This window comes from Dendrobium catenatum, unplaced genomic scaffold (assembly GCF_001605985.2).
Source record: "Dendrobium catenatum unplaced genomic scaffold, ASM160598v2 fragScaff_scaffold_853, whole genome shotgun sequence".
NCBI classification, from domain to species: Eukaryota; Viridiplantae; Streptophyta; class Magnoliopsida; order Asparagales; family Orchidaceae; genus Dendrobium; species Dendrobium catenatum.
The window spans coordinates 8,976,393-9,048,481 of NW_021319315.1; the positions used below are offsets into that span (position 1 = coordinate 8,976,393).

The 72,089-nt window shown below is 34.4% G+C and overlaps 3 protein-coding genes across 9 annotated transcripts; 2 read left to right on the plus strand and 1 right to left on the minus strand.

The window, feature by feature from the left end:
- Positions 1 to 11,099: 11,099 nt before the first annotated feature.
- On the plus strand, positions 11,100 to 20,869 carry LOC110101359 (uncharacterized protein YGR130C). Of its 2 annotated transcripts, none has more exons than XM_020829221.2 (12): positions 11,100 to 11,316; positions 11,540 to 11,626; positions 12,446 to 12,579; positions 18,262 to 18,320; positions 18,390 to 18,444; positions 18,567 to 18,611; positions 19,312 to 19,327; positions 19,553 to 19,584; positions 19,655 to 19,768; positions 19,884 to 19,931; positions 20,030 to 20,149; positions 20,484 to 20,869. In XM_020829221.2, the coding sequence occupies exons 1-12, from the start codon at positions 11,268 to 11,270 to the stop codon at positions 20,544 to 20,546; spliced, it is 822 nt and encodes a 273-aa protein (XP_020684880.1). In that variant the 5' UTR covers positions 11,100 to 11,267; the 3' UTR covers positions 20,547 to 20,869. The 2 variants fall into 2 exon arrangements, with proteins under 2 accessions (XP_020684880.1, XP_020684881.1); XM_020829222.2 differs by having other exon boundaries at positions 19,682 to 19,768.
- An 8,305-nt stretch (positions 20,870 to 29,174) lies between these two features.
- Positions 29,175 to 32,485, minus strand: LOC110101366 (nuclear intron maturase 4, mitochondrial). Of its 6 annotated transcripts, none has more exons than XM_028697016.1 (3): positions 32,179 to 32,485; positions 31,784 to 31,881; positions 29,175 to 31,683 (listed from the first exon to the last, which is right to left on the minus strand). In XM_028697016.1, exons 2-3 carry the CDS (start codon positions 31,860 to 31,862, stop codon positions 29,345 to 29,347), a joined length of 2,418 nt encoding a protein of 805 aa, XP_028552849.1. In that variant the 5' UTR covers positions 31,863 to 31,881; positions 32,179 to 32,485; the 3' UTR covers positions 29,175 to 29,344. The 6 variants fall into 6 exon arrangements, with proteins under 6 accessions (XP_028552849.1, XP_028552847.1, XP_020684895.1 ...); XM_028697014.1 differs by having other exon boundaries at positions 29,175 to 31,692; XM_020829236.2 differs by having other exon boundaries at positions 29,175 to 31,695.
- Positions 32,486 to 51,527: 19,042 nt separating this feature from the next.
- On the plus strand, positions 51,528 to 53,221 carry LOC110101352 (pentatricopeptide repeat-containing protein At1g63070, mitochondrial). Its single transcript, XM_020829214.2, has one exon. It carries the CDS (start codon positions 51,560 to 51,562, stop codon positions 53,180 to 53,182), a length of 1,623 nt encoding a protein of 540 aa, XP_020684873.1. The 5' UTR covers positions 51,528 to 51,559; the 3' UTR covers positions 53,183 to 53,221.
- The last annotated feature ends 18,868 nt before the right edge of the window (positions 53,222 to 72,089 follow it).

Sequence of the window (72,089 nt, forward strand, 5' to 3'; positions counted from 1 at the left end):
TTAAAAAGTGTAGTGGAAATATGTAAGAAATGAAAGTGTTTGAGTAGTTTTTTATTAAACTTTAGGGTAAGTTCTTATGGTATTTTTGGGGCCACACCAATCCTTAAATAACAATTATAAATCTATTATTAAAATAGTAAAATTTTGACTATAGAGACAATCATCATGATATAATTGAATTCAATAGTAAGAAACTAGTTGAGGCGTTGGTCATCTTGATCTATTGGTTAAGAGCTTTGGCTATCAATCAAGAGATTGCGGATTCAAGCCCTATGTATGTGATGAGTATGTGAATTTATTTTAATTGACTTAAATGTCCTAAAAAAAGAAATCAGCTGAGTAATGCCACATCATTTCCATTACTCTTTGAAAAAATCAATAAATTTTCAAATCATATAAGAAAAAGCTTCGAAGGAAAAAAAAAAAAACTACACCAAAGGCCATAAAATAAATGATGACGAGCAAATATTTAAAAAAAAACGGTTAAAAATTCGTTTCACGCTGTCATTCATGAGAAAATAAATTTTATGAAGTTTTATTTCAATACTTGACTTAATTTAAGTTGAACTAACAAAAAAAAAAGAATAAAATTAAATTTTGTGGATTTAGTTTATTAGAGTTAGCTTTCCATTTCTATAAATAATATAGATTTTATTTAGATTTAGGTTTTGTTTTGGACAAATTTTTTTATAGTTTTTCTTTTTAAATCGCAACCATAATTTTTATTTAATAATTATTGTTTCACTGTTTTCAATAATTTTTTGTACTAAGAAGCTATTTTTTATAGCAGCTTGACAACAACTTTTATAAAAAAGTGTATCCATTCCAAATAGATTCTTAATGTATTTCATATATTATAGTAATTAGTAAATAAGAATATTTTTTAATTGTAAATATCTCTTATTTTCTCTCCAAAATTTTCTCAGCCTTTTTTCTTTTTTAATATCTACTAGTATGTAAAAACAATTTAATTCAAAGACAGGATATTACAAAAGGATCGCAGCTAAAGCCATAGGGAAAGGAAAAATAAGGTGCAATTAATATCTATGAATGTTGGTCCCAGTGAAAACCTTAAAGGTTGAATTTGGAATTTAAAATAATAAATTATGAAATTTAAAATATTTCTAAATTAATAAAATGCAATTTAAAAATTGTAATATTAACAGAGTGAAATCAACCTTGACTTGACATGATAGATGAAATGAATAATTATGATAAATAAATTAAAAATAAAAATTAACACATAAAAGTAGATGCACTTTAACAATTTAAATGTGTACAAATTAAAGATATAACAACATACCCAAGTATTTTTATGGAATTGAGTGTATTATATGCGAGGCTTAAATTATATATTTTCAAATATACCTTTGATATATGAAATGAAACTAATTCTAAAGTTCTAGTGTCCTTAATTTCCTCTAAAACATGCCACAATGTCATTCTTTTTTGACCTTTTTTAATAAAACTATGGCCACTCTTGATCGTTTTGATTATAAAATTTTTCATATTTGAAGGGAAGATAATGTTTGTGCAAATTGGTTGGCTAAGGAAGGGACGACTCTATCTTCTATTGAATTTTTTAGTAAATACTCATATTTCAGAGTTTGAAAGGTATGCTTAGATTTGATGCCTTGGATTTTCCTTATATCAAAGAAAGTAATTGGAGGTGTTTGAGGTTTCCTTTTGATGCTTCTTTATTGCTCGTGTTGGGGGTTGATCATTGTTCCTTTGAATCTATCACTCCATCTATTCTAATTTAATTTTTTGATTCACTATGAGCATTATTTGACTATATGTTTATGGCAATTATTTCCTTTGGATTATTGGTGTCATGTGAGCGGATATCTCTTATGTTGATGCTTTTGCCTCATTTGGAATGTTGTTTCTCAATTTTAGCTTCCTCTATTTATCTTTGCTATGGTTGGTCGGGCTTCTATTAATTATGTCGGACTCTGTCTTGAGCTGGGTGGGTTTTGCTTTCTTGCTATTGTTTGCATCCATTTGTCACTCGTAGATAGTGATTTTATTTCATCTATTTCTCTTTACTTGTTGTGGTTGGTTGGGCTTGAGTTTCTTATGTAGCATTACACCTGAGTTGGGTATTTTAGTTTTCTAGCTGGGTTTTCAATTTTCCTGTTCAATTTTTTTTTCTTTTTGGGTGGTGATTTTATTACTTTTGTTTTTCTCTGCTAGTTGTGGTTGGTTGGCTTGTGTTTTTTTTTGTGGTATTATAACCCGAGCTAGATATTTTAGTTTTACTATTGTTGTTTTCTTTCTTTTGACCGTTCATTTAATTCCTCTGTTTCTCTTTGCTGTGGTTTGCTGGGTTTGTGTTACTTATGCTCGATTATACCTGTGTTGGGTATGTTCTTACCTGCTACTCTTAGCATCCATTTGCTTGATCATATTATGTTGCCTTTTTTTTTCTTTTTTTTTGAATTTTCTCTTATTTTTCTTTTTAGTGGTTGTGGTTGGATGGACTTGTATTACTAATGTTGCATTATACTCGAGCTAGGCATTTTTGTTTTTCTACCATTGGTTTTTTCCTTTTTGCCCGACAAATTTGGATTTTATTATTATTCTTTCTTATAATTTTTGGGCAGTTGAATTCATCTTTTCTATGGTGGTTTCTTATGAGATTTTTTTTTACTTATGATAACTTAGACAATGAATCATTACTAATGTTGCATTATACTCGAGCTAGGCATTTTTGTTTTTCTACCATTGGTTTTTTCCTTTTTGCCCGACAAATTTGGATTTTATTATTATTCTTTCTTATAATTTTTGGGCAGTTGAATTCATCTTTTCTATGGTGGTTTCTTATGAGGAAGTAAGGATTGATTGCTTCACATTTTATTGTGGTGGAGGCTATGATTGAAGATTGTTATTGAGATGATATTGTTGGTCAAATGCTGCTCTTGTCTATCTTCCTCTTTTTGCAGAATGGCTTTTGTTTGATCTTTGGCTAGACTTAATGATGATTCGAGCTTTTGCATTCTCTGCCTTCGTATAGACCTTTTCGGTTTACGGCTTCTTAGTTGAAGCCTATATTTTATGCATACTTATGATAACTTAGACAATGAATCTTATATCGTTAGGCTTTATTTTCTTTTTTGGATGCAACTCTTTGAGCAATTAGAGAGTTGTGGAACTCTTGTAAGGATTTTGTACTCACTTTTGTTAATGAAATAAAATGAAACCTTAAAAAAAAAAAAGGTATAGTAGAAACAACTAAAAAGAATTATTGCAAAAGTGCCTAAACACGTCTAAGTATGGAGAAATTATTAGATATGGACGACAGCAGCAAAATTTTAAAAGAGGAGCTCTATTATGTCAACACAAAACAAATCAGTTTTAAGAAATTTTGAGAAGTGAAAATTCAACTAAGCTTGTAAAATGAAATCTTTGTAGAAAAAGAGTGATAATTTTTTTGTCAGCAAAAGCACTTAAAAACTAAGAAATCTTCATGTGAGAGCATCCCTCTTTAATGATAGGATATATGTAACCAAACGAACATAACTAAAAACAAATTGTTGGAATGAGATATATTTTTTGAATCATGACTTCGAGCATGGTAAATTATTATTATTATTATTTTATTTTCTTATTCCCCTAAATCTATGGTATAAACCTATAAAGATATTTGAAATGTAGAAATAGTACTAGGGGTGTCAATTTCGAGTCATGGGTCGGGTTCAGGGCAAACCCGGAACTGACCCGGGTTCAATCGGGTCGACACTAACTTGACCCAGGTAGGCAAACGGGTCGAAAACAGAGACCCGGACCCGACCCGTCGGGTTGACCAGACCCGACACGGGACGCACAGGCTAAGATTAGTAATACAATGCTGATGTTTCATCCTTTCAAATGGTGTTTATATGATTAGTTATTGTTGTGTAATAAAATATTCATGGTGGAATTCTTGTACAAATATTCAATATATATATATAATATAATATAAGAGAAGAGTTGCAATAGACACCAGAGTATTTAAGTGAAAAACTCAAAAAAGAGAAAAGCTATGGAGTTTGGCCGAGCTGAAATGATTTTATTAGTGTTTTTTATCGATTGCAAATGATACCCTTCCTCGATGGAAGGTGCTGATATAATTTAGTAAACATATAATGTATATAATATATTACATAGTGGAAGTTGGAATAAACCAATGCCATAAGTGTTATCTTTAAGAGATTATTTGCTTGTTTATGTGGTCATACTCCTACGAACAAAAGAAACTATATGCCAAATAATCTTGATATTAACGTTCAGAGTCAGTGCTGATGTCGACGATATGCATAGATCTTATAAGAGATGGAGTGCATTAACACTATTAGCACTAATAAATGATGAAGTCAGCGTGCATCAGTGTAGTTATGGTAATGATGTTCAAAGGATGTAGTTAAATGGTAGTGATCAAAGGATCGTAGTCAGACATAATTGACCAAAGGATCGTAGTCGGGCAACAATGATCAAAGGAAGGTAGTTGAGTGATAGAGGTCAAATGACCGTCACGAAAGTTTGCAGTTTCGCACCCTTTTCCCATGGTGGTTAGAGAATAATAGTCTGGCAAAAGTGGTTGGAGGATCTTGATCGAGCGAAAGTGGTCAGAGGACTATAGTTCAGTGATGGTTGTAGAATCCTCTCCTCCTCGACCACCGCCGGAGTTCGTCCAGCCACCCGAACACGTCGGGATTTTGCGTGATATTCAGGAGAATGCAGGAATTCTACCCAACTTCCACATGATGCTGAAATCCTTCCCAATTTACAACAGAGTTCCCTCCTGCCCAAGTGAAGCCGGAGTTCTCCTCTGCCACCAACAGACGCCGGACTTCACTCTTCGCCAAGTTTCTACCTGATGCCGAACTTCTACCAGTTATCGGACTTCGTTTGACGTCTATGCAAAGATGGATTTCTTTCCTTTGTTGGACTTCCACCTGACGTCGTCCTTTTGATCTTCGTCGTCAGACAACAGTTCTTCTGACCTCTGTCGCCAGCCGACTACGGTCCTCCTTACTTACGTCGCCCGCCGACTACAATCTTTTCGACATCCTTCACCCGTCGACTACAGTCCTCCTGACTTATGTCGCCCGCGGACTACAGTCTTTCCGACCTCTGTTGCCCGCCGACTACGATCCTCCTGACTTACGTCGTCCGCAACTACAGTCTTTCCGACCTCTGTCGCCCGCAGACTACAGTCCTCATGACTTACGTCGCCCACTGACTACAGTCCTTCCGACCTCCGTTTCCAACCGACTACGGTCCTCCTGACATACGTCGCCCACCGACTACAAGTCTTCCGACCTCTGTCGCCCTCCGACTACGGTCCTTCCGACCAAACGAACATGTCAACAATGACTCTTTGTATTAACATCATGTAATGTACTCCATAAGATGTACATCAAGCTAAGACCTTCCACCAAGGAAGGACCTCATTTGTAATCAACTACAATACTAGTGGATTCATTCAAACTGGGCTAGGCCCTGTGGTTTTTTCCCCCCTTCAGGGGTTTTCCACGTAAAAATCTTGGTGTCTCATAAATGTTAGACTCTATCTCTTTATCTGATTGCGTCCCAGATTTTCGTACAACGCTAAGACATTAAATCTTATATTTCTCTACCGCCGCGAATACTCCTGGACGCAACAAAATCATTTTTTGTGTTAAATATCTTCACATCGAGCTTTTTAGCTCAAAGATATATTTGCTAAGTTTGAATGGTTTGGAATTTGAATATATAAGTTTTTAATTTAACCATACATCAAGATTTGTGTCTGGTTAAGTCGCTTTTTTATCACATATAAATTATATACGTTATATATATATCCACCTAACAAATTCATATAGGAAAATCCGCAGCAGCAACAGACAGTAAAGCCGAAGTGCCTAAGCATAGCATTCAGGAGGACTAATCCCTTAAACCAATTTCAATAAGACGCCACATTACTAATTTATTGCTAATCTTCATAGCGGTAGATTTTCTCCTTGAAGAAAAGGCAAAATGCTGCAGTTAAGTTCGGCTATTTTCTTGCTAGCAAGCCTATAACCTCATTTTCTACTCGTTATTTAAGGAATAATCCGCCGCTTGTAGATGTTCATTGCCTGCAATGATTGTCTTCGTTCCCTTAATTTTTTACTGCTGAATTTCTTAAGAACAGTTTAGATTGTGCTTCTTCATGTTTACTGGACCTGAAGCGTTCAACTAAAATGTTGTACCCGTTCAAATAATAGCTTCAATTCCGAAATTTGATTGTGCCTTACAGTCATTTATGGTAGCCCTTATGTCCTTCATTGTTGCAGTAAAGTGGCACTCAGTGCTTCATTAATGAGCACTAATGAGCAAATTCTTATGTTATTGAGTTCATGAAGGAAGTAAAATAGGAAGAGAGAAAACGAAGCTAGGGATCTTAATGTGTGGCTCAAGAACTACCACTTGGAGTAAAACTAGCAATAGGTGGCTTTCTGTTATGAATAGCCGATAGAAGTCTTGTCATCATTTGCTCAGTTGTTGAGGTATTTAAGAATATGTATGATATATCATCAAAAAAATTATATTTATCAGACATGAATTTCAATATAAATATAAATTGAAAGCTTTAAAAATTAAAAATTGGATAATTTAAACTCTAATTTCAGCAAGCTTATAGTCATATTGAACATCTTGAGAAGACGAACAAAATACACCAAATTCAATCCAATTTAACCTAAATGGGTCCAAATCAAATGAACGAAGCATATTTGGAAGCTTCATAACATTAATTGGATAATCAAATGATATCGAAATATGAAGTGCTTATAGTTAAATTGAGCAGCTTGATGTGATGAATCCAACCAGCCCAAGATCATCAAATTCTGACATCAGTAAGACACTCAAATGCTTGATAAACGATCTATGATCAAGGGAGATGATATCGGTCTTCCATTGAAACACTCTCAACATACATTTGATTTTTCTCAATTTACTAGTCACGCCGCTCACAAAAAACTATAAATAAACCACTCATTCTTCACTGAAAGGGAAGAATAAAAATGGAGAAAAAGCGGATAAGAATCAGAGATCTCTCCTAATTTTTTCAGTCATCATCACTGCTGACAACCATCAATTGCAACCACCAATAACCACCATCATCATCGAAAATCGACATCATAAATCATCAACAATTCTAGAATATTGTCAAGATTGTAGTCAATTGTTGTAGATCTTTGTATTTACCTCTTCTTTAATGGTGAAGAAAAGAGGATTTTGTATCACTTATTACATAGTGAATTCTGCAATGGGTCAGGCCTTGTGGTCTTTCCCTTTCCGATTTTTTTCACGTAAAAAATTCTCTGGCCCAATTTTTTTTCTCTGCTTATGCCGAATTTCAATATAAATATAAATTGAAAGCTTCAAAAATTAAAATCAGGACCATTTGAAGTCCGATTTTAGCAAGCTTATAGTCAAATTGAACATCTCGAGGAGAAGAATCCAACGACACCAAATTTGATCCAATCCAAGATTAAATTGGTCCAAATCAAATGAACAAAGCCTATTTGAAAGCATCAAAATTTTCATTGGATGACCAAATGATATCCAAATATGACGTGCTTAAAATCTAATTGAGTTGCTAAACAAGGTAAATCTAATGAGCCCAAGTTTGCTAAATTTTAACTATATTAAGACACTTAAATGCTCGATAAATGATCCATGATCAAGGGAGTTGATATTGGTCGTCCAATGAAACACTCCTAACATGCCCTTGATATTCTTCCTATTTACTTGTCGTACTGCTCTCAAAAAATTATAAATAGACATCTCATTCTTCACTGAAAGGAGAGAAGGAAAAATAAGGAAGAGATGAGAAGAATCAGAGATCTCTCTTACATTTTCTAGTCATCGTCGCTGCCAACGACCACAAATTTCTTCCACCAGCAACCACAATAATCACCGATGATCAACATCAGAAATCATCAACAATTCTAGAATATTGTCAAGATTGTATCCAATTTTGTATATCTTTATATTTTCATCTTCTTCAACAGTAAAGAAATGAGGATTTTTATATTACTTGTTCCATAAAAAACACTGCAATTAGGCCAGGCCCCATGGTTCTTCCTTTTCTAGGTTTTCAACATAAAAAATTATATGGTCATATCATTTTTCTCTATTCATGCTGAATTTTTGTGCATTTCTAAGAAATGAAATCTATTCTCTATCGATGCAATTCTTCTAGCATGCAACAATGTTTAGTTTGAATCAGTAATGAATTATAATCATTATAGGGAAAACATATGATTGTTTGAAAGTCATCTCGCAAAATAATGAAATATCAAAAAATTTCTCTGCATTTTTTCTTCTTCCTCATTGTTCTTTCTTCCTCATCATCCATTTGTTCCAGGAGTTATCTGTATCCTCAAAATATTCAATTATCCATATTATTTGGGGCTCATGCTGACTTGCTCTTCATTTGAGATAACTTTCTTAATGTTTTATAAAATAGTTTTATACTATAAAAATTTCTAGTGCAACAAATTTTTTTTATGAAAAAGCTGCCTTAAAAATAGTAGGAAAGTCATCACAAACGAAACCTTACTCTTCATACAATACTATAGTTTATCACAATCTCCTCTCCAACTTTCATAAAATGTTTGGATGAATCTTTATTAATGTAGAATAATGGAAGGAATCGAGAGAAATCTTGTGATTCATGTTTGCCCAACACTAATGGTGGTGAAACAAGACTAATCTATCAACCCCCTAAACACACACCAGATTCACCTTCTTTAGACAATACCATGAAGGAAAACAAATCAGGTCGATGTAAACATCAATGGTGGCTGAGACCAACAATCCAAAATGAAATCTCTCTGCATCAGCCTAACTCTAATGATCAAGTTGTTGAACTCATTAAATCCACTGATGATAAGCTTCATGATGATAGAACAATTACTCGCCATCACTAGCCTATACCAATACACCTCATAACAAACTCCCACCACTTCTATCTTCACAAGCCTATGGCCATGAAAAATTTTTTAACGCCTAAAATTGTCTAGAAATGAGAAAAAGCTATCTTTTGAAACTTTTATATCTTACCTATATACTAGGTATCCAATTGTGACATCTTGAGATCTAATGGAAGGATTAAATTCCTAAACTTAAATTTTAACTCAACCAAAATATAGAATAAATCAAAGCTATTTAAAAATTCAAAATAATAAATATTTTGTTATACATCATCCAATTTTATTTCACAAAACTCATATACAATAACCTAGCTAACAAGCAATCTATTCATCAAAAGTGTAATAACCTCAAAGTTAATATCCCTAAGTTCTAGAAAATTAGCTCAGTGGGACCTACAGTGTTAAACTTGTGGGTGTTATAGCACCAAACTCTCATATTTTGTTGAATTTAAGAAAGCGTTGTGGCGCTGGGTCAAGAGCGCTGCAACATTATATCTTAAAATTTATTTATTTTTAATATCTAAATCCTTAATCCTCATTTAATATGCCTTAAGCCACCCCATCCCCTCCCACATTTCCTTCTTTACCAAGGTGAGAGATACAAGATAAAGGGAGAGAAAATAAGAGAGAGAAGGATGAAAGAGGAGGGCGAAAGTGGGGATTGGGCTACTATTTTGTGTCGTTCAAATTATGAAAAATATTCTGATCGTGGTAGGTCATCTTACCCCTATACCTAATTATGATTTTATGTTTTGCCTATTTTCTCTCTCTTATAATTGATAAAAAATATAGTATCTCTCGTTTTAATGATTTCCCACTATAGAATTTTTTATATGTGGTAGCTATCGTCACCCCTAATATTTTGATTGGTTTATATTAAAATTTCACTAATGCATTTTCCATATATGACATTTAATTTGAAATGAATATTGTATCACTAAGTATAAAATAATCAAGAGTTAGCATATTACTTTTGGACATAAGATACATGATATGCATACATTTGTTATTCATTTAATCAAGCATGTAGTTTTGACATTCTACTGCATACAAATGAGTTTGACGGTAGTTGCATTAGATGTATATGATGTTTTGGTATTATGATCTATATGATATGAAATGTGTGTAAAAGCAAAAAATGTTCGTTAGAAATAATTAATTTATTAAAGTTGGTTAAAAGACATGTTATTTTTATAGGAGCATGGGCAGACATACATTCCTTTAAATAAGATTCATAGTGTAATCCTTAGTGATGTGAAAAAGGAAATATAAGAAGATTGATTGATATGATATGATAAGTTAATGGACAGGAAATGAAGATTTCTTATATGAAAGATATCTAACTTGTTCTATGTGATATAAGACTAATTCCTAAAAAAAATAAGGTTGGTTCCTGAAAATAAGAGTGATATGATTGGGACTGATTCTTGCATGATTGACTTATAAGATTGGATATAATAAAAACACCATAGGTAGTTGGATGTTCTATCTTGCTTGTATATGCACATGACATGAGCATATATGAAAATTTGTATAAATGATATGATATAAAACGATATGCACATAATATAAGATAAGACTGATAAACATACATGATACGATTGATAATATTAAAACACTTGCTATCATAATATTACTTGCACTTGACCTTCTTATTACATTAGAATCCTTTCAGAATTTATCGAACTAGCTTAGAATATCAATTATATTTAATCCAATGAATTATTATAATATGCAATGCATGAGTATAGTACACATATCATAATATTTGTTGTTAATTCCACTTATGCTTATAACTCTCTTTGACCTCCCACACTTGCTTACATAAAGTTAAGTCAAAACATAATAAAACAGAATGATCTTCCACTGTGCCATTTCAAACTCCTTGGCCTATTGGTTGAGAGCTAAGGCTTCCAACTAAGAGGTATAAGGTTCGAGTCTTTGTGTATGCGTTGTGTGTGTGAGTTTGCCTTAAATGGCCTAAATGTCCCAATAAAAAAAGTGCAATTAACATTATTTAGAAATTAGAATTTTTCCAATGCTGTGTCATGAGTTATAATTTTAAAATATTCAAGATGAAATATTATTTGATGTCTTCGTATCATATTGGATCTTACTTTACAAAAAAAGTTTTAAATACTGGTCGTAGGATTTTGTTCTTAACCCTCGTGTGAGCAGCATCCTTTGAACACTGTTTACAGGTTTTGTTGCAACAGTTTTCATGTAGGATTTTATCCCTAGACTTGGACAGCGTCCAGCGCAAGGAAAATCAGAGGATAGGCGCCATTGCCTTCCACTCGTGTAATTGCTTCCTCTCTAGAAATGGAGGAATACTTGCAGAATCTGCGGAGTTTGAGGTCTCAGATTAACGGTGTGTTTGATTCTCTTCTACTCCTTCCCGATGAATATTTTAAAACTTCAGATCTCTCTTTCTTCAACTTCCTCTCTCAAGAATATTGATTCCGGTCGTTCTACATTCCATCTCCTCTCTCGTTAGAGAAATCGATCCTGTCATTGTGTCTTAGCTTCTTAAGTTTGCGGGTATCCTTTTGATAAACGATTATTTTCTTGCATGATTTGGGTTTTGGTCACAGATATTGAGGAGGTGGCTGCAAAGAGGTCGGTGGAAGAGCAAAGTCAGAAGACAGCGATCGAGACCTTGGAGAAGGATATTTTTTCAGGTTTCTCTGTCTCTCTCTCGCCCCATCTCCCGTTGCGCGCGCTCTTCCGAGTGCTTGCGGAAATAGCTGTCTAAGCTAGCCTTATATTTGTCATTGACATCCATTATAACTACAATGCTCTTCTGTTGTCTGAATATACGCTAAGAATTTTGATAAGGCATAACTGCGTACTTGAAAATGGTTTGTCAACCACGCAAATTTCTATTATATTTTCGTTTGAATCCAAGTATAATATGTGCTGCAGTCTTCGTTAAATGAAGCATTTCAAATGCAACTCGGCAATTGCTCACGAATATGGATAGTTGATTTGCCCCATAGCTCATATTTTTAGAATTGGTCTTCGTGGCTTGAATCCAAATGTAATGGAAAAACCTTTTACTCGGGCATATAGAATTTTAAGCAGTGTTGCAGTTATATATAATCCCTAAGTTTCCGATTGCCCCTTATTTACCTTTTTTGAGAGTTATTAGTTTATCCATTTCTTAAGAAGCGATAGCACTCAACTATTGATCTATGTTTTAAATAATTCATTACCAAAGTTTCTTGTACTAATATCATGCTTGTTTTAAATTTTACTCGGAGGTTTGACTTCTTATAACATGTTAAAATGACCAAAAGAATCATGAGAAAGAGGACTCTAGTTAGCAGTCATACGTGCTGGAATGCAAGTTGTTTAGATGTCATTTAAATAAAGTGCGCTTTATTCCCATGGTCTGTTAATACCAATGCATTTGTCGCTTCTGGCACTCTGTTAAGCTTGCAGTGGAAAATTATTATATCCTGATGAGTTACAGGAGCCCATGCTACTTCTTCTCGCAGTTGCTTCAGAAACAACTCGTTTAAATGCTGAATCTAAGGAATTGGAGAAAGAAAGAGCTCAGATTTGCGGCCAGATATTTGAGAAACAGGAGAAGATATCCTCTTTGGAGAATGAAACATCTACTCTTTCACAGGTTGTGATGTTCTAATTGAACTAATTTAGATTTTATGTAATATGTTACTTTGTCTGTCTGAGTCAAAATTTACTGCAAAAACTGTATGCAGTGAATTGCATAAAGCATTGTTAATCGTCATGGTATTTTTCAGGTTCAAAACATATTGTGAAATGTGTATTTAAGATTATAGCCATATGCAATGCTTCTTTCTACATTTCTGAAGGCATCTATGTGATGGTGTTTTGGTTCGAATTTTTAGAAGTCATATTAGATTAAGATAAGACAATCAAGATATTTCGCCCCAATTTGCAAATATTTTATTATTTGTTTCTAAATTTGTCATAGGCGTTAGCCCCTATAATTAAGTGGCCCTTCCGGTGATGAGAGAGAATTTTTTTATTAAGGCTAGTTATTAGAGTCTAAGTGCTTGACACATAATAGTACTAAATTTAACTTGGGATTGAAAAATTTATCGCCTAAAACATAAAGTAGATGGTGAGGGGGATTGCGGTAGGAAAGGATAATTCATTATTCCCTAAACAACCCCTAATTTGAATTTACCTCATAATCCCAGCCTTTATTATTGTGAGGGTCCCACTCAAGCTACTGCCCAAGCTAGACTTCTTCCCCCCTGCTGCTTCCGCCTCCTATAGACCTGAATCGGTCCAAGGAGGACCGGTTCAACTGGCCCAAGGGCCGGTATAATATTACCCCCCTCCCAAATACTCTCATTGTCCTCAAGGTTAAGGAAATTGTGCTTCATCCTCTCATAGGGTTCTCAAGTTGTGTCGATATCGGGTAGTACCTTCCATTCAATCATCACTTATTTGTCTCCCTTTTTATTCGATCTTACCCCTCTTAGCTCCTATGGTTCTTAGACTACTTCCAACTCCTCTGTCAGTGTAACATGTAACTCTGCACTAACAGCATGCTCCCTTATAGCTCTCATCAATTGTGACACATGGAAGATTGGGTGTATGGTGGCGGATGAGGATAACTTTAGACATACGCCACTGCTCGGATCTTGTCCAAAATCTCATAGGGGCCAAAGTACCTTGGGCTAATTTCTCAGTACTCCTGTTAGCAATTGTCCTATGGTGGTAGGGTCATAGTTTTAAGAACATCTCCCCCACTTCAAACTGTATGTCTCTCCTATATGAATATTTATGCTTCTTCATTATTTGTTGTTCACGTTCCCTCAATAGATGTTTCTTCAACTCCTCAAATACCTTGTCCCTTTCCTCAAAGTACTGCTCAACTAAAGAAACTGATGTGTTTCCTTTCCCAAAATTTACTAGGTATAGGGGGTCCCTTCCATATAACACTTTGAAAGGAGTCATATGAGAAGCATAATGGTACGATGTATTGTACCAATACTCGGCCCATGCTAACCATTTTCCCTACATCCTCGATGTTTCAGAAGTAAAACACTCCAAGTAAGTCTCCAAACTCTGGTTTACTACCTCTGTTTGCCCGTCCGTCTAAGAATAGTAAGTGGTGCTTCTCTTGAGAGTAATATCCTGCAACCTGAACAGCTCCCTCCAAAACTGGCTGAGAAACACCTTGTCTCAGTCAGACACTATCGACTCTACAATCCCATGCAGTCTAACAACCTCCTTGATGAATGCTGCTGCCACTATCACTTTGGTGCAGAGGTGTTATAAAGGGATAAAATGTGCATACTTGCTCAACCTATCAACTACCACCATAATAACTATGAACTCCTCCGATCAAATCCATGGACACTTTCTCCCATACCCTGTTTGGAAGTGATAATAGTGGTAGTAACCTACCTGGAGCTATGACCATGTACTTGTTTCTCTGGCACACCTTACACTTTGCTACCATCTCCTCCACATCCTTATGCATCCCCTTCCAGTATAACTCAGCAGTCAGTCTCCTGTATGTCTTCTCTACCCTGGAATGGCCTCCAATTGCACTCCCATGTAACTCCTGCAGTAGGTGGGGAATATGGATGGAAGTTTGGGGCATCACAAACCTCCCATGATGTAAGAGTCTCTCCCATGATGGCTACTTGTATCCTTCATCAAATCCTCTCTAATCTTCCTCAGCTCTTTATTCTGCATGCTCCCTTCCTTGATAGTCCCCTAGTCTACCATTAGTGGTACTGAAATTGTCATCCCCTTGAGCTCCCCAACACATCTTGGTAAAGCATCAGCCACCTTATTTTCCATCTGAAAATTACAGCCTAGCTGTTTTGACAACCACTTTTGATTCTCCGCAGTCACCATCATTTGTTATAACAAGTATTTCAAGCTCCTTTGATTGGTCCTGACAATAAAATGCCATCTAAGCAAGTATGGACGCCACTTCTGAATGGCTAACACAATGACAATCAATTCCCTGTTCATATATAGACTTTAGTCTGGCTCTAGTTGTCAACACCTGGCTGAAGTAGGTTATGGGCCTATGATTCGGCATCAGCACTGCCTCCAACCCATATCCGGATGCATCTGTCTCCACCACAAAAGTCTGTCTGAAATCTAGTAAAGCCAAAACTGGTACTATGGTCATTGTCTTCTTAAGTTTCTCAAAAGTCTGGGTAGCCGCTTCCCCCCATAAGAAGCTAACTTTCTTTAATTGCTCTGTTAAAGGCCAAGTTATATTGTTATACCCCTTCACAAACCTTCGGTAATAACACGTCAATCCTACCCCTTAGCTCCCTCAAGTTCTTAGGTAGAGGCACTTCTGCATTGCTTCAATTTTTGCTTGATTGGCTGCCACCTCCTCTTGAGATACCACGTGCCCCAGGTACTCCACACTAGTCTGTGCGAAGCTGCACTTTTCAGATTGGCCCTGAGCTGATGCTCCTATAAAGCTCCAAAGACCATCCTTAAATGCTCCAGATGCTTCTCTTCAGTCTTGCTATGCACAAGTATGTCATCAAAGAAAATTAAAACAAACCTCCATATGTACGGCCAGAACACCCTAGTCATCAATGAATGGAAGGTAGCAAGGGTGTTTGTAAGCCCAAATGACATCACCAATAACTCGTAGTGCCCCTCGTGCGTCCTAAAAGGCGTCTTCTGAATATCCTTCTCCTTCATCCTGATTTGATGGTAGCATGACTTCAAGTTCATCTTGGAAAACACCACTGCTCCATACAGCTCATCCAGTAGTTCATCGATCACAGGGATGGGGAACTTATCAGACATAGTCTTCTTATTCAACGCTTTGTAATCCATACAAAATCTTCAGCTCCCATCCTTTTTCTTGACCAGTAAGACTGGACTAGAGAAAGGATTCACACTTGGCCTTATGATCCATACTTCTAATATCTCCCTGATAAGCTTCTCAATCTCATCATTCTGAATTTGAGGGTAACGGTACGGCCATACACTAATCGGGGATACCTCCTCCTTTAAAATGATGGCATATTTTTGCTCTCTGGGTGGTGGTAAGCTTTGAGGCGGTTGGAAGACCTCACTGAACTACTGTATGAGGGGTTGTACTACAAGAGGGATATCTTCCTCTTCCCCTACACTGATCCCCTCCAAGTGTTATAGTTCCACCAAATATCCTCCTCCCACCTCATGTATGGTCCTGATCATGGATTTGAAAGATACTTCGGCCTTGGACAACCCTGTATCGCCCTAGATCACCATCCTCCTTCCTCCCACCACTAGTTCCATCCTCAATGCTTTCAATTAATCTTAGTATCCTCCAAGGTCTACAACCATTTTATCCCCAGGATGACATTAGTACTCTCCAAGTCCTAGGAAAGAAAATCCTCCCTCACTAAAATTCCCTGAATCGTCAGCACTATTCTCCTACAAACACCTCTACCCATCTCCACCTTTTTGCCTGCCCATCATCACCCTATAGCCCCCTGTATCCACTAATTTCACCCCATCGTCAGCATTGATAGATTGTTTCTTGGACCAATTCTAGTTTATGCCAGGCGGAACAATGGCCACTTGGTCTAAGTTTTTCCCACCTTCGGTTGGGGTCCAAGGTCAAATTCAAAGAAAGGAGGAGTCGGCTAGAAGGGAAAAACAATTCAGGAAGGGCTGTTTATGGATTTGCTATATTTTGTATGCTTTAAATAGGTTGTTTATCCTAGGGTTTCGATTTTATTATGTTTTGGCTAAATTGAGAATTTCTTAAGTTGAGAGGGCTCTAGCTGGAGGCTAGGGATTTGGGAGAGTCGGATCTTCCTCTTCAATTGAAGATCCAATAGTATATTGTCTTTCTTTCATAACTATTTCAATAAAAAGCATTGTTGACATGTTCTTCATCCTACTTTGCAATTTTCTGTTTTGCTGAAATTAAATTTCAATCATGATTTTCTCAATTTTTGCATCCACTTCCTATCATTTTCACAACTTCAATGATGACCATGTTGAAGGTTAATCTCAATCGGAGGGGATTTTATACTTTAAATGCCTCAGAACTCCTGTAAAATAATAACACTTTATAGTTAATTTAATGCCACCATGATGATAATCGTGTTAGAAGCTAATATCAATCGGAGGGGTTAATTATCAAAATTTTGGAACTCAAAATCTATTAAAATTTTAACATTTAAAACGAAATTAATCACTTGTAATTTAAAGTAAGACTTACCCACCTTTCGTAGATGTTTGACAAAGGCGATGAATTCAAGAATAAATTTAGCTCGCAAGAAGCAAATGTCGAATTGAGAACATCGTCAAGATTCATTCTCAAATAATTTTTTGCTAATAATGATGTATCATGTATCCTTTAACTAGTGGTTGGGACTAACAACTCCACAAAACTCATAGCGTGGCCCAATGGCTTTAAATGGTTATGATTGGTCCTCTAATTGGTGGCTTGGCGCAACGACTCTACAAAGAACCAATGGCTTAGCCGAATGACTCCGTATGAGAAATGATTATAATCGAAGCTCTCTGATCTGGTGGCTTGGCCCAATGACTATTATATTATGATTTCAGCTAAAACCCGTATGTTTCCCAATGGTTAGTACTATTCAATAATGAATCATAGGATATAATTGATAAGGCACAAATCCCTTTATTAGCTAAGGTTTACTTGAATTCTGTTAGACAAATATTACCTTAGGTCTACAAGGTATTCCTGTACGAAAAAAATTGATGATTGTCAACAAAGATCCTTCAATCAGATTGGGTCGACTATCTTCTTTAACTTGTACGATAGACTATAATGTCTTGGGATGATGGAATCATGTAATATTGATATGGTTCATCATCATTCCTTTCATCATCTGCTTTAAAGTGTAATGTGATAAATTTCTATCTATAAATATTAAATTTTAAATATCTAAAAATTATTGCTACTATACATTGGGTATTAAGTGTATCTAATACTAACCTTAATCAAAAGTGCTATCTCATTTTTCAGGAGGTTTAATTAACTATATGGGCTTATATCTATAAGAAATCAGAATTAGATCTTAAATTCCTTGCATATGGGGCGAAATCTTTGGGTATTGTTTTAATCCGTTTTCCAAAAATTTCTCCCGGAACTTAATCAGTTAAAACTCTCCCCGAATATACGCGGAGAGGTCGGGCCCGATAAGCCTTATTTTCGGAACCCAAATTTCGCATTATTTTCTTTTATTTATTCTAATTATTTGTTGGGTGACTATTTTTTAGTTACAAATTAAGCGTTTGTCTTTCATCTATTAGCAACCTTTGGATATGACAATGTTCTGAAATTCCCTGAATGGAATTGCAGTCACTTGAACTTCTCCGGCAACAAATAGTTAGTGCATCTGAAGGTCTTCAAGAGAAGAGGTACTTCATTAAGTTTTCCACCTGTATTACTGCACTGATTTGTTTAATTCATTCATGTTGCCTTGGTAGGATGTATTTTGCGAAGATCATGGAAGATTCAGTTTTCAAGCTACAACAGGGTCATGTAAGGCTGGATAAATAGATTTTTATAGTTCATTATACTTTCCGTGTAGGATACCTTTATATTTTCTATTTTTCTTATTTTCTTTCTAATTTTATGTCAAACCTTTTGGTTATTCTATGTAGGACTGGCTGAACTCATATGAGCAGAAGATAACGACAGCAAACCTCGTATGGCTTCATCTTAATTTTGGTTTTTGTTCTACCTTTTATCACCTAATTGTGACTATAAATTGTGGACTATTCGAACACATTGAATATTCTGCTTTTCTTATATTGATGGATTTTGACATATTGTTCATGTTGTGTACTGACTAAATTCACATTAGCAGGAGAGGGAAACGGTGGTGAGTAGCTCAAAATCTATAGTTAGATACTCAAATTAGTTGAGTTGCATGCTTATTTTGTGTTCAAATGATTTTGATGGGAGGGTTTCTAATTCCATCTTTGTTCAGCCCTTGAGTTGTATCACTTACTGTGGGGAAATATGTGAAACATTATTCTATCCTCGAGAGACAAAAGGAGTGAAAAACAGATAAAAAATCAATGCACAAAACACACTAAGAATTATATATAGGTTCTTCCAATGGTAGCTATGTTTTATTGCCGCTACTACAGATTTCACTATAGTTTATTATGGTATCATCACAGGCCTAATTTTCTTTATCATTTCTCTCCTGGTGATAAACTAAGGACCTCTCAGTTACAGAAAATCAAATGTTCTCTTAGTTATGGAATTCTGATTTCATTTTTTTCTTTGTTTATGATAGAAGATGGGCTGATCTCTTTAGTTCTCAATTTTAGCAATTTCAAAATTTTGTTTCTTCAAAGTGTGTTCCTCCCAATGATTCTGCGATATTTTCTGTTGCAGGTTGAGGAACATTATAGTAAGCATCTGAACCTTCTTGGAGACATGGGAATGCTAAGGGTTGCATCTTCTGTGAAAGCTAAACCATTTTTTTTTTTTTTCTGTTTTACGGAGAGTCACCCCCTAAAAAGAAACTTGATATTTATGCTTTGAACATGTATTATATCTAAAATGTACAGAGAATTATTAGACATCTGATCTGTAGAGCTTCTCCATTGTAACTTATCTGTACATCGCCTTGCAGGTCCTTCAAGTGAAATGAATCTGGAAAATATGGTCTGAATATTTTCAATTTCAAATTAGTTTTCATGTAATACTATGTGTTTCTTAATTAAATATATAACAGAGAGATACATGGGGTATGAGTTACCAGAAACTTACCGCACAAGTTGAATCCAAGAAGGCTAAGCATGAAGAATTGAAAGCTCGAAAATCCGAACTTGGTGATGAGAATGCCAAGGTACTGCCACTTGTTAAAGCACAGAGACATTTTCTCTGATTTTTGGCTATGCCAATTTTTTTGAGCTAAGCATTCCTACAGTGATTGTAATATTGCCGATATGCTTCTGTATCAGTCAAAGCAGCTTATGGTGGAGTTAGAGCAGAAAACAGAAAGCTTCACTGTGAGCCCAAAATAAAAGTCTGCTTGCGTTCTTATATGCTTCTTTCTATTCTAAATATATATATTTTTTCGTTTGAACTTCTTATTTTGGGTGTTCAGCCCGCACTAAAAGCTTTGGATGTGGAAGCTTTGGAAGAGGAACATAAGGCTCTGCTGGCTGACGAAGCTGGGGAATTGGAATACTTGAAGTCATTAGATGATCAAATTACACAATTGAAGGTAAGTTACTTTGGCTTCATTTGGCACGATTTTTTACCGTTTTTTAAAGCATCTCTTTAGTACATAAATTTCTTAAAGTAAAAAAAATTGTATTAAAAAGTTACTTCAGAAAGCAGTAAGAAAACCGTCCCAAATGACGCTTTTGTCTTCCTGTCATGTTTTTAACCTAGATGAAATTTTACCAGTAATTCTCACTTCAAACAATGCAATAATTCGTTTAAGTGGTAATCTTATTTGTTTGATTCAATTTTGATTACTACTAAACAGAGTTTATTTTTACTAAATCACTTGAGTTATTTGGCTGCCATAATTTTATTTTTTTTAATGATTGCAGAGCGTTTCTCATGCTGTGAAGTGTCAGTGTGGAGAGGAATACATGGTAGAACTGGAGGGCTAAAACATTTTTCCACCTGTAAGTTGGGAGGATAGCCCTCATTACTGACTTCGATCCTCTGAGAATGGAAACTTTTTTGTGATTTTGTTGGAAGCGAGAGTGAACATACTCTAGCAGTATCATTATTGCTAGAAACATAATAGGCAATTCCCCTCTACAAAACACACGAAGAAAGAACTAAGAAGGCTAATAGAACAAATAAACACCTGCATGTTGTGGTGCTTTTTTGCGGCCATTCTTTCAAGTGGCAAATATTCATCCTATATCTTCCCGTTATTTGGTCGATAATTGAATCCGGTAATAGATTTTAAAAGGGAATATATATATATATATATATCTATTCTTTAAGTTTTCTTTTTGCTTTTTAAAGTAGATTTTTAGTATACAAATTTTTTGTTCAATAATTTTTTGTATTAGAAAGTTGTTTTAGAAAACAGTAAGAAATTTATCCTAAATGAAACTTGGGGCAGCTTTCTTCTTGATTTCAAAAGCAGATTTCGAATGCAAAAAATTCTAGTTTTAAAAAGTTTGTTTTAAAATGCCCGAAATGAAGCTTTAGTACTTGTGGTTTATTATAATATATTTACATTTCTCTAATTTTTGGCTTATATTAGATCCTCAAGTCAAAACTTATTTTACAGTTATTTTTTCATATTTTTTTATTTTTTATTTTTTAATATTGATTTTTACAATCAAGATGCTAACCTCATGATTTTTTCATGTTTGAAATTGCATTTGTAAAATTCGATCCTATGCTCGAGCCCATTAAATTTGTGGTATTATGATTTTTATGTTTGATTCAAGACATGAAGGTTTTTATTTATCTTGCATGTAATATTTCTTTTCTAGGTGAAGCAAAATATTTTAGTTGTATTATATGTACGTCTTTTTGTAGAGAAATTATTACATACGGAGTTTGGACACAACTTCATTTTGGACTCAAATTAAAAAATGTCATGTCGTCTATATATTAATGTATACACAATGTGTATAATACGCATATTGTGTACAAGCGACGTGACTCTTTGATTGAAATTACGGATTCCGCACATAATAATTTCTCTTTGTAAGCCACTATGAAGAGAAATTGTTTTGATATTAATTTATTTGAACGCAGATCTTTTATTATCATAATGCTTAATATTAAACGGATAGTCATTTGTTTAATGACAAAAGAGAATAACTTTATAAAGATGTGTTGCCATCATTGCAAACATTGTCACCCTAGCCTGTTGTTGCACTCGACCACATCGTTGCTTGAACCCTAGTGGGCACTCTCCCTCCTCTTATCTTTCTTCTTTCACTTTCTGCCTTTACTTTATCTTTAACTCTGTAACTCTCCCCTCTCTATGTCCTTCACTCTTTATCTCTCTAACTCTTTCCACTCTCTCTATCTCTCACTTTCTCCCTCTATATCTTCTCTCTCTTTTTTCTCTCTAAAAAAAAGATATTTGAAGATTTTTTTTAATAAATTTATCGACACCTTTCGTTATCGTCGTCATTGTTATGCGTGTGAACGTATAAACTCAAATACTTAAAATCTTAAAAAAATTTGAATGTGATGCATTCGATACATAAGAGCAACCCATTTGCACTTTTTTTAAGCGTGACAAGAAAATTCGTAATTAACATTTGCGATTAATGGGTAAGACCTATACGTGTTTTTCTTAGTACGATGAGAAAATTTTAAATACTTTTGTGTATTTGCGGATTTAGCGGGGAAATATTACGAGTCTTCAAACATGTACATGAATACTCATGCATACATTTCTTGACTTGGTGGAATAGAAGATCTTTACAAGCACTATCATATGGCACCAACAATACATTATTTCTTAGAGTGGTCTAAAGGCCTATCACTCTCAATGATGCCTCCATGCAGGAGAGATATGTAACATCTATTGTTCCATGACCTAACTAGTTGACCTAATGTGGTATGAATCATTGCTTATTCTAATTTAGTTATTAATTATAAGTTATCTAGCCTCTAATTAACTTTAAATAGGTTTAAGAATTGAAAGGGAGGAGAAAAAATCACGCGGAAAAATGTTCTTTTGGGCACTGCGACACCACAACATTGTTTTCTCTATTTGGGAAGAGGAATTGATAGAGTGATGCGGTGTTGAGAATGAGTGCTACAATGTTATACTCTCCTTGATTTTGAGGAATCTAAGATAGGCTAGAAAATTCTGATCGAGTGTTGCAGTAGTATATAGTTGAGTGTCCTGGTGCTGGCCACTAAAATTAGTTTTTATATAATAAAAATGTAAATCCACCATCTATGAGAGATGGGCGAGTAGAAAGGAGAGGAAGGAAGAGAGAGGAAATGAGGAGAGAAATTCAGGGGTAATGGTGCTGATTTCGTTTATCGAGCCAATCCTTGAGTTCGTTAAGCATGTGGTAGACTTATGAACACTTGTCTTTGAGTTCAATTCTAATAAATATATAATAAGATATAGAAAAAAAAAGTGATTTTTCTATGTTTAATGATATTTTCACCACGTAACTTTTTGTATATTGTATAATACTTTATTTTGAACACTTTGACTGTACGATCTATACTACTGTAGTACATGGTTATATATAAAAAAATACACTATAGTACATGGGTATATTTCAAAATAAAAAAATAAAGAAAAAATCATAACTATACAAAAATTAGAAAAATATATCTATAGACTCAGACAAATTATATCCTGAATCTTCAGATTCTTAACTGAGTCTTTCCTCTTTCTATAACTTGAAATACAATGCAAAGTAGGTGTGAGCCAATACAGTTTAGTAGGTCATACCCACTAATCTAGATTTCTAATAATTAGCTCATTATGCATATTACATGAATTTAAGAGCAGTTGATAACAAAGCATTATACTAGGCAGAATATGGCTTGTAGATAACGAAAAAAAAAGAATATACACTAAAAATAAAATAATAATTACTTCATTTATCGTAGCAGAAAGTATAGGTAATTGATATGACATGATTTACGCAAGATTATGCTATAACTAATATAAGTATTTGATAAGACTGATAAAACTAATACAAAGTCATTTGATATATTTGAATCACATGATTTATATGGTATACATGCATAACATAGATATTGTACGGCATATATATGATAATGACAGGTGTACTGATGTAATAAGATGATATATAAACTAGTTTGTAATTGTTGGGTATAAGATTAACAAAACTTATTATTCATTGTTCACTTAGTTATTGATCACTACTCTTAAGATATATAGTTACATTGATGTTTATTGATCATATGACCTATTACTATTTCATTTATTATTATATGATTTTATTGATAGTGATTGAAAGATTGTATATTGTTGATATTACATTATATTGATTTTAGTTTTAGGTTCTGGTGACCTACTAAGCTATTAGCTTACTATATAATTTTACATATTTTTTAGGTAGGGTCCAGGATCCAAGGAAGTGAGACAAATCTAAGATTATGTTTTATTTTATTTTTTTTAATTAGGAGCTTAGAAAGTTGAAGTGAATGTAATGATTGATTGATCTCCTAGTTCTATACTTGAATTTTGAGGGATGAATATAATTTAATATTTTAATGTATATAATTTTTAGTTTATTCTATTGGATTGATTTATATTGATGAATTCATGTAAACAGAAGTTGATTAATTAATAGATAAATAGATAATTCTTTCAAAATTAGACTCTAGAGTGTTACAAAGTGCATGTAGCATGTGCATATCTACCAATTTAGCAAGTGTAACCCACTAGAGCTGCTGCTATTAAAACATTCTACCATAATAGGATTTCAGTCTTTAAGAATTTATCCCTCCTAAAATCCTCCAAATATGAAGAGAGTTGATGTCAAGTTGAAGGTATATTTGATATCTATCATTACTGCCACTCTGCTAATTGAGCCTTTATCACTAAGAAAACATCATTCTTAGGCTTTCTCATATGGAGAAAAAATTATTCGAAAGGCAGAGGAGAAGAAAAATGCTGAACTATAAGCTTATTAATTATAACACTAGCACTCATCTATATAACCAACTCTATAATCCGAAGTGAGTATTATAACCCATAATAAATTTAAAAATCTAAAATATGTGAAGAAAAATAGGTTTATTCATGACTTAAAATGATTTTTTCGGGCCAACAACGCCAAACCATCACGCCATATAAGAAGCATGTGAGTTTGTCTGCTATAATGCATAGGCTCTATTTAATCTCCCCCAGTAGAGGAGAAGAAAAATGCTAAACTATGAGCTTATCAATTATAACCCGAGCAATCGTCTATATAACCAACCCTATAACCCAAAGTGAGTATTCCCATCCATAATAAATTTAAAAATCTAAAATATGTGAAGAGAAAAAAGGTCTATTGATGACTTAAAATGATCTTTTTAGAGCCAACTATGTTGAACTCTCACCCATATAAGAATCGAGGCCCATTCTAAGAACCTTATAATTTTAATTTTATTCTGCCATAATGCATAGGTTCGACGAACCCCCCCCCCCCCCAAAAAAAAAAAAAAAAGCGAGTTAATTACAATACATAAAAGTTGTACTATTGTTATTAAAACTACCTTCAATTCCAAGGAAATAAAGGTTGTATGACTAAATAGAAGGTCTAGGTTCCTCCTCAGGAAATGAATGAGTAATTACACTACGGAAAAATCGTGCTTTATAGGTGACATTTTTTGGCTGAAAATGATCGTTTTTTGACTTTCTATCTAATTATAAGGTCTGGGTTCGCTTACTTCTCATCTGGTCACCTCTTTGCTAGCACTTTTTCTTATTCTTGTCCTATCTAAACTAGAGATTATTTAGATCATTTTCTATTAGTCTTTCTCTCTCAACCAATTCTAAAAACTCTTAAATCCTTAGAGTTACCAACGAATGCTCGAACTCTTCTTTCAATCCTCTCAGAAACATGTAGCATTTCTCATCAATAGAGCTAACCAGTTGAGGTGCATACCTAGCTAATGTGATAAACTTAACTTTCTATTACCTTGCTCCAATGTTATAAAAGCTTCATGTGTTTTCTATAAGGCTGATGGGGGTAGAAACCAATTCCTGAAAATATTGAAAATTCTTCCCACTTGATCTAGGAGTTCAATTACTCTAAAATTTCTCTCACTATTATCCTATCCACCACCTCCCTGCTTCATTTTCAAATAGAAAAATAGCTAGTGGAACTCTCATATCTTCCAAGCACTATTTGCTATCAAACATTTTCTCAGTTATCAATAACCAATCTTATGTTGCATGTGACTCAACAATTCCATTGAACAATGTAGGTTTTATCTTATGAAACGTATGCCTATCCTCTTCAATTTTCTTACTTCCTAATTGTCTACTCTGTGCACACTCATCACCTGAGCTATCAGACTAGCAAACTGAATTTTGATTTTAGAACTCACTCGAGCTACTATATTCTACTCATTTGGAGATTTATTGTAGATGGGTTCATTACAATCAATATAGTTCTCTTTTCTAATAAATTATAATTCAATCATATATATTCATATCATGAATGCAAAAGAAATTAAATCTTAACACTACCCATTTCTACCTTTCTCAATTAGTTCTTACTGCACTTATTACAATTTAGTTCTGCTATGGTAACAAGTTTATGACGCTTCAAGATCAGATATAAAAGAATTATCTATTCATCTTTTATTTATTTTACAACAATTACTATTGCTATTTATTTAATTAAAAAAAAAAAACAAAAGCAACATATACATTAACTTCATTTTACTATAATTATCATTCCTCAAAATCAATTTGTAATAACTAGAAGTTCAATCAACACATCAATCTATCTTTTTATGCTCCTAACTTAAAAAATAAAATAAAGTATGGAAATTCACAAGATGAGCTAACAATTTATTAGGTTATCAGAACCTATCAGTACAATCAATATAAGACAATAAAATATTATGCATTTAATTCTTTAATCAAAATCAATATAAACATGAAACTGTAAGACATAGTAATTACTATAAACAGTGTCATTTTATATAAAAAATAGAAATAATTATAAGAAATATAACTTATAATCAATATTTATATACATGATCAGCATGTTATGTTAGTTATGGATCCCATATAATGCAACAGTTCTATTATGAATCTATAATATGAATTATGCTTTATTTCAATATATATGTCATTTTATATATGTATTAATATACTTACATTTGTCTAATATGTATAGTACAATATCAATACATTTATATCATGTATTTTATATGTATCATCTGCCATTGTATAAATATTATCAATCTTATTAGTCTTATCATATGCATATAACAGTCATGTCATGTACCATATTATATCGTGTCACTTATACAATTTTTCATATATGTTCGTGTCATATGCATATATAAATAATGTATGACACATAATTATATGTTGCATTTTTCTTGTATCAAGTCTTGCAGGCCATTCACACCAAATATGAATTAATCTCAATTATATTAATCATATTATTAAAAATCAATCTCATATCACTCATCTCAAATCAGGTAGCTTTTATTTAAGAATTTGTTACTTTCTTCGCATCGGCATATTCTAATATATCATTCAATCACCTTATACCTCCATTTTCATATCACTTAAGATTACATCATAAATCTTATTTAAAGAAAAAGTCCATCGACCCACTCCAGTACATAATAGAGGTGAAGCAAAAAATTTTACTTTTTTTTTTGTTGGGGGGGGGGGGGGGGGGTTGGGGGGGGGGGGGGGGTGGCTAAAATAAAATAGTTTTGTGTGTTGTCTCATTTGGAAGGTTAGAATATATTAAAAAAATTCTATTTGTAGTCTCATTATAAGAGCCAAGAGAAGCTGTAAGATAAAAATTAAGAATGCAAATAACATGCCCTTAGAGCTTAGAAGACATAAACATCTACCACGGGTAATCTTCATTTGGGCATGAGATAGGAGTGAAAGGAAAAACTAAAGCCATGCTCGAGGTCGTGAGTTGTGAGAGAGGAGCAAAGTGGAAAACAAACCATTGATGCTTTTAATGTGTATAATAAAAGATGTTGAAGACTTCTCTGGATTAATAAATAACTTTAAAGGGAAGAATTACAAAAATTAGAGCAGGTTTCCTCGTTGGCGAATTTGTTGCTATGTTAAGCCACTAAAAAAATTAGCTTTTCATCATTCCATCCACAATGGAAAGTCATCCTCCCTCTCTCTTTCAATAGTTTATCCCATTAGTCTTTCTCTCTCTACAACTGAAGCATTGCATGGTCCGGGTAGAAGGTGGATTGAAGACTTGAAATGAAAAAAACCAGTAAATTGTAATAAATAAAATAAAAGCTGACAAGGGGTTGTACCATTAAGTGATTTTTTTTAGGGACACCCCCCTATGATACAGAGTAACATGTCTCGAGCTAACCTGAATCAATCAGTTATTTTTAGTCAATATTTCTTGCTTTTATACATATTTCACATCATATAAATCATAATAAGTATCATATACATATCATATGCAATAATTATAACATGTAGATCTAATATGTATGCTCTCTATATTCATGTATTATGCCAAATGCATATTAGACAAGATAAATTATAAATTAATGCATATCATATATTTTATAATTAGATGTAGTACATTGACTCATAATTATTTTACAATTAATGTTATTCTACTCATTTCAAAAAAATGACATATAGACAAAACTAACTAGTGAGATTTCAATATAAATTAGTTAAAATGATCAGAAAAATGATGTCTACCATATACCAAAATTATATGGTGAAAAATCATTAAAATGAAAAACCTTACCTTTTTTTACCAATTTTAAAAGGAAAAAATAAGCAAAATATAAAAGTATTGAAAACAGATGTAGGGTTAAGATTACCTATCACGATCAGAGCACTTTTCACTATTGAAGCAATAAAAAATATTGGCTTGATCCCCACTATCTATCTCCTCTCTTCTTCCTCCCCCTCCTCTCTCCTCTCCTCCTCTCACCTACTCTCGTCTCTTCTTCCTCACTCGTCATGCACAAGGAATGGGAGGAGTGCCTTAGTGGTGAGGGATTTGATGAAAATGCTTCTAGATATTTTATTAAAAAAATTGATTTTTCGGACTAAACATCATGGCACTCAAGACCCAGCAGCATTAAACTTTCCCAAATCCAAAAAAACTTGAGAGCTTAGCACTGCAGCCCCCACAATCTCAACACCACAGTGCTCCACCAATCAATCTTTTAGGAATTTAGGAAAATTAAATTTGAGGTTATAACAATATTTGTGTCGCATCCATTTAGCTTAATAGAAGAATTTAATGAATCCTAGAAGTCACTGAGAAGACTCTTACCATTTCAAGAAACAGTATCACCTTGATCCAATAAGACACTATCTATGATGTTATTGATAATGATGAAGGTTGATAGCGGTGTCAATATAGTTGCGGATTATATTACACAAAGGGGCATTTATCAAGTATGTGAGATTCTAAATAATAGATCCACTAAATTATTCTACTAAGAATTGTTGGCCTCTATTTATTCTCTAGAGTTTTCCATTAGGGGAATGCTGAATTCATTCACTTGTTAAGCGAGTTAGTCGGCACACATAAGTTTCAGCTTCACAGATCCTCGATCGAGTTGAATTTGAGTTGGACCAATACCACTTTTCTCAAAACTAATCTGATGAAATATTAGTCAAACAAATTTGGAATAGCTAGCCTCCTATTGTCAATTAGACCATTCGCTAGCCCCCTCACTGCATATAAAACCAACATGGTTCTAAACATCTTTCAATGATTTCTGGCAGCAAATCAAGTACTCACAACTTCCTCAAAACCCCAAATTCTACAGACTGAAGTGAAATCTGTCCAAGATACAAGGCTTTAACATGTCGGTTACACAATCCAATCCTTCTTCGATTCAAGCTTGGATGAATTGATGAAGAGAATCCTGTCTTCCAACCAGGAAATCTTTGCCTGCCCTTCACATGGAGCGTATACATGCTTGGTGATGCAGCTGCGCATCCCATTACGAAGCAGTTGAACACCCTAGATGGTACTTTAACCCTTGACAATGACAATAAGCATAACCCACTGTTACAAGTTCCATAACTGAGGGCCTCCTTATTATCAAAACTATAAGAAATGCCAAATGGTTCTGATGCCATTTCAGTCTCCAAATCATCTGTTATAGGAATGCAGCTCAATTCTGAGTCGTAGTTTTTCTCAATTAGTTCTTCAGGCACTTGATACTTTGCTCCCAACGTCCGAGTACACGATTTCCTGACACACTGGATTATCAAAAGCTTAATGTAGCCAAAGTTTTCAAATTCAGAGTACCATTTTAGCCATCTCTGAATCAGGCCTGAAAACCAACATATTATTAACTCGTCATCTTGCAAGACTAAGCTAGAAACGTGCTTTGGATAACCTTGAAGGCCAACTATACCATAGCTAAGCAGGTTGCTCTTTATACAACTAGTTGGCGCCTCTAAAGCAATTACTTTTTTATTACTTTGCTGTTCAGATCTGGTTTCGGTTAAGTACCTTTTAAGTAATTCAAGAGTTGTGGCCGATTCTGATGAAACATAATCCATTGCGTGCTTTCTGAAATTATAAAAAGACTCCCTGAGATCTTGAGGCAGAACTGGTTCAACAATGTACTTGGACAGGATGGCTTCCTCATCAGCTTCGATCTTGGCATTCACATCTTGCATCCATATCTTCATCAATGACTTAAACCAATGATCAGTTTTCATTCCTGGTTTTCGAAACTGAGATAAATGATCCAAAATAGGAGTGCTAAGCCCAAGTTGCTTGATCTCAGATTCTTTTATTCTTCTCAAACCCCATCCCAGCCATTTTTTACCTATTCTTACGGTTAAAGAATCCCAAACTTCCTGTTTCTGAGAAACAAACATCTGCACCTTATCCTTCAATTTGTGCACAGCTCGTAAGGCCTCAGCTTCTCTTGTTCTAACCTGAATAGATGTGCCAAGAAACTGCAAAACATGAGAGTTAACATCAACAGCTAGTGGATCCATCTGATTTTCCACATCTAAATGAAGTGAACTCATTAGAAAGTTTAGAATATCCGACTTCAAACTCATTGCAACATCTCTAGAACCTGAAACCAAAACAAGAATCTCATCCATGTATCTGCATACATTAAGTTTATTTCCTTCAGTAGCCTCTAATTTCTCTTTGCTGGAATCACCACTTTTTTTTATCTGTCTACGGAACCACCAGCGTAGTTTCGGCTGTTCCAAACCTTTCTCCTCATTGGAGCCAAGGCCTAGGCCTTCATATCTCAAGGACATTCTAGTCACTTCACTATCAAACATACCCAGATAAATGTTCATTAGGATAGGGGAAAGAACTCCTTCCTGAGGCAGTCCATGACCCTTTGGGAATACCCCAAAGACCAGGTTAAGGACTTGGGCATCAAACAATTGATAAATGAATTTAAATAACTTAAAATCCTGAATTTTTTCCTCCATCACTGATATTAATTTAGAAAGAACATTTATGTCAGCAACTTTTCTCATTGATATTGTGAACCACCAATCAGAATTATGAATTTCTTTCTGAACATATCTCAGAGCTGAACGATGCCCTCTTCCACTCCTGCAGCCATGGGATATTTTAGAGAAATATGGCCTGTAGACAACCTCAAGTACTACTCTGACAGCCTCTTGTATAACTCTCAACTTAAGGTTAGGAAGAACCAAGCATTGTCTCTGATCACTCTTTTCATACATTTTCACGCTATTTTCCTTGATATCAAAATCACCATTCGTAATCTGTTTTGCCATGGTAGAAAAGCAAAGGTTGTCGGTCTGGGTTGTCAGTTCAACATGAGAGTTCAAGCGCACCAGATCATAGCAATCCCTAAGAGTGTCTGCATTAGCAATAACCACATCCATAAGATCATAAAACTTCTCATTGAGATATCGCGCTTTCACCATCTTCTTGATGCGCACCTCAATCAATCTCTTCTGCTCCGATGGGCTCTTGGCATTCTGATTATCTGTTGACAGAGGCTCATCTGTAAGGCAAGCTAAGCTTTTTGCCAGCGATACTGTAGGAACACCTTTTCTAGGAGAATCCTCAAAATCTTCAAGCACCAATCTTTCTCCAAAATGCCGGGACCATCCACCTATTTTTTCTGCTGCATAAACATTAGTGTGTCACAGTTTTCCTATAAACCTTGTTACAGTCGTTATAGCTACTTGTTTTTTTTTTTTTGAAAATTTTACCTAACCAGACCGCCGGAAACCTGACGGCAACGGTCTTCTTCTGCATCAGCAACGAGAGTCGGCCCATTCCGAACCACATTTTCTACATCGTGATTATCCTGCTTAAACCCAGAAGTCAGTCTCCTCATGCTAAAAACACCAATACGAAACTAACAATAGAGTCATTTCATCAAACAGATAGTTTGCATGACGCATTTAAAAATGCCAATGACCAATATCTCGATACTTGACAGTAATCAAAGTTCCGATTACGCAAGCAAGCAGTTTAAAGCATGATAAAAAGGAGACCTTTGAAATAAAGGGGATCAGCGTCACTGAAACAATGAACTTCTACCAAGTACAGCCCGATTTTATTGAAAAACAAACTTGCTATATAAGAAAAGAACAGCGTGCACCGTCATGCCGAGCTCCTGACGACGAGGCGATTAGCAATCTCTTTCCGCGGATAGCACTTATTAATCTCATGGTCTTGCTTTGGCCGGCAAGAAGCAGTAGAGTGAACTGGTGTGGGGCACCTTTGGAGTAAGGACCAATGGAGTAAACAAGCCAAAGACAAGATCGAACTAAATGAAGTGATCTTCGATGGGTGGGAAGGCACGAGAAAGGTCTCCGAATCTTAAAAAGTTGAACCTTGGATTCTTACATTCAATATGTGATCCTATTTTAAAATCATACCAGAAACTATGAGAGCAGCTGATTCATAAATGTCAAAATTTTTGGGGTTAAAATTTTGTAGACGCATCCACAAAATAATTATATATTTACATATTTAATATTTTTTTTATATCAATCAATTGCTAAATCACATCAAAATAATCACATATATCAACTTATTGAAAATATACCATATAATTTCATGCATATACTTTGATATGATTTAGATACTAAAATAATATATAAGTAAATATTAAATTTTAAGTATTAGATATATAAATTGATAAGAATTTTATGATTTGTACGCAAATCCCCTCTTTTTTTTATATTCATGCCCTTCTCTATAAGAGGAAGGATGTATGTGTGCTGATGGAGGGGCCATCCAAAGATTTAGGATTAACCTCCTTGTATGACTTGATTGGGACTAATTGATAGCCCTGCTAGGTAGCTTAAGGAAAGGGGAAAGATAGAATATTGAATTTAAATTTATTTGTAATTGGTATTAGAATTTTATTAATAAAAATGAATTGATTTTAAAAGGGAAAAAATGATAGATATAGGGTGTTATTCAGGTTTGGGGTGGAAGTAAAATCACACAGTAAAAAATATAAGAAATAGAAAATGCAGCAAAAAAGAAAAATACCAATATTTAATATGGAAAAACCTAAAACCGGGGGAAAAAATGATGGAGCCCCACCACACCTAAAAATCTTCTATGAAAATTGGGAGAAATAGTACAAATCTCTTTTCTCACTCATCTCACTCACTATCTCTTTGCTTCTTTTCTCCTTTACGTCGTTTTCACACTATAACATACAAATAAATATAATATAAACCACCAAGGGACACAACCCTTAATGAAAAACAAAAAAGAAATATGTCCAACTAGCCTCACAGCATTACAATGCCAAGTTAGAGCACCACGACGCTACCACTCTCTGATTTTATGTTGCACAAGAGCACCATAGCACTTCACTTCTCTATCTTTTTTTTTTTCAAAATATATAGTGCCAGGGCGTTCGTGAATACAGAGCCAATGGGCACTTGGGTATACAGTGTCAGGGCTCTTAGCTACACAGTACCGAGGTGTTGTACAAAAAAAAATTTATGTGGGCAAGGGGAGGACATCCCCTAGCGAGCTTAACAGATTGAATTGATGTTTAAGCAACAATATAATCCAATTGATCAACACAATCATATTTCACACAGAACTAATAATCTTCCACTTGGAAACTAATTGCAATCAATTCTTCTCCTACTGTATCACCAATCATAGTACAAGTAGTGCGGCTCACCCCTCCTCTCATCATTTATAAAGATCAACTAAAGTTACACATAACTTCAATTTATCAGCATTCACCATCTTCGCCAACATATATGAAAGATTATTTGTCGTATGAATCTTCTCTAAAGATAACTAATCATCTTACAAAAGAGAGATGGTGAAATGTGAAGTTGGGTGTGCTTCACTAGCATGGAATGCAACATTCTTGGCTAGATGAATAACATTCACGCTATCACTATGCAACTTCCCGTTATTCCTTTGTCATTTACCAAGTTTAACCATGAAGCTTTGCAACCATCTCATCTCTCAGCTAGCCCCAGTGATTGTAATATACTCAGCTTTTGCAGTAAGAGGGTAATAATATTTTATAACTTAGAAACCCAACTTATAATAATCTTTTCAAAGTGAAGATATAACTATCATCAAGATCTCCAAAAAGATCAAAATCTATATATCCTTGTAGATCATTCCCTTCACCTTCATAGCAAAGAGCTTTGTCAAATGATCCAATCAAGTACCTAAGAATCATTAACTGCCTTCGAATGAAGTTTTCCTGAGTTACTCATAAATCTACTAACTACCATCACTGCATATGTTATATCTAGTATCATACAAATCATATCATACATTAAATTTCCAACTGTTGAAGTGCATGAAGTGCTCTCCATCTGTTCTAGCTCTTCTTCATATTCGGGTTATTATTCCTTAGATAGCTAAATAACACTTTCCAAGGGAGTGCAAATTAACTTTGCCTCATTCATGTTCAATCTCTACAGTTCCTTTGCAATATACTGAGTTTAAGATAACTTCAGCATGCCTGCACTTCTATTCATGCTGATAAAGAAAATTTTCTGCTCATAAAGAAAATTTTCTTTGTTGGACTCAAAATTTTTATTTCAACCTTCTTTGATAACTGCTCCTTCATACATCTTTCTTTTCTCTATTTCTGACCTACAATCAGTATATTACCCACATACAAAAGTAGAATAATATAACAATTATCAAATTAGAAATAATAATGATATGTCTAGCACTTTATGTACTCATTATTTGATATAAACCTATCAAATATCCTATGCCATTGTCTTGGTGCTTGCTTCAGCCCATACATGCTCTTTTTGAGTTTACACACCATATATTCTTTACATATAGCCACATATACCTGAGGTTGCACCATATATAACTCTTCTTTAGGGTCATCATGAAGAAATATTCTTTTCATCCATCTGCTCTAGACGTAAATATTCTACTGCTACTATGCTCAATACAACTCTGACTGTAGTCATCTTCACCACTGGAGATAAAGTTTTAGTATAGTCCACTTCTTCCTTATGTTGAAAACTTTTAACTATATGCATATCTTTATATCACTTACTATCATCAGGTTCTTCTTTCAGCATGTAAACCCACTTATTTTGTAGTGCTTTCTTGTCATATAGTAATTATTGGATATCCCAAGTTTGATTTTAACTCAAGTGAATGCATCTTATCATACATGGCTTATTTATACTTCTTCGAATCATCAACTTGAATAGCCTCATCATATCACTCGTGTTTACCACTATTTATCAATAATGGATAGCATAAGGAAGGAGAATACCTTTGTACTATCTTTGAGATTTTATTGGATCACCTAACTTCAGTAGTAAGTGTCTAAGAAATCCTATGTGCTTCATCTTCTTTGTCTTCTTGATCATCTTCATCCTCAATCTCAATACATTTAGAAGAATCTATAGGAGTCTCATTTGTATCCTTATATATTTCATTTTCATTTAATTTAACATCCTTTCACTTAATGAACATTTTATTATGATAATTAAAAAATTTATAGTCAAATTCATCTGAATCATATCCAATAAATGTATACTAAATTGATTTTTGATCAAGCTTACTCCTAAATCATACATCAATATGAATATAGAATGAACAACTAATAACATTGAGGTGAGATAAACTTACCTCCTTACCACTTAAGGCTTCCTCAGGTAACCCCTCATTCAGAGGAACTAAATGACCATAATTGATCAGATAAATAGTAGTATTCACTGCCTTTATCCAGAACAAACCTGCATGAAACCTCATGCTCTTATCATGCTCAGTGATAGTTTTATTCATCTGTACTGCAACACCATTTTAGTATGGTTTTCTTGGAATAGTGAACTCATGCATGATCATGTTCAAAACACAATACTCCTTAAACTTCTTGATACTCGCCATCATTATCTGATCTAAGATACTTAAGCTTTAAACTTATCTCACTCTCAATCATGGCCTTCCACTTCTTGAAAATATCAAACTCATATGACTTATATTTTAAAAAGTACAAACATACCTTTATGATATGATCATTAATAAAGTGATGAAATAGAGAGAACCTTCTTAGAAGAAATTAGTACAGGACCCCATACATCAGTATATATACACTAACTCCACCTTCTTTAACTTTACTTTTGAGCTAATTTTTGAAAATCTAACCCTTTATTGCATGTCATATACATAGTCTTCATAAAAATCTTGATTTATAGATTTTAAACCAAGAAGCTTTACTCTAGTGAGAAGTGAATGCATACATTTCTCACTCATATGACCAAGTCTTTGATGCCAAAGACCTCCATCAACATCTAAATTAGCTATTCCAATTGAATATGGTCTTTTGTTGATAATATACATGGTGCCTTCAATACTAAAATGAGTTATAACAGTAGCCCTTCTTTTCACCTTTCATGAATCTCTGTTAAATGATATCACATGGCCTGTATTTGTAAGTTGAATCATAAAAACAAAGCTCCTATTCAAAAAAGAACATGCCTAACATCCTTGAATCTCCAAGTTGACCAATCTGACATTCTAATATCAATTTCTCAATATCCTATAATGTTTTCTCCTAGATACACTTTGTTCATATCATCTTATATGTAATTCTTGACCACCTCCTTGTTAGGACTTGCATAAAATTAAGCACCTAAATATATAACCTAAGATTAGTATTATCTAGAGAAAAAATCAAAGAATCTGACTGAAACTCTTTTGTAGATAATTATAGAGTAATTGTTTCTTGACCTCCACCACCAGCCTTCTCTAGAATAATATAATTCTTCTTCAACTGACCCTTCTCTTCATAATTCTAACACAAAGCTTTCACTCTACTTGAAGTAGACTCTCCTCTCCTTGATTTTGATCTCCCTCTAACATAAAACTTTCACTATACTTGATGTACACAACATTCAGAGTAGAATTTGAAGATACATCATTATGGCTCTCCCACTCTCATATTTTAGCCTACATGATAGTGCCACAATGCTGGGTCTAGAGTGCTATAGCACTACAACATTCTATGGTATCATCGTAACACTCTGCATCTCTATATTTTCCACCACTCTATGCAGCACTAAGGAGCTTAGGTACAAAACACCCGGGGGGGGGATATGGGGTTGAGGACTTGGATTCACAACGATAGGCTCACGGAACCAGGGCATTATATAGAAGAAAATTTAGGTGGGCAGGGGGAGGACCCTCTGCAACCCCCAATGATCTTAATAGACTAAATTGAGGTTTGAGGCAATAGTACAATCCGATTGATTAGCATAATCAAATTCCACATAGAACTAACATTTTAATTTTAAAACATGATGTAATATATCAAATTTAACTTTTAATCCTTGATTTATAGATTTAGATTGAGATTTAATGCTTTAAAAATTACTATATAAGAGTAATATTAATAAAATTATATAGTAAAGTTTGCTAAGTGATTGTTGTAAAATTAATAAATTTAGCATCTCATAGAGTACATAGAGAACTTTTGATAAAATTAAAATAAAGGATGTGATATTTGAAAATAGAACTTTTAATGAAGTGTCTTTAGACTTCATTTTGAGCTAGACAATAGTTTTCAATGCTTTAGCTACTTCAATAGTCTAATTCATTGTCTAATTGAACTTCTTTCATAGCAAATTTATGGTGAATTTATTAAGGTGACTTTAAAATTCTTAGTAAGTTTGTTCAACGGCTTTGTGGCTTGCTTGATCTCAGTTAATAACAAAAATGTGATTTGATTAACTTGGTCTAAGCAATATGTAGTGTACATTAGTTTTATTTATTCTCTTATCTTTTGGAAGAAGTCAAAAGAGAATAAGAGAATAAACAATTTATAAAATTCAGCCTTCTAATGTATGGAGAATATGAAATATTATTTTCAATTGATGAGTCATAAAAAGTAAAAATTTGAGAAGATAACAGACAAAAAAGTTGAAAGTACAACTAATGAAGAAGAAGATGCATGCATTTAAATCACCACCTTAAATATATTAAGAGATGTCCATTTTATCTCATCAAATTTTCTGCTTTGTACTTATATAAAAATCCTTAATTATGATGGAAGTTGAGCTAACATTGGATTACTTGTTTCATTAGAAATGTGATAGATAAAATTTGATTGCTTTCTTCTTATAGAGAACTTGACGGCTCTTCCATTAAAATGATGTTTAAACATCTTCCTAAAATCTCCATCACACTTCTTTCTTTAATTGCTTTGTACATACTATTCTTTATCTTTAGCCAAAATGAAAAATTAGACAACCTCAAGGTTGATGAAATCTCTGATCCAAAGATCATTTACATTTTACTATTGAAGCATAAGAAAGAAAAAGCACGCAAGAAGTGTGACTATATAATGGTGTTATTACAACCAAAGTTGTCTCTTCCAAAATATTAAAAATAAATGAAGATTAAACCTAACAAGATGAGTAAATAAATGTTTTACAAGAAACTTCGGCTAAACCTATGGGTTCTTCGAATCTTCTACATTCTTTAGCGATGAATATCCATATTGTTGAGAAAGGAGTTGCTGATAAAATTCCTCTAACAAGTGCTATCAAAGATGAGAATATTAAGGTTCCTTTAATTGAATTTGGTAATATTATTATTAAATTTACTATGAGTCAACTACCACCCAAACGGTCAACACTAAAGTGAAAATTTTTCCCAAAGATGCCTCGACAGTTCAATCTCTCATGCGAATGTTTTTAAGATTTTCTAAACTAAACGACTATTTGAATGATGGTTGAGCTGAAATCCTTTATGAGAAGTCACTAATGTGTGAAATTTTTATAGATTCCCCAAGTTTCAAGAGTCCTCCTAAAGCAGATGTTTCCTCTATAAAGGGTCTTTTAAGAAATCATAAGATATTATTAAAGGAGAAAACTTGGGGGCTTTGAGAAGGAAATTGGTGATGGTGATTTCCCTTCTAAAGTTGGCATGCAAACCAATAAAATTGTAATTGAATGAGAAAAAGAACAAGATCAAGAAGAATATGCTTGAGCTTATTTTAGGATATGCTCCAAGATAATAGTTTTTCTCCCATTTTTAAAGAAGAAGCCATAATTACAGCATCAACCATAAAGAATGCAGATCTTCAAATAGAGATTAGATTTTTATAAGATAATGTAGCTTTGACCCAAACTTGTGTTGAGGTTTAGAAAGTTAGATTTATGGAGTAATTTTATGCTCTTAAGAGCTTCTCTAACAAAATTTTCAAACTTTGCACTAAGAGATTAATGATTTAAAAACTAAAGTGTTATTGATGAGAAATTTATTGAATCTTCATGTTCAAGTCAATTCTTTTATGGGGCCAGCTCATTCTATGTTGGTTAATTTTCAATAAACTTATTATGTGCAAGATTTCCTTTGATCTAGAATTTTATTTTTACTTTAATGCTAGTGATAATGAAGATGAGGGGTAGAAATGCATGTTGTCATGTTGTCTTCCAAAAAAAAAAAAAAGTTGTATCTACAAGGAAATAACACTTTATTAAGTTTTACTACTTTCTATGTTTCAATTATTTTATAAGAATGTATTTATCTTTTCATGCCATTATATACCAAAAATTTAGCTTATTTCTCACTTTGTCATTCTTCTATTTTTTAATTAGTTAGTTATTATGGAATATGATCTTTTATTAGGAAGTCATCTTTTATTAGGAAGTCATCTTTTATTGTGAACTTACTTAATGTTGAAAAGTTGTCATTTTGTGAAGTTGGCTTTCATTGTAAAGTCAACTTCTATTTGTAATTTGTCTTTTCATGCAATTGAGCATTGATTGAACTTCTTATAATGAAGAGAAAACAAATATCTTAGATAATCATGAAAATATTATTATTTTTTAGATTTTTTATTTGACATCAAAGTGATAATGTTACTTACCAATATGACCTCATAGTTTTCATGGATTTGAATATTCTCATTGAGAGGTGTATTATATCTTCTTGATGAAGTATGCCAATATGTATTGATAAAATAAATTTTGTATATGCAATTATATAATTGGGAAATAAAATATTTCTTTTGTAGTTTCTTTCCCAAGATAGTTTGTTATATGATTTTGAAAGTTAATTATCATGTTTTACAAAACATTATTCTATCGATTAAGTCATTAGATAAGAAGTGTAAATACTATGTTGTTGCTTAAATCCAAAATTTTATAAAATAAAATTAAACAAAAAAAATGAAAAAAGAAAGATGATCACATGAATACGGTAAATATTTACTCTTTAAAAAAGAAACTAATGGAAGAAGAGGTCTCAATTTTCTCTCTTATAAAATTAATACCATGATTTAATCTTTTGATTAGGTTCATATTAACAAAACTATTAGGTCAATTAATGCTTATGATGACCTGCATCGATTAACCCTATATTTAGGTCATGATATCACTCGATAAATATGTAAATTTTGTAAGAACTTATCCTTTTAGAAATATTTGAGAATTTAATTTCGATGGAGTTGAATATGAGGTAAAGAAGGCAATTGGCGTTGATCAAGGACTAGAACCTTTGTATTATTCTCAGTTTGATAAGGTTAATATGGTGGTTAATGCTTTAAGCAAGAATTCCATTGGAAGGGTAGCTTGTATGATCACTTTTGAGAAAGCTTTGATTTGAGAAATAGAAAAGTTTGAATTAGAATGTGTATGCCAATTTAATGTGGATGCAGGAGTTCTTTCTCAAATGATTGTTCAGCCTTCTTTATTGGAGAGGATTAAGAAAGCTCAAATATTAGGTGATGAGTACATTAGATTAGTTGATCAAATTAAGTATGAAAATAGAGCTAAATTGAAAGTGAATGATAATGGTGTATTGAGTTGTGGGAGTCAATTGTGGGTTCCTGTCAGTGGTGGTTTGAGGAGAGAGATTCTACACAAAGCTCATTATTTTAACTGTACAATTCACACTAGATGTATTATGATTTGAAGTTGATATTTTGGTAACCTAGTTTGAAGCATGATGTGGAAGAATTTATTTTTAAATGTGAGACATGTTAGATGGTGAAAGATGAGCATCAAAGACCTAACAACTTATCACAGCCTTTGTCCATTCTAGAGTAGAAGTGGGAAGAGATTATGATGGATTTTGCAATGTGTTTTTCAAGCTCCAAGCAAACTTCATGCTGTAGTTTGGGTTGTGATTGATCGGCTGATGAAGTCAGTACATTTTTTCCTGCGTGGAAGATTGATTAAGAGGAGAGTTAGCATAGTTAAATGTACGAGAAATTCTCATGCAACATAGAATACCTAAGGTTATCATTTATGATCATGAATGTAGTTTTAATTTTAGATTATGAAGAAGTATTGGTAAGGATTTAGATACAAAGTTAAACTTTTAATACATCTTTTCACTCATAAATAGATGCTTAGTCTAAGATGACTATTTAGGTAGTTAAGGATTTATTGTGATTATGTGTACTTGATTTTGGAGGGAGCTACGAGGACCACATTCCTTTGATTAAGTTTACATATAGTAATAATTTTCAAGAAAATATTAGAATGAATCCATATAAAACTTTATATGGTAGGAAGTGCAGGGCACCATTGTTAGAGATAAAGATGTGTGAGAAGAGAATGATAGCCTTAAACTGGTAGATGATGCTACTAAGAAGATTAGATTGATCAGGGGCGTATTAAAAGTAGCTCAAAATATGGAGAAGAAATATTATGATCTGAAGCATTGGGTAGTTGAATTTCAGATAGGTGATTTTATATTTATGAAGCTTAACTATATTAAAGGTGCAAGCTAATTTGGCTAGGAAGGTAAGTTAGATCTGAGGGTTATTGGACCTTTCGAGCTCGTTAGTAGAGTTTAGAAATCTACTTATAGGTTATTATTATCAATATTATGTCCAATCTATATGATGTATTATATGAATTTGTGTTGAGAAAATGGGTGATTGATATGGATTGTGGAGATAAAGTTGATGTGCAACCTAATTTAACCTATAGAGAAAAACTTAAAAGCAAATTTTAGCCTACGATGTGATGCAGTTGAAGAGATCACTGTGGTTAAGGTTTAATAGAAGCATAGGTTAGAAAAGACAGTCACTTGGGAGAAAAAAGTTTTAATGATAAAACTCTATCATGTCCTAGAATCTAATTAAAAAATTAAAACCTAAACATTTTATCTCATCCAAAATATATAATATACCAAAGCCAACTAAATAATCCAAAAAAAAAAAGATATAAACAATCATCCAAATTTCATTCAAAAAAAAATTCTAAAAAATTAATCCAATACTAATTTGTTTTATACATCAAAACAAAAAACTGGACTAATAAAATAACTTATAGTTGAAGTAGTTCCCAACACTCCTGACCTTATCAAGTTATACTCCACTAGACATTTCCCCCTTCTTAAAATTTCATAAACTGCATAGTGAGCCTTTATATGCTTTTGAGGCTTACTCCAATCCTATTACAGAAACCAATACTTATATTTATAGTAAATAAATAAAAGTTTTTAAATAACATTTGTACAATAATAGAAAATAACTTTCTTTTTAAAAAATATAAATAGAGGGTTTATTTGTACTTATGTAGTTGCATTATCAGAAGAACAATATATGTATATTTTACAATTGAATATGCAACTAAATTAGTTTCTTAAAAATTGTTTTAGGTGTTGCTATTCCTTATATCCATCTATGACCCTAGGAGGATCAAGATAGGGTTCAATCTAAAATCAAACCACGATAATCAAGAAGAGATGATCGTTAGTTTCATATTCAAATTGATGTTAACACATTAATAAATCTCTTTAAAGAAAGAGAATGTCATCCGTTAGCCATCATATGATTATGAAGATAATGATCGTTATGAATTTGATTTTCCAAGAGAAGTATTAACTAAGTTTTGAAAATTGATGTGTGTTTTAAATCTTCTACAAGTGCAAGCCCTCGTAGTTAATTACATTGTAGGAATACAAGGTCCCCTACGAAAACTCTCAATTAGAATAGCGACGAAATTTTGTTAACAGATTTTCTAAGAGTTATACAAAAAAGATGAATTTTAGAATTTCAAAAGGGAATAAATCAAGATTAAACACTTATTTTCAGAATTAAGGAAAGAATAGTTGGAGACACTTTGAGATTCTAAAACAATCTAGAAGTGCCCCAACCTAATACTGGTGTTGCGCTTTAAATTTTGGTTGAGAGAAGATTTAGTTTAAATTGTGTATTTTATTAGAAAATTGAGATTGTATTCCTGAAGGTTAGGGTCTTATGATCCAAGATCTATCCCATATCCTAAATATAAATTGGGTACCACATAATGGTAACCCGAACCTAACTAATGCAATGTAAAACCTAGGTTTACCCCAACATGGATTGGGGAGCCAGCTAGCCACCCAGTTGATTTTAAATACATGTGTCTGGTCATTTTATGAAAAAGTGGTAGGGATATTTTTATTAAAGTTTTAGAGAGTTGGGGCTGATGTCTAGAGATTATCTTAAGTGACCTCTTGACTTATATTGGGCGAGAAAGTGTATAAAATAAGGAAAGAAGAATGCATCAATATGCATGCGCCCCTGAGGGCAATTCCTAGCTAATTCCCTAGATTTGTTATCTTTCTATATTGACTAACTCCTAAAACTTTAAAAGTTTGATTACGAGTAAAAAGGTTTTCACACCGTCACGAGCCTCGCGTGTCCAGGCTAAAACAAAGAGCGGCACACAAACGTTAAAAAAACTAAGAAAAATAAGCAACCATATATACAATCACATCAATACATCAGATATAATCAAATTAATTAATAAATATTCATATGCAAATTGTCTTGCTTATTACAACACACACAGAAATATAAAAAATAAAGTAGTCGAGCACCATTGATAGCAACTCTGATTCTAGTCCTCATAAAGATGCAAGTGACATTGAGTGGGATACTCTTTGTCTTCAATTCTTTAGTCTTATTTCCTTTGAGCTCCTTGGATTCTTCATAGTAGGCTATCCAGATGGAAAAGAGAACTCTTCCCTCTAGGAGAAGGTTTCTCTTTCTATTTGGGTACGAAAAGGTGGTCCAAATTTGGACTTCCAAATAGCAAAGAACTATCCCCCAAAAGGGTGTCTTTTTATCTTTGGAATCTAACCTTTAGACCTATATATCTCAATTCAAAGTTCAACTTTCATAACTCAATACTCAAATGAATTGCATATGTATGAAAATAAAAATTTTAGACTCTCCTACAAGATTATCCTAAACATTTAAATATCAAAAGACATTCCCAAGCAGTTATATATTTATAGAAAAGAAGTAAACACACTTGGACACGCTCTTTTTATTTGGGGGCTAAGCATCTAAAGCACCTATAGCAAGCATATTTATTATTGATTTTTATTTAGCCCATTTTTTATTGTCCTGCAAGAGCGTGACTACCTGTAGAAAACCAGTAGCCAAACACATCAATTATCCATAGAGTTCAGTAAAAGTAAGCAAACACGCCAGACAGTTTCATCCATAACATGTAATAAAATATTAAAAAATCCAACACACAATAGAAAGGTAAACATCGGCCTAGCAAACCATCTAAAGTGTGTGTGGAAGGTCGTGTGGCTGGGGTAGATCATAGACTATGTAGTTAGTTGAAGTTATATAAAGTTTGATTTTGTTAAGGCTGAAGGAAGGTTTTATGTTAGAGTTTAAGTATTAATGTGCTAAGGATTTATTTAGGTGTATTTTAAAGGTTAAATGATTGCTATCTTTATTTCACACCGAGGCCGTGAAGTTTAATTCACCTTTCTTGGGGCTAAGTTAATAGCCTCGTAGGCCTGGGTTACCTAGTAATAATCGAGATTGATTAAGTTAATTTAGGTTGTTTAAAAGATTTTTATTAATAAAATTAAAGATTTCTAACGTTTTAATGAATTATTGATTTTTTAAGATTTTTTGAAATTATTTTAATTATATTAATTAAGAGTCAAGAAATTAACTTTTTAAATTAAAGTTAATTTTGGATGTTTCTAATTTTTAATAAATATTAGGACTTATAATGAGTAGTTAGACTATTGGCACACTCAATTTGGAGTTTTTTACATAAATTTATGAATATTTTAGAAGTTTTGAGTTGATTTTGACCTATATTTGATCAAACTATTGTTTTTTTGACTTTGACTAGATTTTAAAGGTTTAACATTTTTGTAAAATATTAGAGTTTATTTTGAATCATATGCTTTTGAGTTTGATCCATTTGAAATTTTCTAGACTTAGTTATGATTTTATAAAATTTGGATATTTATTGAATTTTTTATTTATTTTAATTAAAGGGCCCTTTTAATGATTTGAACCCAAACAAGTTCCAAACTCCTTCAAATCACCTCCAAAGATAAGAAATGATCTACAGAGGGATCAATAAGTGTTTAAGAAATTTTTTAGGATTTTTAATTAATTAAATGGATTAAACATTGATTTTTAATTAAAATTAATAATTCTTAAAATTACAGCCAAATTAAAGTGAATTTAATTTTAGCTAATTAAAAGGTTAATTATGGTCAGTTAGTTGTATTATATTTATTTTTTGGAGTTTATTAAAATTTTTAGAAGTTTAGGAGGTTGATTAAAGGCTTAATCCTAAGTAAATTAATTAGGAGGCCTAATGACTTCTAAAATCAGTGGGATAATTTCTATGCAAGGGTGATGTCACTATGTTTATTTATTCAAGATTTTAAGTCAAGGGAACATGCACCCTAATTATTACAATTTTCTAGATTATCGATATGAATCCTTAATTATTGTCTTTAATGATGTCACTAAGTTGTAAGAGATTAAGTCAATTTTCTAACCCTTATACATCACATACCAATGTACAAATATAGCACAATCAAGTTCTTAAGTCTAGGAGATCCTAGGCTAAGTGATATGTATATCCTACACATACAAGAGACTAAACTAATATAAATAATTAGCAAAGTGGTTAGTAAATAATTGGAGGAATTACTCACTAATCATCCCCATTAGGTCCATTCATCCAAACTCAACCTATGCTTAAAATTTCATGAGACCTCTCAATTTTAAAGTTTAAATACATATAATTATATATTATCAATTTTTTTGGAGGCTTGAGAGATCCTCTGATTTTTCCTTAAAATAATTTGAAAATAATAAAAAGTTTTATTCTAAAAGTAATATAATACTTAGCTAAAAATTCATTAAACATTAAGATTTTCAAATAACTCAAATGATTTAAAAAAAGATATTAAAATTAAAATTCCAAAATAATTTTTAAATTAAAGTATTTAATATTTCAAAAATTTTGATATCTTACATTTTTCTTAAATAAATTGAATTTATATTAAAATTTTAAAATCTTAAAGTAAATAAATGAATTTAAAAAAAAAGTTAATTAAATATAAAAATTGTTATTAAATTAAATTTTAAATATTTTTATAATTTTTAGATTCTTTAAAAATAATTTAATTAATTATAATTTTAAATTAAAGTATCAATTTTTTTAAGAATATTAATATAAAATATTTTAATTTTAAATAAGGATTTAATTTTTTATAATTTTTATAACAAAATCTATATTTAAAAATAGTTTTTAAAATTAATTTAAAACTTTAAATACACTAAATGTTGGCATGGCTAACGGCGGGCCACGCAGCCTAATCTCGAGCATCAGATAAATCCCGCAGTAATAGGAGGCTAAATGGCGTCGTCTGAGTCGTGGGATCAAAACCACATTAACAGAAGGACATTGATGGCTAATGATTGTCCAATGACAATCATTACCAGATGCAGCGCTGAGATGCGCTGCTCACTTATTCGAGTGTTGATCCATAGCCGTAGGATCTCTTATAATTTCATCCAACGACGAAGATCGAATCCCACAGCTCGTTCTTGATCGAACGAGATCAGATAGCAAAAAAACCCTCTGCTGTTTAGAACAGAGGGCCCAGATTGAATCAGACAAAAATCTCAACGTGCAATGGGATACACGATAGAAGCGAAGCATGGTATAATGAAATCTCAGTTGTTGAACATGAGATCAACAGCTGACATTGTACACCTGGGCTGGATTGCAAAAATGCCCTAGAAACCTAGTTACGTCTCGTTCTCTCAATCGGATACACCAAAATGCATGAAATTTTAAACACAACTTAAGGTTGTGAATAGAAACTATGGGGATACATTTGTATGGTCTAAAACATGCTTAACACAAAGTTAAATAAACCTAACTATTATGACCTAGATCTAAGGGTTTTAGGAGATTATACAGTTAGATCTTCAAAGTCTCTATACGATTGAACTTGTAGACTGTCCACGTATAGATCTTTAAAAGAAATCCGGATCCAAGAACGTCTGGATTGATGGCTATGGGCTGTAAAGGAATAAGTGCTTGGTTCGTCAAAAATGTTGCCGCCAGCAACATGCAACCACTTTGATTTTGAAGTGGGAAGGTAGAGAGAGGCTTGGGGAGTTAGAACAAAAAGAGTTCTTGGTCTAGGAGGCTAGAAGAAGTGAGAGAGTGTAATGCTTGAATGTGTCTCTAAAATGGGATTTTACCCTATTAAAATGATCTAGACTCAAAGGGACGATCCTGATTGATTAGAGACCCTCCCTAGATCAATGACAAGTGGAACAACCCATTGGAAGGCTGCCTCAAAGGCTAGAGTGGCCTTGCTCCCATTGGATGGCTTTTGGAGATGGGGAGGGGGGGGGGACAACCATTTCCCAAACTATTTAAACCAAGTGCTTAATTAGGATAATAAAGCTAATAGGATTAGCTTAGGGCATGTGATCTGGGAGGAAGTGGAGCTTTATAAGGGTTTGACCATGAAAAGGGTTTTAGGGATGGATTGACTCGCTTGATCAGTCAGGTAGTAAACAGATGCTGAGGTGGTAAGGAAAGAGTATGAGGAGCAGGTTGGGTGAATCCCAAGCCTAGGGTCAATGCTTTTGGGGTCAAAGGAGAGAGTTAACCACTTCAAAGAAGGGCCTAAATGCCTTGTTGACTTTCTTTGACCAATAAATAAGGTTAAGGTTGAAGATGTGGCACTTGGGGGGTGCAAGGGCTATTTGAGATAGCTTCAGCAAGGGTCAAAGGTTAAGGTCAAAGCTATGATGAGTGGGAACACATGCCATAGAAGTTTGACCAAGTGCTAAGTCATGCTTAGGTCATGGTAAGGAGTTGATTTGATGGAGTGATAAGGGTTGGAGAGCTCAAATAGATTAAGTTAACCTATTTAAACCTCTTAAGGGTTAATTGGTCAACATAGGTTAACTTGGTCAACCAGGTTGACCCAAGGCTTGGTTTTGGGTCAAATAGATTTGTTTGGATATTTGGAGTCTAATGGGTATGGTCTCAAAGTCTAGAAAGGTTATTTGGATCAAATGACCTATTTGGGCTTTTAATGGGTCATGGGTCAACCTAGGTTGACTTGGTTAACTAGGTTGACCCAGGGGCTATGTATGAGATCAACATATTTGAAATGACATTTTGAATGTACTGAGAGTGGTTCCAAGGAATGGGGAGATCATCTTAGTCAAAATGACTATTTTGACCCTTAAGGGGATTTTAGGTCAACCCAAGTTGACCCAGAGTCTGGGGTTGGGTTCAAAATGTCTAAAGTGATGTTTAAAATTGATTGGAAAAAGTTTCAAATATTTATGAGGTTGAATCAGATTGAATTTTGGTCAAAAGTCTAAAAATCTCCTTAAAAGGGCATTATGACCATTTTGATCTCTAGTCGATTCTAGTTCAAAATAGGTCCAAAAACATGTAGATTGATGTTTAACATATCCATATCAAAGGTCTAGAAGTGATCAAAGGGTTTCGATGGAGCTCCAAGATCAAATTTTTCACTAGGTGATCGTTCCAGTGGCATAGGTCATAAATATTTGAAGGTTATGTTGCCTTTAGATTTCAATTCAATTTCTAGGGTTAGAGGGGTCAGGTTGAGCTTAAACTTGGAGAGCTGATCCCAGAGACATGTCTTATAAATATGCAATTGATAGACCTTGAATCAGGAGTTAGTTGACTGGGTTTTGAAGTGTTTGAAAAATATTGGGAAATGCTTTCATGACCTAGGCCCATAGCCCTAGATTTTGGTTTGAATTGATCTAAGATCTAAATTGATTCTAGGGTTTAGAGACTAGAAGGATCCTAAGATCTAGAGTCTAGAAGGAATCTAGGATCTAGGAAGTCCTAGGGTCTAGAGTCCAGGAGAGATCATAGTGACCTCATACAAAAATGAGGTTAATAATGCCTTAATTTAGCTGTATCCCTTGAGATGAGCTAAATGCATAGCTTAACACACTTATATAAGTTGACTCCTATTACACTGATACTTTCATACACACTTAGATTCTTTAATAATTCATAACCCTTTAGTCACTTAGCATAAATATGTTGTAATTAGGTTGACGGTTTACTAAAAAGTCTTTTACATCGCACGACATATGACTTAGTAGGTTGGTTTATTTTGTTAGTTAAGATGCTTCTAGCTTATGAAAGATTATTTAGTTGATTTACTACACTTGAAGTAAGACACAAAGCTTTTTTTTTTCTAGGTGCCAGACATACGACTATTACTCTTTTACTTTTATAGGGCATTAGGTCAAATTTAAAAAATACTAAATCGATGAATATACGCAATGTGATATACTTTTTACTTGTTTAGTGTTTTTTGTTGTGCAATGATAGCTTCATTTAGTACCAATTTTCATTTTTAATATTTTTTTAGAAAGCTTTATATATAATATGACATAAGCAAATGTTCTCAATGCAAAAAAGGTATATATTTGGACTAAGTGGTAATGATCAGGAGTTGGGGACCACATAAGCTTAAAGCTTATTGTCATCCTTATTTTAGTATATATTTAAGTGTTTGAGCACAAGTTCAACTTTTTTTTTAAATTTTTATTTAAGTATATATATAAGTTAGCTTACCCATCTATAATAGTTTGTTCTTTATTCTTTGATAGTTATCACAACACATTGTTTTATTTACTTTTATAATTTTATAGTAATTTTATATACTATTTTTTCTTTATTATTATCATGTATTTATCTGAGATATAGATGACACTACAATACGCTATTAGGATAAAGTCATTTTTATGTTGGACCACTTTTCTTATCTCTTCTTATATAATCTCATATATGAGGAGAACACCATTATATCATCTCCTCTTTTTCTCCATAATAAAAAACGTATAAATATAGATGTTTGATGTGATGGACTCACATGAGAGCATATATTGGTTGTTGCTCGGAATCGATGTATTAGGTATTATAGCTTATGCATAAAATTTTATACGCATGAAGCATGCATGGTTGGGTGCATGTGCTAAAAAGATCTATCTAGTTATAAATGATAACACCTTAGAGGTTTCAGGTGAAATAACAAACATTGTAGTGCTACCCCCATTGGTGAAGTTGAACAAAAGCCCTTTAAAGAGAGAAAAGGTTACAGTGCAATGTAAGTGCAATCTATATGGAGTGAAAGTCCATAGCAAGATTACTTGAAAGGCAAGTGCGCCCATTACCTTCATGATTGTTTCTACTTTATTTTCATTATCATTGTTACACCATTATAATTGTATTGATGTAATGAGTGCTTCGATTTAATAACACTCTTTAATTAATGTCATTGATTAGTTATACTCAACTATATAATATTTGTCATAATTTGCTTAGGTTAAGTTCCAAAAGATCTAAACAACTAATTTGTTTTGCTTAATAATTTTGTTAAACCATGTTTGAATTGTTTGAATCATTAGTTTGAACTAGACTCAAATTTGATTTAAACCATGTGGGAATTTGGTTTCGACAAAGTTCTATCATTCCTATTCTTATTTTGAAAAGGGATTAGGAAGACCAAAAAAGAAAGTAGTAGTCTAAATTGGGTTATAATAAGATTTAAATACAAACAAATTTGAACTAACTTAGTTAATGACAAACTTCCCATGAATAGTTCATGACTAAAGTAGAAATAATAAGTAAGAAACTAATTTAAGTATATATTTCTAAAAAATAAATACTTGTCAAATTTTATCAATTATCATCATCATTAGACATATAAATATGAATTTAAATATCTTCTTAGGGGCTGTTTGACAAAGGAATTTATGCTCGATTTGAGCAGGATTTACACTAAATCATGCTGAACATGATTTATGGCGCCGTTGGAAGGTATAGCGGAATAAATTGCCCGTCTAATTGTTTTTATGATAAACCCTAGATTTACGAAATCCTGTAGTTCAACGGATTTAAGATTTTAGAGCATGAGAGAGGGGAATAGCGGACAACGAAATTTGACTTCCAGCGTCAAGTTACAAATAACCGTCTTAAATTCAGTTACATTGACGAACAACTTATGAGAATTTAACAGAATTTAACCCTTACATTACCAAATAATTTTCAAAATTTAACATTAACAGGATTTACTAAATTCAAATTTACAAGATTTAATAAATCCTATTCAGGTTAAATCCTACTAATTGCCAAACAGCCCTTAAAAGTTTAAATCGCAAGAATCCCCAATTCCTCGCCCCATCATTTCCATGCCTTATGCCCTATATATCAGTATCGCCGTATTATCGTCTTCGAGACGCTGCCGCCGTCCGTCTAACCCTCTCTGCAGCCCCTCCCGCCCGGCATACCCTCTCCTCTGACTATCTCTCCCTCTTCCGTTCTGCTGTCTTCTCCTTCTCGCGCCGCCCCAAGCTTGCCCCTTCGCGCTTCCCTCCCTCGTGCCCACTCTCTCACTCGAGTAACGAGCCCACTGCTGCTGGCCGCCGCTTCCTCCGCCACCTCTTCCGTCCATCCACTGCCTCTTATAATGCCTTAATGAACTCTCTTCTTCTTGCTAATCACACCGCTGCTGCTTCGTCAACCTTCAGCTCTCTTCTTTCGTCCGGCCTCTCCCTCACTACTTCCTCTTTCACCATCTTCCTCAAACTCATCCTCACCTCCCCTCGTGCTAATCGCTTCGATGATGCTTACTCTCTCCTTGACAAAATGCTCCATTTTGGTCCCCTACCAGATGCTATCACCTACTCCACCTTCATTGCTGCGCTATCGCGTGCTGGAAGAGTCTCGGAAGCTATCGGTGTTCTTGACCTCATGCTTGACAATAAATGCAGTCCCACACCACAAGCCTGTACTTCTCTCATCCATGGCTATTGCTCTCAGGGAAAGATCAAGGAGGCGAAGCACTTTATGGGTTTGATTGAAAGCTATGGGTTTGCTCCGGATACCTACATGTACACAGTATTGATTGATGCCTTGAGTAGAAGTGGTGAATTTGATGAGGTTGAAAGGATTTTGGGTGAGAGCCAGGTGAAGGGGTGGAAGCCAGATGAGGTCACGTACAACGTTTATATGAATGGACTCTGTAAAGCTGGAAGGGTTGGTGAAGCATTTGGGCTTTTGGATGCTATGAGATGTAATGGTCTGTTTCCGAGTCTGGAAACTTTGAATATACTTTTTGATTGTTTGTGCAGGGTTTGTAAGTTACAGGAGGCAGTGGAGTTATTGGGGAAGAGCGCAGAATTGGATTGGAGCCCTGATGTTATCTTCTACAATACTATGATTAGTAGATGTCTTGATCGTGGTTGGTCTACGAATGTTTTGCGTCTGTTGAGTGATATGGTTAAGAGGGGGATTGAACCAGATGCATGCACGCTTACTCTCATAATACGGAGTATGTTCTCTGATGGAAAGCTTCAGCTGGCAAAATATATGATGAATGGTAGTCGGAGTTTTGTTCCTGATGTTGTAGCATTCAACACATTGCTTCATCACTTTTACCTTTTTGGAGAAAATAAGGAGGTTATAAATCTGTTTGCTGATATGGTTCAGAAGAATGTTACTCCAAATAAGTTCACCTACTGTGTTTTGATTGATAGTCTTTATAAGGAAGAAAGGATTGAAGAGGCTATTGACGTTGTTCTTGGGACCATCAGAGATGATTTCATGCAGGATTTGATTAGTCGTCTGTTACGTTGGTTAGCTGGTGGTCAAAAGTTTGGGGATATTCTAAAACTGTTTCAAAAATTAGGGCAAGATTCTATCATAGATGTTGCCTGTTTCAATTCATTAATTATTTCATGTTGCAAGATGGGCATATGTCGAAGTCAAGATTTTTACAGACTTTCTATAATTATTGAACAAATTCTTGGGATTATGTAGCATATCTTCATGGAGATGTGACCCTTTTAATTAGAAGTAGATGTTTTCTTGTGAGTGCCAGGAATTTTCTCATTGGAGGCATCATGACTTAATGATGATCTGTGCTGCACTGAGGTTACTCTATTGAACCCTATTTGAAGAGTCTTTGATTAACGGTGGGTATGGTTATCCTCCCATGTAGGTCACTCCCTAATTGAATGTCCTATAAGATATACATTTCCAACTTTGAGGCCTCCGTGTGTTTGTTTTGCTTTTCGATTTTTGCATTCAACTTTTTATAATTACATATAATGCAAAACATGATTAATGATATTCCTTTTTTCCTTCTCTCATTTTGAAGGTAATGTTCCCTTAAAGTTATTGAAAACCAGCAAAGTGTGATGGGTTAAGCTTTCGGGGGTTCACCTCCATCTTGACTTAAAATGTCCTTTCCCTGCACTCACACAACAATACAAAATAAACAAAAATGGGTAAACTTAAAATGATTGCTTATGTTCCATTTAGCTTGCTTATTTGCAAAACAATACGACAACAACATCAAGCCTTTATCCCACTATGTGGGATCAGCCACATGAATCTTTTTTCTCCATTGTGTTATATTAAGAGTTAAATTCTCATTTAAATCTAATAAAGAAAGTTCATTTTTAATATTTTTTAACCAAGACTTTTAGGTTTACCTCTACATTTCTTAACATAAGTCAAATCCAATGCATCTACTTCCCATACCGGGTCATCGGAAGGTCATCGTTTTATGTGACCAAGCCATCTAAGATGACCCTCTCTAATCTCATCTTCCACAGGAGCTACTCCAACCTTTTCATGTATATGCTTATTTTGTATATTGTCTCTAAGAGTAAAGCCACTTGTCTACCTGAGCATTCTCATCTTTGCAACGCTTAACTTAATATTATGCTTCTGTTTTAATGGCCAACATTCTCCACTATAAAATATTGTAGGTCTCACCATCATCTTATAGAATTTTCCCTTAAGTTTGAGGGTGGCCTTTTTAATCGCACAACAAGCTTGACGCATTCCTTTACTTCAACCATCCAACTTAAATTCTACTAATGATATCGCCATCTATTTCACCATCTTTCTAAATAATAGATCTAAGATATCTAAAATGTTTACTCTTATTAATGACTTGATTGCCCAAAGTCACAATCCTCCCATTAGATCTATTACTACTATAATTACACTCCATATATTCGGTTTTAGATCTACTCAAATGAAATTTTTAGACTCTAAGGTTGACCTCCATAATTCAAGTTTACCTTAACTCCCTCTCTAGTCTTATCAACAATAAGAATATCATCAACAAAAAGCATGCACTAGGCTACAAACTCTTTCAAATGTCTAGTGAGAGCATCCATGACTAAATATTTTATGATTTTTTTTAAAAAATATAATTTCTTGTATTTAAAATTTTTATTTATTTAAACTATAAAATCTAAACTTCTTATTTCTTATCCACAATTCTAAATCAATCCCCCACACTCAATATCTCATTCATAAAAAATTCTCATTTTTATTTCTCTTTGGCCGGTCACGACTTTGATTTCACAACAACGTCTGATGTTACTTCAACATTGACGTCTAACTTCATTACAATATCAACATTTCACAACCATCTCAATATCAAAGTCTGATACTATCTTGACATTGATGCTCGACCCTTGCAATTTCTACACCCACAACTTGTGAACTTATCTTTGTCCAACGTCGTTTTAACATTGATGATCAATGCCCTCCCAGCATTGATGATAGACGCCCTTTTGAAATCGATGCCCAATACTTACTACATCACTTCGATGCCCGATTCTTGACAACATTGCCGCATCCTCTCTCAATGCCTAATACACGGCATCGATGCCTGACTCTCGATATTCTAATATTAATTATTCTAAGCATAAATTTTAGTTAAATGACTTATTATTTTTAATTTTTTTAAAAAATCATATTTATTCAATTTATATATATTATTTTTAAAATATAAAATTATAATACTGTGTCCAACCCGTGTCTGTGTCCTATATTTTTAATAATTGACGTGTCCCATGTCTGTGTCGTGTCATTTCCGTGTCCCATTTCCGTGTCTGTGCATCATAGAAAATAAGGTTTGTGAACTTTGCTCGTTACATGCTAGAAATGGTGTTGACATAGGACCAACATTGCCATATCTTCTGAAGGAGACTTTGGGATTATTTCCGACAATAGTTGTTGTTTTTATGCCTTAAGACTATAGATTTAGTGGAGTGGGCGATGCTAGTGTAAAACAAACAAAAGGTGCTAATGGGGTGTGCTATTTACTTGAATTATGGGTAATGTTATGGTGGGCGTTGCCTCACTAGTGTAAGAGTTTTGGCAATTTTATGCATTTTCTCAGTAGGAGCTTTTCGTATCAACACTAGATAGCTGACCTACTGGTAAGGAGCATTAGGTGGCTACAGGAGTCCATGGGGAACCAAGTCGATGGGAGTAATCAAGTTGCCAGGGAAAACTCAATTGCTCAAGCCGACTATATTCAATTAGCCTGTGAGAAGCTCAAGTAGAATGAGAGTTGGTGACAATTCTGTTGTAATGACAGACCTTGGTTCACTTGATGATTTTTTGGTGAATATACTCTATCATCTCAAAGTCAGTAAATGAAGTTTTGAAAATTATTACCCAACCTCTATAAACTAGTTGTCAGTCTTGCTATTGATGGGAGATAACTTGCTAGTAACTGTGTATGTTCCTGTTGAATTCTTTAATGAAGATAGTTTTTATGTCAACGTTGAATTTGATTCACATGTTTGAATTTAACATCATTTTAGGAATGAATTGGTTAACACAAAATTATTCCTTTATATATTGTGTAGAGAGAAGAGTTAAATTTAGACTAACAGGATAGGAAAGTTTTATGTTATATGGTGCTAACTAGATCATTCCTCCCATATTCTATGTAATCAAGGCCACAAGAGTTGTTGGGGAGGGATGACATTTTTAATAGATTGTAGGATCTTAGTGTTGCTGTTGGCAGGATTGATGAGGTGCTGACAACTTGGGACTACTCGAACATCTTTTTATCTGACTTCACTGAGATGATATTGTCTCAAAGCAGTCACGACTTTTGCTGATTGAGTTCTACTATTGAAAGGTTCATCAATTGAGTTTAGTTTATGAAATGGATCTGTTACAAGTGGTTTGGCGAAAATTTCTCAGACTTATATTATTTTTCTTCATATATATATATATATATGTTCTGCCTAATTTCTTTTTAACTTGGTCTTGAATGAAATGGCATCACATGTCAATGCACTTGCTCCCTTCATGATGGACTGGATTCTTGCTTGATGTGATTGTCAATTTGGTAGCAATGTTGATTTTTTTAGCTTCTAGTTAAGGAACACATTTCTTTGAGCAATCTTCTTAATCAAATTACATGGCATATGAATGATGATCCCCTAGCATATTCCAATTTACAAGTACAAAGAATAATAGTCAATTGCTTGGACAGCCATATGAATGCCATATCATCCAAATAGAAAACAAATATCGTTGTGCTTTCAATCATCCATATCTTCTCCCTAATCACTGTCTAGAAAATTATGAAGTTGAAAAATCATTAGAAGAAGTGTATAAGACTCTATTAGATTTCTTACCTTAGATTTTACTTGATCCTTTTAGCAGCCTTTAAATATGTGGCCTTGCACGACTCCATGTATTAGCTAACTAGTCCAACTCCATAGAGAATATTTAAACAAGCATGTGAAGTTTGTCAAGCTTCCAATTAAGCTTTAAATAGAATAGGATCCACCACCTCATTTTTATAATATTTTGACAGCCTTATTTTGCAATTAGTGGGGTTGCTAATTGGGTTAGAATAATCCATCTTAAGTTCTTGGACAATATTATATGCATAGCTTCTTGTAATACAAAATCTTCTTTCATTTTCTTTACTTATAAGTTGAGGAAGTAAGTTATGGGCCTTATGTTCGATATCTTGAACTCTTGAGTCATGTTTTGCTTGAGCTCACTTAACATTTGAGCATTTCTTTCTATGAAAATAAGATCACCCACATACAAAGCAACTAGGAATATATTTTTATCTTTCTCATTTATATATAAAATTGACTCAACAATATTGTACGGAATATTTGTTTTGAAATTTAATTAATGCTACAATTCTAAGCACGAGGTACAAGATTCAAGTCACATAATGCCTTCTTTGACTTCAAACCTATTTCTTCATGCCCATCCTTCGCATAATTCATAGAAGGTTACACATAGACTCCTTTATCAAGAACGTCATTTAAGAAAGAATGTCATTTAAGAAAGTTGATTTGACATTTATTTGAAAAATCTTTCATTGATTTTGAGTTGCAATGGATAATATTAATCTTTTAGTTTTCAAATGGGAAACTAAGCAAATACCTCATCATAAGTGATGCTAACTTGTTGCTTGTATTCATTTACTGTCAATCTTGCTTTCGTATTGTTCCACTTCTTCGTTAGCATTTTTCTTTATTTTGAAAATGCATTTTACATCAATGGCTTTTTGACCTGTTGGAATTGGGACAAGCTCTCAAATCTCATTCCTTTCTATGGATTTGATCACCTCATCAATAGCTTTTCTCCATCTTTTAACTTGTATACCTTTGTAGAAATTTATTCTTGATTAGCAAGAAGATAAATGAGATTAAGCTCATTAGTTATCTCTTCAATCTCTTGCAAACTTCTAGTTCTTTTCTACCATAGATTATTTTTAAAAGATTTAGGAATTAGTTGCGATGTATAGTTTTGCTCTTTGCTTTCTTCATCTTCTCCTTAAATAGATATATATGCTTGTTGTGTTGCCAATTTAATGATCCCCTTCATTGAACTCCATATGTCGAAACATGTCATTTTCTTGTTATTGGATCAAAGAGTTTGTAAACCTTTGACATTGCATCATATTCAATAAAGATAAACTGGATACTCTTGTCATCTAGCTTTTTTTTTCTTTTGATTTAGATATGGGCATAAAGAAGAGTACACAATAACTTCATGTGACAGACACTTGGCATCCTTTTTCTCTATATGCTTCTTGTGGACTCGTGTCCTTCAAGCTTTCTATTGGGCCTCTATTAAGTTGGTAGATATAACAATAAACAGTTTCATTCAGAACTCTTTGAGCAAGTACTTGCATTTTAGTGCACTACGAATAACATCGAGAATGATTCAGTTTTTTTCTTTCCGAAATGTTATTTTGTTGTGGTGAATCCAATACTGTCAAAAGTCGTTGAATGCCATTCTCCTTATAATAATCTAAATAAATTTTAGATGTAAATTTTTCATTATGATCAGATTATAATGCTTTAATTTTACAGACACTTTGATTTTCCACCATTGTTGTGAAATATTTGATGATAGGAATTGCTTTGGAATTTTCTTTTAATAGATAATCCCAAGCTTAATCATCAATAAAAAATAGAATATAATGGTTTCCTCCTAATGAAGAAGTTGCGGGTCCACAAATATTGGTGTGGATGAGCTCCAATGGCTTTCTTGCATGATATGATGCTTCTTGTGGGAAGTTTCTCCTGTGTTGCTTACTAAGAATACATCCTTCATATAATTGTTCCAGATTGTTGATGTGATGTAAAACATATGTGAATGGATGGTGAATTAGGAAATTGCACTCTTGATTTAGAGAGCAATATTACTTAAAAGCTTTAAACGATGAAACAACGAGATAAAACAAGAGAGCGGTGTCATAAGTTTAGGTTAAGTCACATATATAAAAGTTAAAACCACAAAAGTAATCAATTACTCTTAACATTGCATGCGAGATGTGTTTCAACAAGAAATCCCTACACTAACAATAAGACTAGTCACTACAAGATGATCCCTCACTCAACTCTTTCAACTTCTAGGCTTTAGCGGAGAGAATGGCATGAACCTTCATGAATCACCTATAACCACAATTGAAAACAGACTAAGGGGCTGTTTGGTATGCAGCATTAGTAGGGTTAAGTAATGTAATTACCTGCATCTCTTGAATTAGGATGTTTGGTTAATTTTGAGCGGAAGGAAAGGAAGACGCTCGAAGCATTAGTGGTGTATTTAGAGGAGGCCGATCCCGTGACTTTGAAACCCGCTCAATTTGAGCGGGTTAGAAATTCTCTCGCGTCGCGCGATAACCAGCCTCGCGGGATGGTGTCACGGATGCTGTTCTCCCCATGTGGGTGGCGTTGATTCTCGGAAGCGCCCCTTTGAAGAGAAAATTGGATGTCAGGGAAAGGCAGTATATCGAGCGGCGTTACGTCGTCAAGTGTGTGGGCATTTGGGTCCGCGTGGTGGTCGAGAAGCACGGCAACCATGTCGGGGATGTTGACGTCGTCGGAGGGCCCCGCGGGGAAGTTGACATCGTCAGCTACGAGTTCGAGGAGGGCTTTGATGACCTCGCAGGTGCAGTGCTCGACGGCGTAGTGGAGGGCGAGGGCTTGTCGAGGTTGAGGCCTTCTCCCATGACCATGAGTTTGACGAGTTCGACGTCAGAGGAGTCCAGGGCGCGGCGCATGCCACCGGAGTTCTTCTAGTTTTGCGACTATGTCGAGGGGGAGGTGTTTGGCGAGGATTCCGGGCGAAAGACCGGATTTGGCTACTAGATGGGAGCAGGTGGACTAGAGTTGATGCATCTCTTCTTTGCGGGCGGCCATTAGCACTTTCATCACGTCCTCGATTGAGGATTTCTCCACCATGTTTTCGAGCTGCTTCTGCACAATGCCATTAATGCATCTTTTAGCCAGTTTATAAAATAATCACAGTTAATTAACGTAAAAATTAGTACTTAAAAAAATTAATTTTGAATATGCTATTGTAATTTTGCAGGATTTTGGCATCTTCTGATCAAAATTAAAGCGGCTACATGGAAGCCAAATTGTTTTTTTTTTTTCTGAATCGAATAATTACTTTTGATATATTGCATGCAAATTATTAAAAAAAAAGTTTTTACTTTACTCTGGATTTACATAACCAAACAAGGGAAATAATTCTCCTGTGTTTATTTTGCAGACGACCAAACATGATCAAAGTATTCGGAATGTACTACATTTACTTTACATTGCATTTACTTTACACTGCATTTTCTTTTCAGGCAACCAAACCCCTAAGAGATTAAAGATTTGGAGGAGAGTTTACCCAAATACTCAGAGAATATGAAGCTTCCAGTTTGATCCCCAAAGCACTGGAGGAAGAGTAATCAGCGATGTCAGGGTTTGGGAACCTTGAGGAGGGCGATCATTGACTTCTTGGATAGCAGTGCAACAAGAGTAGGCCTCCAAACTGAGTGGACAGCAACTGGGAACATGTAGACAGCAGCAAGTGATGGTGGGAAGCCCTTTTTGGCACTCAATGACTTCCAACATCAGTCCAAACAGCAATCTGGGCGGTGGGACTGTAGTTTGCGAAGTCGGAGGGGTCTTGGACAGCACGAATGGCCTCTCGGGAAAAGCTGGGCAGCTGGATTGGCCTGCTGTAGCTCTTGGACAGCCACCAGGAATCTCCCAAAGAGAAGGAATGTGGAGGAAGAGGCTTGGGAAAGGGGCGGCTAGGACTGCAGGAAAACTATGTAATTCCTGTCCAAAACTCTCAATCAGGAATGACTAGGCTGAATTCAAATCCAATAAGAATTTAATTGGATTCAATTTAAGGAGTTGATTGGGGATCCTTATTGGAAAGAAGTAAAGAGGAAGGAGCAGGGGGGGAGGGACCAGCCAAGGGGAAAGGTAAGAGGGATTGGCTTGAGTAAATAGTGGTCCCAATGTATTAATTAATGCTTCTAATCAAATCTGAATTTTAATTCAGATTTAATTGAAATTGGAAAATTTTCCTAATAGGATTTGATTAATAGGAAAGTATTTGAATTTCAAAAGTTAATTGAATCCAAATAAAGGTTCCCTTCCTAAACGTCGTTGTGTTATTTTAGGAAGGCTATTAATTGGGAAATTTGAATTTGAAATTCAAATTGAAGATCATGGTGGCCGACGGCTAGGGTAGGTTTATGAGCGTGATGGTGGGTGCTTGGGAGCCGGCGGGTGGGGTGGTGGGTGGAGGATTCCGGTGGCGGTGGGATAGGGAAAAGGCTGGCGGGTGGTGAAGAAAGTGCTAAGTACTAACCGCGAGTCTCGGAATCCACCGGCGGACAGGTGATGTAAGACCCTCTTTTAGGGTTTCTCCTCTCACGAACTCACAAAGAGATCGAACAAGAAAAATAGGAATTTTTCATTCATAATCATCATCCCTCTCCTAGTGAAGAGGGGGGATTTAAATAGCCAAATACATAAGGGAAATGAACAGTGACACTCTTGCCCCTAGGGCATATACATAAGACAAAGCCCTCAAGTGAGGGTATAAAGGGAAAAATACAATATCAAATTAAATACATAAAATAACTCAAAAATAAATAGGCACGATCGTAGTCGTAGATCATCGGCCCCGTCTTTGGTAGACTCTCCATGGTCGGATGTCCTCATCATGATGTGAGGCAATTCATTTACTATGGACTGGGTTGGCAATTCGTTTGTGTGTTTGTGCTTGATATTTAATAATAGCAAATTAATTGTTTGACATTTGAACATGTATAAGTGAATTATTATTAAGATCTCTTAGAGTAAAGTTTTTTTTTTTTTTTTTCATTTATATGAATAATGTAACCTTTCTCCAAAAGTTGGCCCAAACTCAAAGTATTACTTGTTATGCTTGGCACATGAAAAATATTAGAAATTAATTGATGACTTTTATCTTTCAATTGGATGAGAACCTCCACCAGCACCTTGGAAGAATCACCAAATATGACATATCTTTCCATGACTTCGTCTAGATCCACAAAAATTTCTTTGTTGCGACACATGTGACGGCTTGTACTAGTGTTAGATGATAAAATCGCCCCCTTATTGGTTCTTTATAAAATTTGCATTCTCATTACCTTGATTTTAAATTTTGTGTCAACAATGTAAAGCATATTAGTCATACTTCATATAGTTATAATATTTATCATACTTTCAATTCTTCCTTGATCCATGTCCTTTTCTAGGACTTTAGTTTCTTTCATTATTATTATGGCCTTCTCTTCCTCAACCATGCCCATGACCTCCCTAGGCCGTGATCACAACCTCTTGCTTTAACCTCATTCATTTTTTAAATATTCTTTGCCTCAACTTTCTCCGAAGGAATTCTTCTCTTTGTTTGCCTTTGTTTAAGCTCATTAATTGTTATGGACTCTAAGTCCTTTGACTCTTTAATAACTGCTACAATGTAATCAAAATTTGCATCTAACAAGCATAGAATTATCTTTACTTATTAATTGTTGATGAAGATGGCTAAGATTTATGAAATAGGTTTGACACATTTATTGACTTCATGCTTAGGGCTTCAAATTCGCATCGAAGAGCTTGGAGGCAAATCTTTATCACCTTTTGGACTTCTTTATAAGCCTCTAAGTGAATCTTCCGTGCTTGTATGACGGTGTTAGCTACCAATATCTTCTCGAATGTCGATTCATTTATTAGTTGATAGATTAGTTATAAGTTTTATTTTTGTAAGCCGTTCTTAATTTCTTGGAAAACATCTCTTTGTTAAGTGTCGAGGGCGGCTCTTTCTTGTCACTCCATAGCCTTTATCAACAACTTCCCAAATATCTTGGAATCCATGAAAATCATTCATTTGAATACTCCATTCTCATAATTGGTATTGGTGAGATGAGAAAAATGATGTTTGTATAAGATTGTTTTTAGTTATAATTTGGCTATAATATCACTTTGATAGAAATTAAGAGAAATAGAATGATTAATACAAAATCGGTCCAAAAAAGTAAATGGAATTGGAAGTAGTTTTTAGCCACAAATAATTTGCCTTGTCATGTCAAAATAATCCCATAAGTATAGAAGCTTTTTGAAGATTTCTAGAGAAAATATAGTTCTAAATAAAAAGTTATTTAGATATATCCAAAACTCATATTCTAAAAATAGTATTAAATTTTAATGCATTTATAATGTTGTGACATAATGCCTAGAATTCTAACTCTTATAATTCTATGCTGCATTTGAAATTCTCAAATTACAATTTAGTTGAATTTAATTTACAACAACACCCTCCCTAGATCTTGAGTTAGCCTCACTTCCATGCGCTGGGTACACCCTTTTTTTGGGGTTAATACCTATCTCGTCTTTTAACATGAATGGATGGAGAATGAAGATTCATTAAGCCGACACCAAATAATGGGGATGTGTTGGTGGTGGCTGTTAATGATGATGGGTCTATTGCTTAGGTTGATGGTCTTTTGCATTTCACATTTTGAAGAATTTTCCTTGCCAAGCTGTGAGTTCTCCGTTTCTTTTATTTTCTCTTGATTATTTCTTCTCATCATCTGCTCTTGCCTCTCTCCCTCTTGCCCTGCTTATAACTTGGTGTTGTTGAAAAGAAAATTCTTATTGGAAGAACCTATGACTGTTGACATATTTGGTCTTCAATGAGTAGACCCTTCTATAATAGACTATCATGTAGCATTCTGAGTGGCGTGTGCATGTTAACACAGCTTATACGGTGCAATTTGTCTACTGGTCAGCTACTACTGCTTCAATTTCTGCAGGAAATAATGAAGGGATTTTCCTGCTGCAACAGCAATCTGTAATCTGTTAACGCTTAGTTTCATCCTCCAGGAAAGATAAATTTTTTTGGTCTTTTGAAACTTTCTATATATGTTTTCTGTTGGTATTTTATTGTAAAGTTTCTTTATGATTAAATTTGTTTACTTCATAGTATTCCTGAATGCTAAACCGTCTCATAAAGGCTTGGGTTTGCGTTACCATATGAGCCATTAGTAGGAACCTTGACCTCTTTGATTTGATCTTTTGAAGCTTTCAATACTGTCTTTTGAAGATTGGAATTTTATGGTAAAGTTTTTTGATGATTGAAGTTGTTTATTTAATCAGATTAATCAATTTTTGCTCTATGAAGATACAGAAATTTGATATGCTATCGCTGCATGTTCTATTAGTTTCCTATGGATCCCTGCGAAACTCAACTTCAGCAAATGCATCCTTGATCTAAACTAGTAATATATGGTAAGCTTTCTTGATCCTTGTTTATCAATTGTTTGTTTCACAGATGGCCGGTTATGTTAAAATATCAGCATTTCAGCTCTCGTCTTTATTTGCCTTATAAATTCCTAGTTTCATTTTCTTCCGGAGTGGATATTGTTCTATTAGGCCTTGGGATTTTTTGAGATCTTTCCAAGCCGCTCATCGTAGCTAGTCATAGGCAGGAGAGATTATTAGGTGCGGAGTGCGGATGGGGAGAACCGTCCGCACAAGCATTTGGTACCTAGTGGTACCCGCACTCGGTACTGCTTACCGCTGGGTACTACTAGGTACCCAGTGCTTGTGCCGACGGTGCGGACTCCGCACCTATTAATTTTTCCATAGGCAGAGCTCCTGGCAAGGTTAGGTGATTTTTTGCCATTCTACAAACCATAGACATGCTGCAATTAATGCAACTTAGCATAACGTTTTGAAGGGGTAGAAGGAAAGAGCTTAAGAAGAGAAGGCAAGTCTTAAGCTTGTGCATTCTACCTTGGAGAGCTGCAAATGCTTTGATCAAGTTTTAATATTGTTAAATCAAATTCTGATTCTAACAGAAGTATAGTGGATGTCTTTTAGTATGTTCTTTGCCTCGAGTTTTACTTTGGTAGTCGTTGATTCAAAAAACACTCCTTTTTGCCTTGTTCTCGCTCATCTCCTTCTGAAGCTTACGATATTTATTTTGAATAAAACAATAGCTTAGAAAAGCAAATTTGATGCTATTTGTTTAGAGTGTCTTGATGCCCAAGTCTCATATTGCAACATTTTCTACAAAGCTGTTCTTAATCTTTTATTCTTTACTTCGATTCGAAGATTATGAATCTGTTGACCCCCACATATGCTCTAATCAAATCCAAGTACGTGTGATGATAATGATGTTATGGGATGTTGCATGCACAATAAGTTTAAAATATTCGACATCATATAGTTAATGTGACGGCATGCATAGCAAGTTCTAAATGACTTTACCGCTACTCAAACTATTCAAATGTTGTCCTCTGGCAAATTGGGTTGTACCAACATGTTCAAGAAGCTAAATTTACCAAAGAAGAGTTGCTCTGCGCAGCTCGATCAAGCGACAATAAACACGACACTTGACTGGTGTGACGCTGTGCAAAATTGTTCTAACGACTTTCAATCACAAAACAATCTGTGCTAAAACATTGATCTTGCTAAGGGAGGATCTATTGTGACCAGTTTGAGTGAAAACGGTCGAAAAAATGACAAACTACGGGTGCAAAATCATGTGAAGTCACCCGAATGATATTCCTTCATAAACCGGACTGCATTGTTACTTTTGGAATTTGAAAAGTACCTAAGAGAAGACTCGACGTGTTCGAGCGAACACAATCTAGAATGAAGGACTAAGATTTAACGTTACATGACGTTGCCTGAATATCTTCTATTTGCGAATGAACTTCGTTGTCGCAGTTGGTATGCCAAAATTACTTAAAATGAATACCCATGTTACCTAGGTTGTCGCACGAGCAAAAATACTGCACACAAGTCCAGGTAACGACATGAAAATCGAGATGCATGAGAAACTAGAAAATTATGTGAGGAACAATTCACATCTCTTTCGCTCATTTTAAACATTACTTTAATATATATATAACAAAAGAATTAAAATAAATTAAAAAAAAAATCTATCATATCAAATGTATAAGAATAATAAAAAAAAAGGAGTTTAATATTCTCCTCCCTCTATGAAAAATTATTTGGTGCAGACTCGGATTTAGCTTTACGTCTGGACTCCAATATAATGTCGTCATGTGGCAGCTCGACAAACCGACGGCCCGGCTCGATTAAAACTTAATATTTAGCACGTTCTTTTTCAGCTTATCGCGTGGCCCGACGACCTGACTCAGACCACACGCGAAAATTGAAAAGAAACCGAAAGAGCACCGCGACCATTCATCTCCTCAAAAATTCAAAATCGAGTATTTTTAGTTTCTCGTCTTCGCTGCTATTCATTTTTCGTCCGATGTCGCTTTTGTTTGATCGAGATTTTTGTTGCAAAGGTCATGACTAAGGTCAGTATTTTGTTACCTATAAAGAAGAATATTTTCACCGGATTTATTAGAGTTCCATTTGTTTTGTAAATAATTTCTATAAATGTCATGTTAGGGTTCAGGTTTAGGGTTTTGAAAAATAACATGTTGATGTGATATGTTTTCTCACGGATGAGCATTACTGAATGTATGTCGAAAATAGGTTTTGTATATAGTGTACCTCTGTATACCGCTATGTGCCAATCTCTGTGGGATGTAGGTTATGTGCTCGGTTCTGCTGTGTATCGATCTCTGTGGGACGTATGTTTTGAATATAGTGTATTTCTGTGCACTGCTGTGTTGTTGCAAAACATTTTCTCACAGATACATTAGCAAATGTTTGAAACCTTTGTGTACCGACCAGAGGTGTACTTTAGTGGGTTTCAAACTTTTACATTTTCTATACATGTTAAAGTTGTGTATCTTTGTTGTGTTCTTTCGTGTATCAATGTATAATGCTTATGTGTACCCGTTCTATAACCCTACTCTTTACCTTTGTGTACCATTGGTTGGTAGCTATGTGTATCGATGCTCAGTACCTCTATGTAACTTCATTTGCATTGTTTTTAACCACCACACCTAATCCATTTGTAGGGATATGTTCCAAAGATTAGTTTCCATTACAGAACTTCAACATTTAGATAAGTTTGTAATCATCTGGTTGATACACTCGTCCAATAATTTGTGGAAAAACTAAGGCAACTGCACATTAATTAGTTTTTGTTGATGCCTCCCTTTTGTTAAAATGTCCCCCTGGTGCACATCTTATTGTCAAAGTGGGGTCTCCGGAAACAGTGTTTCATAATCAAGGGTCGGAAGTTACAATTCACTATTGATGAACTTGCTTTGATCCTTGGACTACCCAATAGAGAAATTGAATTTGAGCTGGGAAGTGCCCGAATAACTGGGAAATTCACCAATTATATTAAACATGAGACCCTCAGTCTGGACGAATCTACTCCACTTAACGATCTTGTGATGAAATTTATCATTTTCTTATTGTCCAACCTATTCTTTCCACTACGTAACTACCGAACCCTTGTTTGGATCCTAACTGTTGCTTGTCATGCAGATCAATTTTTAACATACAACTGACCAACATCCATTAGAGATTTTCTATTGCCCGAGTTCGATGCCATTGCCAGTAAGTTTCACAAAGGCAAACCCCTGGGATATATGAATGGCTTTGTACATATTGTAATTGTAAGTGCATCCAACACTTTAGAACCTATGTGCATTGTAGAAATTAATTTAATTGGCTAACAACTTATGTCGATTAAATGTAGATTTGATTTCTAGAGCATACCTCAATCCAGGAACCAATGGATAATAAGTCCCAATCTCGTTCTGTTCGTTGGGATAGTGATATAATGAACAACGACACAGAGGTCAACCAATTATTTGCTGACCTTCAGGATGCCCATGTACTAATTGTTCTCCCCGCTTCATGTTGGTGTAGGGAATTTCATTTTGCTGTGAGCTCATCCTTTCTTCTTTTTTGTGTAGATATTACATACTTTTCAATGAGTAACACGAGAGGAGATAACTTTATTAGAGAATTTCCCCCCTCCTAAAAAACCTTTAATTCCACGTCACTTATTCCTCCAACTTGAATTCCCATGCCAAAGACCATCCCCAGCACCCCGCACCCCACCTTAGTTGGGTCCCCCCAGCCCTCATAGGCCCCCTAGCCCCCACCTGCCCCCAGTCCTCCAAGCCCCCACAGGTCCCCTAGGCCCTACAGCAGTCCCCCACATAAACAACCTTCTCCGACAAGTTTCTTAGACGATGCCCTTCCATCCCTTGAGCAAGCCATCAACAAGTTAACTGCACAAAATAAAATTCTCTTGAATAGGTTGGCAAAGGTTGAATCCACCTCTGGGCTGCATAAGTGGAGAGTTCTTGCACTGGAAAACTGTCTATTTAAACTGAAGGAGAAGGAAACCAAATATCAGGCCTAGGAGAAGTTTATGCTGGACAATTTTCCTTCATTCAAAGCTTATGAGACAAGAGCCTGCAAAATCTTTCTCAAGGAAAATTACAGCTGAAAAGATTGTTATCTCGTCACTTGTCGAGAATGTTGTGAATGCCCCACAAGATAAAATTGTTAAAGGTAAGAAGGCAGCTATTATATATTTTAATAAAAAGGAAACAATCATAGACGATGAGGAGGAAGAGGCCTTTGTTGCAACCTGTGCCACTGGTATAATACGCAGAGTGTAGGAGAGGTATGACCAGTAGAGGAAGTTGGTGCAAACCTTATTCACCACCGGTCAGGGAAAGAAAAAAATGAAGAGAAGAAAGCACAAATAACTAGTTGACAAGCCTACAGGTATGGAAGAATTGGTAGAAGCAGCTACAATTATTGAAGTAGGAGATAGTAAAACACTCGTTCCAAGAACAACACCAAATGAAATTGATTTTCCAAGGAGGTCGATGATAAGTGAATAAATGGTGCAGTTCATCGACAATTGCCTCCAAAAGTACACTGACTGGTGAGTTTCAATCATAATGAATTTTTTTTTTTGAAAATTGTTGTATTACCTTTGTGCATAGATTCTATGTATCGGTTCTTTGTACGTTGTGTACCCCTAATGAAATTTTTTACATGAGAGATTTGATTTTTTATATGGGGAACATCGTTATTTTTAGAAGTCAAATTGATGAACTAATAACGGACCAGTGTCTTGACAACAACCATGTTGATACCTTTGGCATTCTGCTAGCTGAGAAGAATCAGCTACGCCCAGGCCTTTACTAACCATTCTTTTATGTCTCTAGCGGCATTATGTGTTAAAAATTTTCATTGTTACTTGTGTTCATTTTTCTTGTAAAATAATTTCTTGGTCTATCTACGTCTTGCCAGGGTTACCATTTATGGCAACACAATACCAAACCATATGTCAGCAATATCAATGAAGATTCTATTAGGTCCGCCAATCTGTTGTTGTTACCTGTGGTGAACAATCAATATTGGACCCTTTTGATAGTAGAACTTAAGAGCAAAGTTTGGCATTTTTATGATTCATTGCCCAACCCGACTCCCAAGGCCGTGCTCCCTCAAATTATGTGCATATTACTCATCTTTATGAAGAAATAAAGAATTATTTTGCCGAGGACATAAGTAAGTGGCCGCTTGTAACTATCAGTGATGTGCCAACCCAGAAAAAACAGCTTGGATTGTGGCGTGTACGTCTATAAATATATGGGAATTGCTATCCAACATCAACCTGTCAACTGGGATGTGCATCAAGACTAACAAGATAAAATGCCTAAATTCAGAATTTGCATATGCCATGTTTTGTGCAACAAAAAATATATATATACATGTATTAATTATTTGTATATGCATTCTTCAGTTGTATATGGTTAATTTGTTTTTTTGTTAAAGTTCATTTGTTAAAATTAATTTGTAACTGTAATTTTATACATTTCTCGTGAAGACATAATACATAATGGAACAAAACAACAATGTATGAAGGTATATTAAGATGATCATGTGAATAGACAACAATCATTATACAGCGGAAAACATATGATCACAATGATACACAGCGGTACACAAAAGCAATACACAGTGACAATACTCGCCACCAGCAACTAAAGGACCAGTTTCAGTTGCAGAACTTGAGCACGAGCATTCCTTCCTTAGTTGCAAAACTTGAGCTCAAGCATCCTTTCATCAGTTGCATGACTTCTGTAGCTTAGGAATGGATGCTTGAGCTCAACTTCTACAACTGAGTAAGGGATGCTTGTGCTCAAGTTCTGCAACTAATACTACTTATGTAGCTTGCGCACAAGTTGCTGCTGTTGAGTTTGTATTGGACAAAATTCAAACATTGTCATCAACTCTTACTGTAAATCTTTCCAATCAACCAAGTTTAGGAACTTCTTCTGTTTACCTCTATGCGGAAACTTCTTCAATACTTGTTCATACAAGTCTACAATAAATGCATCCTTAGCTGGATCCCAAGGGTGATAAAGAATGATACTGTCTACATCACAAGGTGACCTGTCTACAAAATAGGAATTACCACATTTTCCTCTATCACGTTGGAGCTCATGAAAACACATCTGAAGAAAGTGAGCACTAGCTAGGTGGTGATATTTATTGAAAAACTTGCTTTCCTCACATCTCCATCCTTCAACATTTAGGAAATTTCTTGTTCTGTTGCTCTCAACAACCATCACCTCTCTATAAGAAATTTGGAGTACATAATCACAACATTCATGCCATGTATGAATGTAAAATCTGTATATTTCATTTTTCCTTACTAGTTGCTCAAGTGGACTGTCAGAACACTTTGCCATACATTCATGCATTATACTAGTGGCAAAATTGACGAAGACTTTCATCGGCATACCTAGATGTTTCTTGTTATCCGGCAAACACAATTTATTGAGCATAATTGAAAAGTACAAAAGATAAACAGTGGTACATAGACGGAGAGAACTGATGATACACCATAAATATAGTAAAAGAAAATAAATCCCTTCTTAAATATCAGTAAACATACAACCACCACCATAAATATTGTAACAATCCCGCTTAAATAACTACTATTTAATAGTACACAGACGATACAAATATATGGTACATAGAGATGAAAGACAATTGCTTTCCATGGCCCATAAAGGCATTTGTGCTTCCAAGGATTACATGCATTCCATCCTCTGTACTCCGACCGATTTGCCTCTCCTGTTATCCTTTGTCAATTTCTAGAGGGTTGTTATCCTGTTAGAGTTTGGAGGGAACGCCTGTCTTCTTAGGAAGAGCAAATGGCTTTATGGGCCTCGAAAACACAAATTCCATTCGACCGTGGAAGCACAAATACCATTAGGCAAGTATTGCAATGGAGAGAACGAGTAATGCACCTTAAATAGCAGAAATGCTTCAACTACTATCTATAAATACCTTAAAAGCTACAACCATCCACGGTAAATGTTACAACCAACCTTCTTAAAATAGCTAAATTGCCACAACTACCCACCATAAATAGCATAGGAAAATCACGGATACTCAACAGTACCTAGCAATACATAGCGGTACACATCAGCACATAGCTATACTTAGCAAAGGAGACAATAGTAAAGAATGAAATTTTACAATGAATTTGTAATGAATATTAAGATACACAATGTAATTTATAATAATTTCTTGAAATACAAAATGAAAATTTTGTAGTATATATTACAATTTCAAATTGAAAATATTACATATCCTTCCTATTTTTATGAATCAATTATTCCCATCATCATTCTTATATATTCAGGTGTCGGGTGGCTGGCTGATCGACGGAGAATGTACTCACATGTAAAGCATTATGTTATGTTTATGAATTGAATGATTACATATGATTACATGCATACATTGATTTGAATTGAATTATTACATATGATTACATACACTCTAATTTTATTTTTGTGCATTAATTTTAGTAATATATTGAACTATATTTCAGTCTTTTGTTTTTGCATATTTTTCAGAAAAGGATTAAGATCCAATGAAATGAGGTTGATCAGAATCTTCAAATTATTGACCTCTGAGCATAAAAAAGATCTACAATGGTTTATGAGGAGGCGGCGCTAGGGTTTTCTCCTGCTCCCCCTCTTGCGATCTTCTGACTTTCTTCTTCTCCTCTCCTCCTCCGGCTTGGCCGGAGGACTTTTCTCCCTCTTCCTGATGGAAGGCTCTCTTCCATCTTCTGCGTTTCCTCCGTTTGGCTTGAAGAACGATTGTGAGGTTTTCTCCTC

Bases quoted from the DNA above. Each gene is read 5' to 3' on its own strand.
- LOC110101366 (XM_020829236.2), bottom strand. From the start codon at position 31,862: ATGTGGTTCGGAATGGGCCGACTCTCGTTGCTGATGCAGAAGAAGACC. The intron at 31,696-31,783 runs GTAAAATTTTCA...ATGTTTATGCAG, and splicing joins GTTTCCGGCGGTCTGGTTAG to CAGAAAAAATAGGTGGATGG.
- LOC110101352 (XM_020829214.2), top strand. From the start codon at position 51,560: ATGCCCTATATATCAGTATCGCCGTATTATCGTCTTCGAGACGCTGCC.
- LOC110101359 (XM_020829221.2), top strand. From the start codon at position 11,268: ATGGAGGAATACTTGCAGAATCTGCGGAGTTTGAGGTCTCAGATTAAC. The intron at 19,932-20,029 runs GTGAGCCCAAAA...TTGGGTGTTCAG, and splicing joins AGAAAACAGAAAGCTTCACT to CCCGCACTAAAAGCTTTGGA. The intron at 20,150-20,483 runs GTAAGTTACTTT...TAATGATTGCAG, and splicing joins ATCAAATTACACAATTGAAG to AGCGTTTCTCATGCTGTGAA.